The sequence below is a fragment of the Battus philenor genome, unplaced genomic scaffold (genome assembly GCF_028537555.1).
Source record: "Battus philenor isolate CCGP_79_NKW_IND1 unplaced genomic scaffold, ilBatPhil1.0.hap1 SCAF_23, whole genome shotgun sequence".
Classification (NCBI taxonomy): domain Eukaryota; kingdom Metazoa; phylum Arthropoda; class Insecta; order Lepidoptera; family Papilionidae; genus Battus; species Battus philenor.
The window spans coordinates 7,621,834-7,693,922 of NW_027181686.1; the positions used below are offsets into that span (position 1 = coordinate 7,621,834).

The 72,089-nt window shown below is 31.2% G+C and overlaps 7 protein-coding genes and 1 pseudogene across 7 annotated transcripts; 5 read left to right on the forward strand and 3 right to left on the reverse strand.

Annotated features, from left to right (window-relative positions):
• Positions 1 to 20,447: 20,447 nt before the first annotated feature.
• LOC137924280 (transcription initiation protein SPT3 homolog) lies at positions 20,448 to 21,545 on the reverse strand. Its single transcript, XM_068767665.1, has one exon. It carries the CDS (start codon positions 21,458 to 21,460, stop codon positions 20,522 to 20,524), a length of 939 nt encoding a protein of 312 aa, XP_068623766.1. The 5' UTR covers positions 21,461 to 21,545; the 3' UTR covers positions 20,448 to 20,521.
• Positions 21,546 to 21,825: 280 nt separating this feature from the next.
• Hsc20 (iron-sulfur cluster co-chaperone protein HscB-like protein, mitochondrial) lies at positions 21,826 to 26,352 on the forward strand. Its single transcript, XM_068767677.1, has 3 exons — positions 21,826 to 22,303; positions 24,651 to 24,736; positions 26,051 to 26,352. The coding sequence occupies exons 1-3, from the start codon at positions 22,026 to 22,028 to the stop codon at positions 26,350 to 26,352; spliced, it is 666 nt and encodes a 221-aa protein (XP_068623778.1). The 5' UTR covers positions 21,826 to 22,025.
• Positions 26,353 to 26,816: 464 nt separating this feature from the next.
• LOC137924386 (trypsin CFT-1-like) lies at positions 26,817 to 35,130 on the forward strand. The gene is made up of 4 exons (XM_068767780.1): positions 26,817 to 26,871; positions 30,422 to 30,620; positions 33,810 to 34,065; positions 34,822 to 35,130. The coding sequence occupies exons 1-4, from the start codon at positions 26,817 to 26,819 to the stop codon at positions 35,128 to 35,130; spliced, it is 819 nt and encodes a 272-aa protein (XP_068623881.1).
• A 622-nt stretch (positions 35,131 to 35,752) lies between these two features.
• On the forward strand, positions 35,753 to 37,768 carry LOC137924252 (uncharacterized). The gene is made up of 3 exons (XM_068767631.1): positions 35,753 to 35,839; positions 35,930 to 35,995; positions 36,508 to 37,768. Exons 2-3 carry the CDS (start codon positions 35,931 to 35,933, stop codon positions 37,013 to 37,015), a joined length of 573 nt encoding a protein of 190 aa, XP_068623732.1. The 5' UTR covers positions 35,753 to 35,839; position 35,930; the 3' UTR covers positions 37,016 to 37,768.
• Positions 37,769 to 38,073: 305 nt separating this feature from the next.
• On the forward strand, positions 38,074 to 42,373 carry Bet3 (blocked early in transport 3). Its single transcript, XM_068767606.1, has 4 exons — positions 38,074 to 38,232; positions 38,308 to 38,513; positions 39,796 to 39,994; positions 41,529 to 42,373. The coding sequence occupies exons 1-4, from the start codon at positions 38,194 to 38,196 to the stop codon at positions 41,613 to 41,615; spliced, it is 531 nt and encodes a 176-aa protein (XP_068623707.1). The 5' UTR covers positions 38,074 to 38,193; the 3' UTR covers positions 41,616 to 42,373.
• Positions 42,374 to 49,991: 7,618 nt separating this feature from the next.
• Positions 49,992 to 51,591, reverse strand: LOC137924109 (adenosine deaminase 2-A-like). The gene has a single exon (XM_068767435.1). The coding sequence runs from the start codon at positions 51,489 to 51,491 to the stop codon at positions 49,998 to 50,000; it is 1,494 nt and encodes a 497-aa protein (XP_068623536.1). The 5' UTR covers positions 51,492 to 51,591; the 3' UTR covers positions 49,992 to 49,997.
• Positions 51,592 to 56,449: 4,858 nt separating this feature from the next.
• LOC137924153 (adenosine deaminase 2 pseudogene) lies at positions 56,450 to 58,451 on the forward strand (annotated as a pseudogene).
• A 4,498-nt stretch (positions 58,452 to 62,949) lies between these two features.
• On the reverse strand, positions 62,950 to 64,678 carry LOC137924254 (adenosine deaminase 2-like). The gene has a single exon (XM_068767634.1). It carries the CDS (start codon positions 64,625 to 64,627, stop codon positions 63,110 to 63,112), a length of 1,518 nt encoding a protein of 505 aa, XP_068623735.1. The 5' UTR covers positions 64,628 to 64,678; the 3' UTR covers positions 62,950 to 63,109.
• Positions 64,679 to 72,089: the final 7,411 nt, after the last annotated feature.

Genomic DNA, 72,089 nt, shown 5'->3' on the forward strand with positions numbered 1-72,089 from the left:
TATTTTTAATTATTTCGTCTGTATTTTAACATTTATAACATTCTTCTTACTAACTAACTATGCTAACTTTGCATATAATAATAAATACAATACTGCAATATCTGTAGATTATATAGTTGATAGAGGACATATGGATTCTAGACGTCGTCGTTTACGATGGGCCTTGTAAAAAGGCTCAAGATCACTAAGATCCAGACTCAATTTAACGTCTGAAAAGGCATTAAAAATAAACAGTGATGTTAAAGGTTCACATTCATTAGTTGTTTGAGCTAGTATTCGTTTAATATTTCTCCCATATTAAACGATACTATAAATGCAAATAAAATTGGATAGCATGAATGTAAAAAAAATATGTTTTACTACCGAGAATTACCCATAGAATATCAAATCGTAAAAAGTTTTGTTAAATATATAAAAATTATATGTTAAATATAAACGCAGTAGTAATTATATAAAAGTTCATATTGTTTTACAAGTTTGAGCACTATAATCACTTAATAACAATACAGAATAAATTTAAAAACAATAATTAATAATAGATGTGAATAACATTGTTTTTTAAATTAGTTACAGAAATAAATAGATTTTCTTATTTACCTCTATAAGCTAATTACAAAAATAAATAAAAACGATAATAAAAGCGAAAGCTACTGTAAATAAACAAAGGCAACAATATACATGCTGATTGATTATCGGCGTAAAACTTCAGGATATGAATGTGTAGCCTATTTGTCAACAAAAAAAACTATATACTTCCAATTGCGTTATAAATTCTATCGTTTTGATTTAGGTGTATCATATACAGAATAATTTATTACACGTGTAAAAGTAATTCCTATTCCTACTGTTCAGGCTATTATTCAAAAAATAATGTTTTTTCTATTGAAATGCGACTGAAAATAATAAACAGTTGAAATAGTACAGGCAATTATAGAGCATACTCGAGAAATAATTACAAATATTTTTAATACTGATAGCCTGACAATATTAACTAGAGATTAGTATCAGGTTGATTTTAAAGTGAGAAGTAATAATTCGCGTCTAAGTCTAGTGAGTTTTTTGCCAGATTGTTATCGATTGAGTCAACATTTCAACCTGGCAAAATAATTCATGAAGAAAATTAGGATCAGTAATGTTTTAACGTTTCTGAGTTGCTTAGTAAAATCTATTCCAAAGAACAATATTTGCTCCATAGCTTTGTGGGATTCTTGCTATAGTCGGAAGGTCTTGAGGTAATAACAACACGAAGTAGAAGTGTGTATATTCATTAAAGCTTCGCCCTTTTTTATATCGATTTAAATAAAGAATTATATTTCTGTGAAATTCCGCTTTTCGATACGCCGCTCACGTTGACGTAATGTTGCCTCTACAGCTTCATTGGAAACTAAATAACTTTACCTCTGTGATATAATGGAATAGAAAAAGACGTAAGGAATATTAGTTACGTCTCTTTCTTTGAAATTTGTATTCATTTGTTTTTACTTAAACAATCAAAAGTGATTGATTTTGGAAGCTTTTTATTGATACAAATATAATACGATGAAGCGATAGGAATTATAGTAAATTTTGACAGAAAATTACTTTCTCTATGAAGTGTTAAATATTAAATGAAAATTTAAATTTAACGTACCTCATATTCATTAATAAGAAATTATAAAGGATACGCCATTTTCCTTCTCAATTAATATCGTTTGTCGGTAATCTTAACATAGAATGCAATTATGATAATATTAACATTACAAAATACGCTATTACCGTGACATAATTGATTTTGCTCATAGCGAGATGGGAGCAAATGAAAAGATGTCAATTTAAAAGATATTTTTAACGTTCATTTATTTTAAAATCTAAAAACTTTAGAAGCATGCAAAAACATTAATTTCTACTTGATCACGCTTGATTTCAATAATCTTAATTTTAATTTTCGAAAAAGTTAAACGTAAACCTATAAAAACAAACATACATTTTAACGAACAGTTTTAAGTGCTGTTTAGAACTAACTAATTTCGAAGAAACAAGTAATTGAAACTTTTTAATTATCCATAAAACGTTTTAAAACTACATTTTCTATTAAAAAGAAACTATAGTGGAATTTAAAAGTAGTTCTTTTCATTCCAAATAACTAATACAAAGAAACAACGTTGTGAAAAAAAAAACCTATGCGCAGACTTCGAGAGCTTTAACTAATATTATTTGTATTATTTAATACAACAATACAAATAAACTATATATAAAAGAACCATGCGATGGCCACAGAAGCAACCTATGTCGTATGCAACGAAGATTTTCATATAGACCTTGACTTTGCTACGATAGCCCAGTTCATAAAACGGCTACACATTTCTTTGACTCCGCCGTCACGCACCCAAATTCTTTATTTGTAGGGGCCGTCACCTACAATACAATCTCTCTGGAGATCTCCAAATATAGCGCCGAGAACGAGATTCTTGGCTTTGAACTTTCTTTTTTGAACTTTTTGAAATGCTAAACACGTGCTGGTTGACAAGGTTCTCTCTCGAAGTCACCCGCACCAGGACACTCCATGGAGCAACCGTCCGAAGAATCTGAGCTTAGCCTTCTCTCAACTCGACAATAAAGTAGTAAGTAGCAGCCTAAGCTGAAGTTCCTGAGAGAGCCCTAGATTTTAACACCAAAAACGAAATTAAGACGAATCGCCATATGCGCCTAGCCATCTCAAATTTCTAATAATGCAATTATCCGAAGAAATTAAACTCACAGCACAGTAAATCCTCTTATTCCACTTCTAATACTCTTAAAGGCCAACTAGCATAGTTTCCACTAGACAACTTATCACTTCGATGGTTATCGAACGAGTGACCGAGCTCCCGATTCAATAATCAAAATGATGTTTTAACCCCACCACTCTTAATCCTTTTACTGGAAGTTATCACAAAAGAGTGATGGGGTCGAATAGTGTTGCCATTTAAGAAAAATAAAACGACCTTTTATAAAATTATTACGCAATAGATGATCAACCATCACAAAAGAACTATGGCATTTTGTAACTGTTATTTTTAGGCTTTTTTTACTAATTATACCAACACACTAGATACTTATTGCTACGATAGCAGGTCAAATCACCCGGCTTCATATTCCTCCTTGAATGTATGAAATATGATTGTTAGGGAGGAAATTTAAAAAAGTGAAAATAGTATAATAACTGTACATTAATAAGTGAGAAAACCTAATTAAATCTATTGTTCTAAAGCAATAAGATGGTACGTAAATTTTTAATGCAAAAGTTCAAAATGGTTCATTTGACCCATTTGTGGTACGTTTAGTGTTAAAGACAATGTTTTAGATGTAATACATTTAAAACAGAATGGTAAATACACTTTAATGCACTATTCGTAAGAATGTCTTGCGCTTTTATACCTTGTTACATTGTTTTTAATACCACATGGCTATTCATTCAAGTAATAAGTTTTTTAATAGTATTACATTAAGTAAATTGTAAAAAAATTGTTATTTACACAATTTTTGAATTATAGAATTCTAGTCCTTTTGAGATCATCATCAACATCATGTTAACATAAGATGACCTCACAATGCATTAACCTTATTTGTTTAACGTCTCTTCTTATTTCTCAACATATCTTCTTCCGATAAAATGATACAGAAGAGAAATGAGGCTCTTAGAGAAAAATATTGTCAAAAAAAACTTTGTCAGTGCATGGTCGATATAAATATGCTTTTTTTTACATGCATAGGAATAATGTTAGATATAAGAAAAATAGCGATGTTTATATGCTAACACTAGAAATATAGCTAAGCTTGTCTACTCTTTGTTCTGTACTCTTTTGTACACGAAAACCGTACTCAATTATATATTTATTTATATTACTATACACTCTCAAAGTCCCTAAATTATTATGTCATAAATTGAAGAAGTTTATTAAACAAACACTTGTAAACAAATGCTATGATAATATGATAGATTTTTAAAGTTATTCTGTAGGATTAGTTTGGATTGAATTTCTCTACTACTGTATTAAATATGTATGTATAAGAAGAAATTCTCAGTTTGGTTTAGGCTTTTCTTAGATCAGAGATGATAGGATTCATTCTTTAATAGAAGAGTTCAATCTGATATTTGCTTATGTAAAATTTTGCTCTTTTGGAATTCTCATAAAATATTGAAATTCTTCAATATTTTATATTCTAAAAAGTAAATAGTCAATTTTGTATACGACATTCTACAAAGCGTTAAGTTTGCGCTGCGGCAAAGGCCGTAACTAAATTTATAACAAGCGTAAAGTGAGCGAAGTTTAAAATAAAAACTATTTATTCAACGGTAGTGACACTTCGCGTTTACTGCAGTATAATTAAATTCACTAACATCGTAAAAGCAGTTGCTAGCACATTTAACTTTGTGCGACTATGTCATGACCTGCAACAATGCACCGCCGGGAGCAATAATGGAATATAAGAATGCCTGTTCTAAGATTCATTTTTTAATTAAACAATTTACATTTATTTTTATATCTTCACTGCTAAATAAATTATTGCAAGAAGATGTCTCTGAAGTATGTACAATAAACACCTTTTTAATATGGCAATCTTTTTATAATCATTCGTTTTTGCCGTGTTTGGCTAAGTCTCTAATTCCTGAAAGATGCAAGTTAACGCTAAGAATGCATGTACTGCTAACTGAATAATAACGCTTGAAAATATTTGTCGGTTTAAATTCCGTCATAATCCCTAATATGTCATAATTTCAGAGTATATGAGTAGATGCTCATCATACATGCCTTCCCCAAAGACCGCCACGAATGTCTTGCTCTGCTTGCATGCCTTCAAAGTCTTGCATCCAGCGATTACTCACAACCTTGACTATGATGTCGGTCCACCTAGTCGAGGGTATTATATAGGTATATCCACGCCACGTCTACCGGCTTGTGGTTGAAATTAAGATATCTCTGCTTATTTTCTTTGTACATCAATTTCCTGTAACAAAATATATATGACATGGCACCAAAATGTTATTTAAAATTCTATAAAATTCATATTTAAATTAGTATTGTTATATATCACCAGCAAATACTTCTGATCGTCTCGTCGTTTTTTTGTAAGAACTCTTTTAGTTTGTATCAAACACAATAATAGACAGAAAAATATAAAAGGATTGCAGAGTGCGCGTAACAATAGCGGATCATCTGTGATAACTTATTAAAATTCTTAATTAAAAATCAGATCGCCATAGTTTTAATTCATAATTTGATTTAAAGAAATCAAACTATGATTAATAATCAGAAAAGTAGTTTTAAAAGTTATTTAATGTTTTATTTTGCTGTCATTTCAGACTTGGTTGTGCCAAAAAAAACTAGGCTGTTTTTGGGGATTTTGCCCCTGTATAATATCAGCCGATAGACGTCCACTGCAAGCCTTAGGCTTTCCCGAAAGCTCGCGATGGTGACCAATCTTACGCTGCCTGCATCCAGCGATTTCCCGTAACATTGATAATGTCGTCAGTGTACTCTGTGAGAAATCGATCCACGTCGCGTCTACTGGCTGTGGTCGGTCCTCGAGAACCTAGCAGCCCTCTGAAATCATCATATCTCTCTGAAATAAATTACCGTGATATTTTTCTGCCACACAAAGTTTTGTCCCTTTTAACCTATTTCTAATTTGTATTTATTCTATTAGCTTTAAAAGATTGTGCATTTTTTATAAATTTCTATGTAAGCTTAATATTATAAATAAATATAAACAGACTTAATGATAGTAAAGAAAAAAGTAATTAAGATTTCTGTATTTAGTTTTTGTGTAAAACCTGTTCCATATTTATTCCATATTGAGAAGCTAATAACTGTCGGCAATGTGGAGTAAAAGTGCCAGAAGACGGTCACCTACTCGCTTGAATGACGCAATATATATAGACAGCATGCAACATCAGTATACACAGCTCTAAAACTTTCACAAAATAAGGTAGCCTGGTAAGATAGCTACAGAAACTAATGTGCTTGACCACGAACTCCAGTCATGAGGAAGACTAGAAGAAGGAGGTAATTGCCAGGAAGTAGACGTCGTACAGCTAAAATGACAGTGACAATTTAATGAACACAAAACATTCAATGTTTTGGTATCCAATTTTAAATACAAGTGATGAGTAGTTACGTAAAATTTTTGAACATGTATTAAACTAATTAAGTTCAATAATAACTAAATTACGGGGAATATAATAAACCGAAAAAGCAATTTGAAACCAAAACTTCTAAAACAATTTACAATAAACTTTATTCTAACAACCATCGCTGTATAGATACATGAATACATGTAACAGGATACACGTACAATTTGCATATTTGTACATTGCTACCGGTACAAATGGAAGTTTACTCTAGCTACGCAGTAGGAGCGTTTATGAGCTGGAACTTGCAATACAATTTATTGTACTAAGTGGAATTTAAACTTTATATTATCCAAAATGGCGGAGTTCCATATTTGATCTAAGTAAATTTTACTCAATGAACAAAAACCTAAAATAGTTATACTTTTATTCATAAAGAAGTAGATCTTCATTACTTCATTTACAGGATGTTCAATGCTGGAGATAGGCCTTCTTCGTACATCTACAATCAAAACGGTTAAAAAGGCATCTAAAGCTTTCCGACGACCTTAACAAGATCATCCAATCACCTTGTGGTCCTTGGTCTGGTCTGGCTGTTGGGGCCTAAGGTTCTGGGTCACCCCAGACGGCCATCTGTTCTACACTTTACTTCATAACCTGCCAATCTGCCAACTTGTCAAACCACCGAGCGTTATCTCTCAGTTTCGTTCCCCTATGAATCTCCTCATTCAGTAAATGATGTAGAAATAATGACAAATTAGTCTGGCCAAATATACGAAATTACTCTATATTTGAATATGAAACAAAGTACGAAAAATTTATGTTTGACGATAAAGTAGACTTTATATTTTCTGAATGTTACCTCTTACACAAAACCTAAAAATAGCTCCAGATTTTTTGGGCGTACCCGACGAAAAACTGAACCTTATAAGAGTATTCTAATAGAATATCTTAAAAAAAAAAGTTTACAGAAGAAAATATCACAGTGTCACATACTCGCTAGTCTAGTATATATGTATAAGAATATCAATACACATATTAATAATAGCGATGTACATAAGGCTAGAATTAGAACTAAAGATAAACATGTTGAGCCGTTTTAACGTTTTATAAAATTAGTAAGTTACCCTTTTGTGGTCAAACGTGTAATAATAAAAATTATAAGTTATACGTAATTGAACAAAAACTTATTGAAAAAAATCCTACTGCATTGTGAAGTATATTTTAATTGCTAATAAACTTTGAAAATGATTCGCTCTACAACTGTAAAAGAATAATTAAAAGTAATCAATATAAAAAAACTGTCTGAGTTTGTTGAGAGCTCTTCTCTGATCAGGACGCGTTTGGAACCCCGTAGCTTTATGATGAAGGATGCCATTATGGGAGCATAAATATGACTCCAGTTTCTATCGAATAGAACTTTTCTGACATTCTTCTCATGATCTACAAGTGGTTACTTTAAATAATGCTATGTTGATAATAAAATAATGACGTTCAAATAACGATTGCAGGATCGATCGTATCGAATGGAACTGCCGTTTCTCGTCGCAATCGCAGATCGCAGATCGACAGCCCTGCCGAGCCCGCATACCGCATAAGTCATGAGTTCAAACTGTTACGCGAATAAGTCTCCCAGTCTAGTTTGTTTTCACTAATGAACTGTTATTACATTTTTATTTTTATTTGTATCATACAACTATTAACAGTACTACATATAAATATACAGTTATTATTTTATATTACTAAACCACATACTGCCAGTTATATTTCTTACGGTATCAAATTTACGAAGCTTTAACTCCCTTTCCGATCAATTAGGTGCAAACGTTCGTGCGAGTGGCTTCAGCCAGTCTCCAAGGAATTTGAGGAGATTGAAGTACACTCGTAATCTGTAGAGACTTAAGATCGACTCGAAATAGGACAAACTTCGCTACGTATTGCACTACAAGAACTTTATTGCATTCCTTTTATTTACCGCATGTCATAGCACAGTTTTTTTTAAACAAACAAAGGTAGGTTGTCATGAAAATGTGGCGTAATTATTTCGAACAAATTTTCACGCCACAATGATAAATTTTTAGTACAAGGTTTCACTATTTTCTCTCAAAATCAACCATGTGAGTATAAACTTATGTTAATCGCTTACAGGATTACTCGCGGTAACTTAAAATAAGAAAAATAAATTGGAAAACCAAAAGTGTGTTAAAGTTATAATAGCAAAAAGAACATCACAGGCTGTTTAGTGTTCATTTACGATCTTAAATGGCAATATTTTTTAAATACGTGACTTACTTTAATTAATTTTCTAGGATTAGTCACCGTCTGTCGATGTCCGCTTAACGTTGAGTAATGAGGAATCCGTTATACATACCATTACTCAATAAATCTCCGATATAACTAAGAAAAACAAATTATTTTTGGAAATTTCTCTTTATTCCTAAACATTCTAAAGCGATTCATTAATTCCTATACATCTAATATTTTTACATTTCTTTTAAATACCGCAACTGTCGAACTTCTGGTAGGCTCTTCTCAGCTTACCCACGAACTTTTTACACTAACTTTTTTATAATGTTAACAATATTTGACCATTCAAAAGTGCATGTGAATTTCTACTTCAACAAGGATATTTTGATTTTAAAGGCTCATGTAAAGTATCTTTTCCTTGTCCATCTAAACCATGTATCATCGACTTGTGACATAGCGTATGTATTAAAGTTGTTTTTTTGCGAAATCTTTCTTTATTTCTCTAGTCGGTCGGTTTAATTATGTGATGTTGATATTCACAATTTCGATATACACACAGTAATTTATATGTGTTCATATTTTATGCACATACACTCACATATTATTATATATTTGATAACTTTTACTCTTATGATCAACCTGTAAATATCGACAAATGTAACATCGTAATATTTTCTTGGTGGAATTTTTCTCTCAGAGTATTTCTAGCTCTCGTATTCAATGCAATTGGTTTCAATTCGTATAATATACGAATTTTGCCACATGTAATGTGAATATCTTATTATTACTTATTTGATTTATTTTTATTTACTAAATCAAGCATTCTTCTAACAAATGTTTTAGGTGTTTCATAAGTTAAAAATTGAATAGAATAACATTTCCGCTTTCTCGAGATACTTGAACGTAACTTTTTACACGCCTCAGATGGACGCCATCTTCTCAGCTGCTTTTGGACGACTTTCACTGACAACTATCCACTCAGTTGACTATATTTTTAGTTCAGGTGTAGAAGTAGATTCATATTTCAACCATTGTTACAAATAAACGCAGGAAATTATTTACTTCACTTCACAAAAGCTGTAAACAGCGATCTAAATCGTCTAACTACAAAGTACACAAATAATTAATAAAAACATTAATTGCAACTTAGTGGAAAAATGTACAAAAAATGCTTAGAGACAACAATTTATGAACTTTAGATTAGACAAAATATGAAATAAATTCAATTGGCTAAATACAACGTTCATCTGATAAATATAGAACTATAAATTAAGACTTAGAACTTATGTGCTAATATATACCAAAATAATATTTCAAACTCTTGATTTCATGGATAACTGCGGAGCCAACTTTAATAACCGATGCTGGTTCTAACGAGATTCTCAAGAGCGATTTAAAGTACTAATAAATTAAGTTCCAAGCTCATGCGCCAAAGGAAAGTATACTTTTTCTTAAAGAAAATAAAAGGCAATATTTCATACATCTGAGTAAATTCAACCGCGGCATCTTCATCGAAACCTATTTGGAAATACCCTATTTAAACCAAAATAATCAAAGTATTTTCCAAAAGTTATTTAATATTAAATAATACTATAAAATATTTATGAGCGTCATAATGCGGATACTTGTTGGATTTCTTATAAAGCTTCTAACCTTGGTGAAGGGACTTTCTCTCTGGAATTTAATAAAATATAATTTATCCCAAAAATGTAATAAGTTACACTGGAAAGGGTTAAAGGATTTCTTTTCAACAAATAACGCTTTTTTTATGAACATCCTAATTAACCATCGAGATCTAATATTTGCCTCGTCGATTATTGTTGAATGAATGAAAAATTGTTAACGATAAGCATCTTTTAATTTAAATTAGGCTTCAACGAAAATAATAATTTCCCAACTATTAGGAGAACCAGAAAGTAATATCGTTTCTGTCGACATGATTCACAGAAAAACCGATAGGTTTTTACCGCTCGGGCATTAAAAAATAGTAGTCGTGGAAATTTAACTTAAGAAAGCTACCTTACTTTCCGTTCCACTTAATATACATAGCGCAACTATCTTTTTCCTTTTTTTTATCTTTTTTTTTTCCCAGCCATTAGACACCCTCTGCAAGGCATAGACTTCTTCCATAAACACCACGATAACTGTGCATGTAGAGTAGTCATCTATTGGGAGAAATAGCGACGGACGTTATATATTTTCATACTTCTAAGTCCTACTTCATCATTCAGTTTTTTATTGTATTTTATTCAAACCCACAATAAGTTAATTTCAACGGCGTCTTAATTGTTAACACATGTATGTACTCGTATGTGTATATATAAATATATGTATATACACGTGTACAGAATATCAAAAGAGAGGAAATTTTTAACCTAGTATTTTAACTACACTATGGCTAGCGGTGTTAAGAAAAACGTTCTCTTCTCTCCATAGTTTTTGTCCACTGATTTTCATAGATTTTTCCTTAAAAAAATTTTATTACTTAGTAAATAACTCACTTAATTGTAACCGGATTTTAAAAAACCAATTAAAAAAAAAGACTAGACTAATGTTATACCTAATATACTTAGTAGTATTAACAAATATGGCCTGCGATGAGTTTCCCGACAGTCTCCCTGTTACGTCCTTCTTTCTTCTCCTTCAAGGCTGCGGAATCTGTAAATGCCAATTAGACAATACACAACCTTTTAGAAATAAGGACTCTGATGTTGTGTGACCGCCGGGTCGTTTGGATCTCCTAAGTCATTGTTACGCTATTTGTAGAATAAATTCTCCAAAATGGTAGGTTATTGGAGCACTCATTAAATACTTTTTGGTGCTAAATTTTCGATCATACATTATATACCTTCGTTAATACGTTTTAATAAATCATTTTAAAATATATACAACAAGTCGACATTGTACTCTTTAAAATTATTCTTGGAAGCTTTGAAAGGAAAGATGACTTTTTAGTATTTTCTTTTGTCGTAAAAGTTAAGCATCACTAAGCTCTTTGAAGCAAAAGACAACCGCGTACATGTCGCTAAAGTTTTTTTCACATCTTTAACTTTTAATTTCCGGCCGTTTGTAAGTGAAACTTTTATTAATTTTGTTTTGATTATATTTCATAATCTGTGTTTTAATTTACCACTTTATTAGAGATTACATTACTTTACTCGAATAATCTATTTAAATGATAAATAAAGGAATACTAATTTAAAAAGTTTTACAACAAATCTATATAATGAGAAATTAAATTCTACTTTTAATAGATATTTGCGTTTTATGTTGTAATATCAACATATTTGTGATCGAGCTTCGTATCATGCGGTCTATACGTAAAGGCAAAGTGGTTCTCAAGACAAGCGTTCGCAAGTGTGCTTCAGTGCCATTGAAATTCCTTCGGGGCGGACTGAAGGCACTCGCGCAAATATTTGAATTTAATTGATGGTTTTAAGATAGATGCAGAATCTATTCATCTATTTAAACTGTTGGTAACAAAATGACATTTAAACAATTACGATCTTTTTTCTTTTTCTCAGAAAGTACGGAGACAAGAATATACCTGATAGCGAGTGATATGCTCGCATAGAACAATATTGTTCTGCACAAGATTCATAAATATAAAATCATAGGATAACAATGTTGTATCAGATACTTACATGACAATCATATATACCCAGATCTACTTAAACAGAAGCGTTTCACTCCGCTACGTAGGGTGAGTTGAGTGAAACGCGTTGAAAATTATTCTCCTTGTGTTAACGATTTTTGAAATGGTATTAGTGTTGACCAAACAATATCAACCGGCCAAGTCATGTACTCGGCGGCTTAGCATTCCGGTATAAGCAATATAATAAGTTTTGTAACGGCACACGCCTTTAAGACATGAAAACCTGTAAATTCCTCTTAAGCAGATCAGGACTGAATAAATGACTTCCGTGTGTTATTTTTTCTAATGAATACGTATTCATATGACAGCTTAGAATAGAAATCAATTAATTATATGATATATTAGTATAAATAGGCATTTTATTGATATAACCTAAACTTATGAAGATATTTACGAAAAAGAACTTTCGCCAAAATTCAACATCATTTGAATTAACCCAATGCATACATCAGCCTATTATATTGTGTAAGAAAATTACACTGTAACGTTTATTTTTAATATCGCAATCATGTCGCAGGATTAAACGAAACGAAATAAACCGGAAAACAGATTGCGGCATGGACTTCGATCCTTCATAAATACATTAAAGAAAGATTCATGGCTCAAGAGGGTCGTTAGAAACCGATGCCCTCTGCCTGAACGGAGGGGTACGCACTCAAAACGACGATTAAGGGAGTACAAAATCTTTATAAATTTCAAAGGTTTTTGAAATAACCGAAATCCCATATGCTATACGATTAAATGATATTATTCTGAATAATCATTTTAATGGTTTCCTTTCAAATCTCTTTTGTTACTCATTTATGGTAAACCTTAATATATGTTTATAAATAAGTATTCTTTAACGACTTTCAACTTTAATATTATATTTAATCAAAATTGTATTTACCGAGCAACATACAGAATATAATAGAAAATATAACAAATTAGTTTTATAGAATAACATTTGTCCATGCCATATTTCATTATTGTAATGTGATAAGATGAAAGATATATGTAGGATATTAAAACTTTCATTTAATTATATTTAAAAAAAATAAAGAAGAAAGTTCACTTTGCAATACCACTAAACGAGATACGCGGTCACCCGTGGCAATCCTGACTATATAGATATTTTTTATATATTTAGCGACAAGATTTTGATGCAAATCAGACATTTACAAGACTAAATCTTAGGTTCATCATCATCGTCATATCAGCCCATAGTCGCCAACTGCAAAGCATAGCTCAAGCTCAAGGAGGACCCCTCGTGCTTCTGTGAACCGGGCGTGGGCTAGACCGTGATCCACCTTGTGGCCCAGTGTCCCGCATTCCGGGGGACTCCGGTTCGACTTCGAGTGCCGGTCTGGTCAAAAAATCAGGGAGGGCTCAATAGCCTCCCTGATGAGAGAAGAAAAACAAAAGAAGACTTCCTCTTACACTGTAGAAAAATAATAAGCAGAGTAATAGATAAAAACAAACGTTTATAAAAATATATATTAATAAAATCGATAAAAATTATGTTAAACAATGTGATAATGTAATAATTTTATAGAGAAATAAAATAAAAATATAAAATAAATAAAATATAAAAGAGTAATGAGGGATGATGAAAAGGAAAGGCAGAAGAATTGTGGTAAGAATGAAACGAACGAAAGATCATATGATGTATGAAAGAAGAGAAAGAAAATAAAAATGTTCGTGAAAAAATTAAATTGTAAAACAAAAGTTCCTGATCCCAACAAATTAGGGGTACGAGGCCCCCAATAGCGGGGCCCATTAAAAAAACTACAAAACAAGCCTGTTCCAAAGATCGCCTCGATGACCGGTCATGAGTTGCCCGCATTCAGCGACACCCAACGACTTTGAACAAGTCATCAATTCACATGGTGGCTTACCCACGTCTACTAGCTCGTGGTCGCCACTCCTGAACCTTTCGACTCCAACAACCATCGGTTGTACGATTGATGTGCCATGCCTTCTTCCACTTCAAACAAGCAATTCTTCAACCCGGTGATGTTACTTTTTCTGCGGATCTCCTCAATGATTTGCAAATCTCATTCAGTATCGCAGCGAAGCTCCAACCATAGCTCTCACCAAGGCTTTCTGAATGAACTTAAGCCTTCTTATAAAGCCTATAATAAGCGACCACGTCTCGAATCCATAGGTGATCACCGGCGAGTCAGGCTTATGTAAATAAATAAATCAGTAAATAAATTTATAAATGTTAATATTAATGTTAATAATAATAAATGATGTTAATAATGTTAATAATAATAAAGGTTATGAGATATTACTGGACTGTTTCTGTAGAAGTAATTGCTGTTAACCTTGCGGCTTTTACAGCTTCATCGGTATGAGTTCACGGAACGGAGGGGTCCGTGAACTTTAAAATGAGATATTATATATAGGTTCTTTCAATGACACTTATAAACAAATGAAAGAGACAGGTGATTATATTGCTGCTATAAGTGCACACTTCAAAGCTGTGCAAATAATAAATTATGTAGTTTTCAATTATTTCTATATATCGCTTTCTCGGTTGATGAAAAATGCTGTCGCAAACCTTTTTTGCTAAATTAGCTGATTGAAACGATTTTCCGCTGTGCTTGCAATACTCGCATAAAAAGAATTATTACAAAACACGTGAATTCGTAAGGTAAACAAGAAGAATCGTGATAAAAGCAAGACAACGAACCGCCATTGTGCAAACGACAGTTGCATGTAAACAGATCCTTAGCTTAGATTTCAGAGATGCTTATGCACTTTGGCGTGGCTATAAACAAAAATACTACGGTGGTAGCATATTATCAAAACCAAAGACTGACATTAGAATTTATTTTGTAACACGATTAAATCTAGTGATGCGGGTGCTATACGATCTAATGATAAACTCTTTTATTAAATTTTAACAACTTCGTTACCACAAATCTTTATTTTACGGCCAATAGTTTTTTTTTTTTTTGGTTTAGTGCCTCTGCCGTCTGGAAGAGTCCGTTTGATTTACAACTTTTTTATATTTTATTTATTTACTTTAATTAATTTAAGGCTTTGTCTACATTTCCTAATTCTTTTTCTGCGGCCGTTTGCTTGGGCTTTTAGTTTTTGTCCTAATTCTATTCTTAAGATCTATTTTATACCGCCAACCTCTCTATGTTTTTTACTATATCTGGATGCCAGCTTCCATTCAGATGCCATGCCATTCAGATGCCCCGGTCGCTGCCTCTAAGTCGTACCTGCGCCGGCTGACTTCAGACAGTCTAACATGAAGTGCAAAGTTTCTTCCTGTACATCCGGGCTGCACCCACATGCAGGACTGACCTACAGTCTGAATCGGCGCAGGTACTAAGCGTGCCGAAAGCATATGGGGTTTGGTTGGAGTGTAAGTTTCCTTAACACTTCATTATTATTTTACAAAATTTTAAAATGCTGTGATCTCCAACAGTTCCCACTAGTAGCACGTCTCAAAAATTGTGAGTTTAATAGTACTTTAATCAACCCGTTATTAGTACTTTAATCACAAGATATTATCATTAGTGACACTTATATTTTTAAAAAAATCTGGATTAATTAAAAGAATATTGCGATATTTTTCTTTATTTCTCGTAACCTTTACTTGAGTTAAGTACAACATAAAATATACTGTAAGATTAATGTTGATTTTTAAACTGTTTAGCTTTTGAAATCTTATTACTCGTGAAGCACGCCCGGGAATTTGCTATTGTAACGGCATCACCTTTACCCTATACGTTACCTAACTTTGAAGTAAATTTAATCTTTACAGCTTTGTAAGAAACCCGAGCTGGTAAAGCAATTATTTAATGGATTACCGTTGTGCCGCAACAGCGCTTTGCTATTTTGTAAATTTTCAAGCTAACAAAACACATAGGAATATCTGTTACTTTAAAAAATCCTGTGAAGTATGTCCATTGGTAAAAATTATTTTAGACAGGTATATTTCACAGCATTCGGCACTTTGTAAAATCAAACAAACGGTACAGCGGCAGACATTAAAAATTCAACATTAGTAGTGACAGAACTACAATACCCACGTTATAGAAAAAAAAGTAACTGAACTGTTTTCTGTTTTTCAGTAACCATAGATTATTAAACACTTATCTATGATTTATTTAAATAAAAAAAATAGATATATTATAAACAGATTTGAATAACGCGTTTTTAATTTTAAATATAAGTAGTAAACAGACTGCATTCGTAAGTAATTATAAAGAAAATAATAATAATGATGCGACATTTATTTACTATCGTATCGTTTCTTTTTTTTTTAATTTGAGGCACACCAACAATGTTAGCGCTAACTATAGATGTAAAAAAGCCGATTTAAAACGTTTAAAACCAAAAGTGGCGGTTTAAAACCCCAAATAAATCTTTTTAAACGGTTTAAAACTCGCCTACTAAAATATAAGAACAGTGTTTTTACACATCATTATCGACAATACTTGGTCTTGTGTTAGTTACCTATACAGTTTATACCTATGTAGGTAAGTATATTACATATAAAGTACTATAATTATAAAGAAACAATATTACATACAATAGATTAAAATATGTACCTAAATCATAAAGAAATTGTGGATAGGAGTTTTGACCTTTATTTCCAAGTATTTAAGGTCTACTCAAAGGTCTCTTGACGTCTCTCCGCGTGAGAAGTGCAAGTATGTGAGTTTGGTTTTAAACCGAAAGAAACTGATTGATAAATCTTTTCAAAATAACCAATATAGTTAACTAGGTAATAGTTTTTCAACTTAGCTAGGTAATGTCTACGCTTGGAATAGATAATGTGTTTATATTTAAGAAAAACATAGTCGACAACACTAAACGTTTAAAATCGAAAAAAATGGGTTTTTTCGGTTTTAAACGGTTTTTTTCGTTTTAAACCGATTGGTTTAATTCGTTTTAAACCGGCCTAACATCTATAGCGCTAACATATATTAATATCCTTACAATAGATCTTAAAACTAGTTATTACATTAATGATGAATGTGCACAATATTTTTTATTTAAATCAGGTATAACAAACGCAGCCATTGCCTTGTAAGTTTGCAGAATTATGTTAACAGAAAAAAATATAGTTTTTTAATATGTGTAAATAGATAGTTTAAAAAATATAGAGATCTCACATGAAATGACTTTCTTTGATGAATTAGATACAAAATTAATTACAAGGGACAAAGATTTAAACTAATAGATACTGTACCACCTTCTTTGGGATTTCTTCTGGTATTTCGCAGTTTACGAAAGCTTTAAATGAAAAGGACATCGAAACAGCTACAAAAAAACATGATTGCATCCCTTATTATTGATTACGCAATATAAATAGTTTCATTGTAAAATTCCTGGAAGGAAAATAAGAAGAAAAAAGGTAGTTTTTTTTTAATATACACACATTATTATACGAACCTACTATAGAGAGCGATAGATATGAAGTTTTGCGTCGACTATTTTGGGCGTCGTAAATTCTATTACCAACTCGTTGTCTAATTATATTTACTTATAACGCCATGTATATCTTGGACGTTAGATTTTATAGAGATTTTTCTGAAATTTTTTTTAAGTCATAAACTTTGAAAATAAATTGCTGTAGCAATATTGATGTATGGAAAACTGGCCACAAAAACCAGACTCAGGTTACAAAAATTTCAAATTAAATAAATTATAGAGCTTAGATTAATGAAAATTAGATTCATGTTTCTATCAAATTTCTCTCTACCCATAGCAAACGCAGGTAAACGGCCTTTAGTAGGTAATAACATGAATGAATAAATAAGAAAGTTGTTATAATATTGAATAACGCTGTACTGAAATTTTATATTTCAAAATACTGGCCTTCACTATTGTACTAGATCGCGCCTTTCCGAACCATCTGTCTATCACTAACCGTCATTCACTTTTGAATTATAAATTTCTCTGTGATGTACAAAAAGGTACAAAAAATTAGTAGTACTAAAAATATAATAGTTTGACAGAATATAACTTTAAAAGAACTCTTTGTGTAAAAGCTCTGATCAAAAGCTTTTGTTTCGTTAAATTGTCCGTTTTTCTAGAACAAAAACGTCGCGAACATTTTATAAAAGCATTTTTCAAAACGGCGCCTAACAAAACTTTTTAAATGAGGTAGCGTGTTTGTCACATTTCACACAACTGAAAACTTCTCTAGCCTTTGCCACGCATTCTAGTCTTTTTGCATCGGTTTTTTTGTTCCGAATTAATTGTATTATTTTATACAAAAAATAAGGTAATACATATCGGAACAACTTTTTTATCTGTATTTCAAAATTAATATATAACGTTTCATCAATGCAATATTAAACGCGTTAGTTAATTGTTACTTGTGTTTTCAGGGCTTTATACAAATATAAATATAAACAGTTTTTTTCCTCCCATGCACGAGTTCTTTACGTGGGTCCCATAATAATCAGAATATTTTCGTGATGTCGGTAACTGGTCCAAAAGCAAAGGAACTACTACTTTATTAACTACCTATTTAATTGAAAAAAATATTTTACAGCTATCTCAATTCGATAAATAAGTATACACCAATACCACACTTTGCGCCGTGGCTACGTCCAAAAGAAACGACGCAAATTGTAACAACGCAAAAAGAAGTTAAGATTTTCTATTGCAAACTATGTACATAACTATAACCGAAGATAACTGAACTCGGCATACCATCTAATAAATTAATAATTAATTCATTTTAATCGTTTTTAATTGAACGATTGTAGCGCAGAAGTAACCACTGAAATTTGCGATCGTAGATCGCGGGTTACCTGGGATATAAACTTACATAATTCACACTTAGAGCATTAATTATATTGGATTGATCACAAACAAGTTTCCAAAGGGTGAACAGCAACGTCCTCTGCGTTATGTTATTCCACTCTGCGATCGCCAACTTGTCTGCCAGGTGTGGCGATTATGGTATATCCCCCCCTAGATATCTATGAGGTAGGCCTATGCCTTGTAGTGGGCATCTATGAGCTGAAACGACGTTACCTTAATATGTCAAACACAGAAATCAGATCTGCACAGCATTTTGCGACTTAAAACTTTTAGCTTTTATATGGTCGCTCTTCTTTTCGCAGATTAGGGCATGTTTGAAACCCTCATAGTTCTAAGTTGACGTTGGCTATTATAGGAGAGCTGAATCTGGTCCCAGTTTTTATATGGCTCTCCTGTCATACATAAATAGTACATATGTCATCCTTTGTGACTTATTATTAACATTAACATCCATATGAATATTTGATAATTAGCTAACTAACCCCGTTGCCAAAATCATAAATTAAAAATCACACACACATATGTTAAACATCTAAAATAAAAATCATTTTTTTTTTAAAAACTTATCTATTTTTTTGCTATCACATTTAGAAGTCATACCAAAAATCTATGAAACTTATCTGAACTTATCTGAACACAAATAATAACTTTATTTTAATCAAATCAATTCTTATCAAAAATTTTATGAAAGTCCTATGAAACTAGTGGAGAGTAACAAATAAAGCTATATAAATTATTATTAAATTAAACACTATTCTAATTAGGTTTAATTAATTTCATGTAATCAGAATAAATTTTGTATAATATTATAACATTACAATTAATAGTTACATGATATTTAGTTTTGATAGTTAATTACAATTCATATTTTCAGTGAAGATCAGTAATTCAAATGCATATTTGCCTAAAGTAGAACTGTTGCTTTACAGTACACAATTTTGAAAATAATTTTTAAGATGAGCAAATAAGGCATATGTCTTTATACCTGGTTGTGCAAATGTAACTAACTACACTAGTTTGTGTGCTTAATACAAAAATAAAAATTATTACCGCTCTTAGTTTATTTATAAATACCTAATTGAAGACAATTACTTCAGGCAAATATGCATACTGCTATCCAATTTCAGTTAATAACAAAACAAATTTTTTGGAATGAAAACATTTTTCTAAGTTGGCATTGAAGTTAAATTTTCATACATATATCCGAAAATAACTTTCAAACATGTTTATTTCTAATACTTAATTAGGAATTAATAATTAACATATCTATCAAGTAACATTATGCAACTGACATTATCAGACAATCTGCCAGTTCTAGTATTGCTCTTTACTAGCAATACCTAGTCTTAACTAACCTTCACTTAAGCTAACTTAACAATGATGAAAATGAAAACTATCATTAGATTTCTCTCCTTGATCTCTCCAGTGGCCCTGTTTTAATTTGATTATATTTTTAATTGACATTAAAGCTCAAGCCACCAAGAACTTTTTAATCAAGTTTTTAAAATCTTTATAACTTTATTTGTAATATGATATTAGTACAAGACTTTACCGACTAAATATTTTGAAAAAAAAGCAATGTTTAAACCATATTTTTTAAACAAAACATCTCTTAAGTAAAACTTTTTATATCTTAAAGCCACTAATTTTAGCAATACTAAATTTTTTTTTAAAAATGCTAGTCAACAATATCTGTAAATAATTCTCATTGTTTTCAACTGTTTCCAGAATAAATTTATATATTTTCAAATAGCAATGTAACGTACTGGCAAGTCTATGCTCATATTCCTATAAAACAATCCATTCATGCCCACTCTTGGATTAAAATACCGTCGCAACACTTCCCTTATTTCAGCAACAGTTATAGCTGGAACACCTTCATAACCTGACTTTATATACACTGCATTATTTAAACTAACAGGGTTACAAAAATGTCCACCTTCAAATTTACTAAATGGATCACCATTCTTCTTTTTTGCATCTTGTCTTACAAAAAACACAGCATCCACAATTTCAGCAACTGTTTCATAAGCTAGAAAACATAGTACTTCTAATGCAGACAGCGTTATCTTAAATTCCTTAGTCGGATTAAGCCATTTTTCTAATTTTACAAACCCTTTGCCCATTCCATAACTAGATCTAAAGGAGCTACACCGAGCTTTATGATATGCTTCATACTTTTCAAAAGACATTGATTCAGTTATTTTGGCTGCTCTAACTTTCCTCAAATAATCAATCGAGTCAAATTTTATTTGACTGACTTCGTCGGCTTCGTCAAATTCTTTTATGAAATCGATATGAGTTCTTCTTTTTTTGATAGATGGGTCTTTTTCATCATCCAGAATAATGCCTGGCATGGCAGATTCTGTTGTTGTCACTTGGCGACTTTTCTCTATTTGATCTAACTTAATCTGATAGTCGTGTAATCGTTTTAATTTTAGTTTATTTTTACGGATCAGAAATATGATATCGCAGTTGGATATAGCTTTCGCTCCTCGCATGATGGAGCGATCTGAAGCTTCTTGAAGCATTGTACGAAGCTGTTGTAAAACTACGTTTTCCACTAACACTACAGTTGCAGCGTTAGGGTTTGGATTATCACCAAAGCCATGCATCATATTAGATATTTCTTTTTGAAAATTTGTGACCTCGCCGGTACCGTCTATTGTGAAGTATGACACCATAGTTCAGTCAGTAGCAATAGAAAACTAAAAAATCCCTAAAAAATATGTTTTCTTTAGTTAATACTTTTAGTTCAGTCAATTTCGTTACAAAATACATTACAGTCATAGTCAAACTATTATGATTTGAAATACATCTTAAAAAATTAGGCAAAGGCGTTTTAGAATCGTGTAATTTTAGACGGTTTTAATATTTTTGCAATTAACCAAAATGTGGAGCTTTTAATTTTGACCTGGTTATTTAAAAGTGCTTGTTTTAAATATACGAAGTATATTATTACATTAATGAAAAGCAAGAAAATATCTTTTTTATCTTGACTTTGTGCTAAAATCAGCTGATTCTGACTTTGACAACATTTTCGTCTGACGTTTAGCTACTGATTACTTAAAGTCTATTAATTTAAATATTTCTGAAATAAATGACAGACTTTGACCAATAGACTTTGCTTAATTACTAATACTGATATTATGTCATAGGTAAAATCTATTGTATGTATTTATTACATTTGGCAATCAAGGTCTTGGCTGTTGGAAAATAGTGGACTAAACAAAAGTAGAATACTCCAAAATGATGAGATTTTTTCGTCTTATAAACATTATGGGTACAAAGCCGCAATTACATAGTTACTTTCGATATATTTCGTGTTGGTCATGTGGTAAAAATACGAATAATTTGGTTGTAAATTTATTTTGTTCAAATTGCAATGCATTGCAACATCCTGAATTTAAAGAGAATTATTTCAAGATCATGGGTACTAATGAGACGTATGACTTAGAAGAAAGTGAATTGGCTAAGAAATTTAAAGAACTTCAAAAGTATCTTCATCCAGATAAATTTGCTAACAAGTAAGTAAACCTACTTTTATTTTGATAACAAGATTTAAAATCTTACGGTGTATTAAAGTAAATGTTATACTTTAAGAATTTGTTTTGCTACTTTATTTAAATACTTATGCTATTACAATAAATATTTAAAATGTGTGTTGGATACATAAACCATAATTTATTTTGAAACTGGTAAATGTCTTTGTGTTGTTGGAAAATTGCATATTACTTAAAATAAAGTTGCATAAAAGAAATTAATTCAATAAAATAAATGTAATGTGCAATAAAGTAAATGGACTGGTGCCACTTTCAAAATAAATGTCTGCTATCAAAGTTATAATTAGTTTTCAATTTGATTAATATTACTTGTGCATAACTTTGAATAATTTATAAAATACTTACTACATTGATTGATATCCATCCATTTTGACAATTAACCCTTCTTTGCATGATTTTTACTATTTTTTTAAAATAAACCAGGGTGATGTAATTAATGCTCTAGATTAAAGGAAAAATATTTAAAAAAATCCTAGTGTGAATAAAAATATGTATTATGTAAAAAACATTATGATGGAAATTTACATCATCATGCAGTTTCACATATTTAGCCCGGTACTAAATAAATAAAAAAAGTTGTTTACTTAGTCTTCTTTTTTTAGTGATAATTCAAAAAACAATAATTATTTTATTTAAGCACCAATTGACGCCACATTTATTACACGAAATTGTAGAATAGCCTTTACATTTGGGAAATTTGCACCGGGGTGACCCACCTACTATTGGTCAATGTTCAGCACCATCTTTTCTTATGTTTTTTGGAGGGGGTGGAGTTGGAGAACCTTTTCTTTTTTTGATTGTAATTCTTCTTCTAGTACACTGGTGCCAAGACGCCCTCTTTTAGCTGCTTTGGTGGTTCCTTTGTTGCATAGCACAAAGGACAATTCATTTCTGAATTGGCCCATTGTAAGCAGTCTCTTTTTAGGTTCATCACTTTCTTGAGCATTTTTTTTATAAACAATCCAAGAGTTTATAATAGCAAGATCAAATAGATGAAAAAAATACGCAAATACCACTTTTTAGACCCCATTTTTATATGATTTCTGCCCAAAAAGCTATCCATGAGATCTACTCCTCCCATATGTTTATTGTATTCTTGGACAATAAACGGACAAGTAATATCAGTATGTATACCAGTATGATCTTGTGCTAGGAAATTTGATTACTGGCATGTATAATAATATACCAAAGAACTTATACAAATCATATTCTGTAAATGATATAGATGAACTGGGATTACTCTGTTTTTTTTTTATAAATTTGTCTCCTTTAGTAATGTTTTGATAAAAGCTTAAGTGATAAAATGGTTAAAACATTGATATGGAGTTTCTAGGTGTGATAGACCACCTGAAGCAACAGAACTCCCCAAGAAAGTAATTTTATCTGTGTCACACACCAGATACCTTTTTTTCCAAATCAAGTTTCTTTTGTCAAATGGAAAACTGGATGAAGACTGCAAATTAGATGAATTTGATGTGTGAGAGGGTGCTTGTTCGTCTGGTTTTACAAGAGGAGGTTCAACGTCAGCAGTTTCATCCACATCGTCATCATCATTCTCGTCCTGCAACACTTATAATTTCATCAGCATCGTGGTTTTCATCATCGGAATCTTAGTCATTAAGGCCATCTTCTGAGAGCCAACCGCCTTATAACTTACAAAGATAATCTGCAATATCTCTTTCATTCAAGTTTCCCCAAAAAACAACATAAAATAAACATTTACAAAAAAAATTTCCATACATTACAAGTGAAGTTACTGCATAGTGATGTAAATTTCTATCACAACGTTTTGAGAAATTCATTTATAGTGTTTTGATATAAATTGTACATAAAATAACAAAAACATGAAAACAAACCTTTTTTCCACTCATTTTCATTTTTTATTGTATTTTATATCTCGGTTTATTTCCATAAAACAATTTAAAATTTCGCTCCTTTCTTCCAGTCTCAACAAACAGCAGAATAACAAGTTCTAGGTCTGGTAATTCACAGTGACCTTTGCTATTTTTCGACAACCGCGTTTTGTTGTACGCAATAGTTGCTTAAAAAGTTGCGAGCAACAACAAATTTACGTTACAAGGGTTTTGAGTATCTTTTTTTGTTGACTAAATGTTATGATGGAAATTTCCATCACCATGCAAAGAAGGGTTAACGACAATTTAATAAATGCTCAAGTTAAAAAAACCTTGACTATTTGAATTTTCTGAAGTGCATCTTTATTTGTTAAAGTGCTGGCAGCAATATGATCTTGGTGCTTCTATTTAAAACAAAAACTTTCATAATTATTTGATTTTTTTTATTCTTATTTCAGACCAGAGCAAGAACAAGAAATCTCAGAGAAATACTCATCATTAGTAAATGAAGCATATAAAACACTTCTGGATCCATTATCCAGAGGTAAAGAAATTTATTAGTTATTTAATATTAAAATAGTTAGTTGATTTCAGAAACCTTAAGCACTATTGTAGTCTAATCAAAGGGTTAATAAATTTAGTCCCAAGTAGTATATCGTTAAAATATTAAAATGTAACCTGTATATAGGCTTAAAACTTAAGGTACACCATCAGTACATCAGTAAAAGCACATTTTGCTATACCCAAGTAACCAACCAGTTTGAGTATGATGTTTATGTAAAAAAAGGACCAATATTTAGCAACTTCCAAACACAGAGTCCACGGTGGCACTAATCAGTGTAACATAACTCCTGAAGATACCCTGGGAGGGGTGAAACATGTGTTGAGTGGTTCATGGTGGCAATTGTGTAATTCGCATTGTTTGCCGCATAAGCATTTATCAACAGGCTAGAGGGCGGTGCACTTTGTTGCACGACTACCACTGCATGTGCGGAAGTGGCTAAGTATTGGTCCTTTTCTTACTTAGGATGGACTTCCGCAAGGTAACGCCTGATTCCATTAAATATTTATGATATTTATTTCATCTGCGGAGGAGAATTATCACAATATTTAATTTTAATGCAAATATTTTTGTGGATATATTGTCTTCAAGTCATTGTGTAAGGGTTATAATAGAAAAAAAAATTCTATAAATTCTAAATATTATTTTGCAAAATTAAAGTCAAGAAAATTTATTTCTATCAAAATAAATTCATATTATATAAATATCCATAGTACAAATGTAACCTATTATTGTCACACATCTGAAATGTATTTGCTTGTTATGTGTTGAAATGTTTTTAAGAAAATTGTTTCAAGATAGTCGTAATAAAATATAATGAATGCCTTAATTATGTCAAAGTTTTGATATTTATAGACATCATTCTGTTTCAAAATATTTATCTAACATATTCGTTCTGAATATTTAAGTGAAGCTACATTGAAAAGATTAGCATTTTTCTCAAAGAGATTACTACAGTATCTTTTTCAATAACATGTTTGACTGTGTATGCAGAGGGTGTAGTTACGGCTAAACAAAATAGATTATAATTTATGGACTTGTAGACAACATATTCACTACATGTTAATTTACAACATAATGTTCTATTTTACAATTATTTATGTCGTGGATAATTAAGACATCCAACAGCGGAAAATAAATATATACATACACTATTGTATATAAATTTGCTTGTTAATCCTTCTTACCAATTTAGAACTACAAGGCTTTTTCAAAATTTTCTTGGATATTTATTTCTTGATTGATATTTAAATATGTATTATTTCAGGTAATTTTTAATTCGCAATTTTATTTTAGGCATATACATGTTAAAACTAAGGGGTATAGAAATTTCTGAAAATACTGAAATAGATCAAGAATTTCTTATGACAATCATGGAAAAAAATGAAGAAGTAGAAAATGCAGATACAGAAGAAGAAATAATGAAATTAAATAAAGAGAACAAAGAACATATCAAAAATTTGCAGAAAAAAGTATCACAGGCGTTTTTTGATGGCGACTTAAAAAGTGTTACAAAATTATTACATCATATGAAGTATTATACAAGTATAGATAACCAAATACAAGCTGTTATTCGTAATAAAGGTATTATTAGATAGGATACGTCTCTTATTCTATTTTATTCACTTTATTTTTTTTAAGCAATATGATTACAGTTTGAATAATAATGTTATTGATAGTTACTTAATAAAATGTTTATTTTTTTGACATGTTTTAGTAAATATTTTGGACCTAAATAAATGATATATATTTCAAGATCTTTCTGAAACACCTTATTTTCTGTAAAATATATACATAGTTCTGTGCATTATGTTAGACATTAAAATAATTTTCAATAAATAAATCATTCAAAAAAATTTTTACTATACTGCAACATAAACATTGAACCTAGTTATTGTTTGAAACATAGTTTTACGGCTTTCGTTTATCTGGCAAGTAATCTCCAAAAAGTCCTTTTAAGAAGCGGTAATTTATTTTGTCAAACAGTAGTACGAGTATATCGTAGGTTGGTCTTTGAAAAGTGACATTAAAACTGCATAAACCTACCCCAAAGATCGCCACGATGACCGCTCTAGCGCTGCCCGCATGCAGTGACACCAGCTCCCGCGAACTATGTCGTTAGTCCACCTACTTATTCTCTGTTGATGTTGTTGTTGACCTCCTGAGGGCTTTTACAGCTTAATCGGAGCGGAAGGGTCCGTATTAAAAATCCATTTATAGGAGGGCCTTCCCACGCCGCGTCTACCAGCACGTGGTCGCCACTGGAGAACCTTTCGGCCCCGAGTGAATATATATAATGAAGCTAACATGATCTACTATCTGAGTCTAAAAAGCAGCCAGTAAACATGACACTTGCATAAAGGCATTAAAATTCCTACCAAAGAAAATGCAATGTATGTTTTTCTTAAGACTCGAGATTAAATTGCTTTAAGATTAATTGAGATAATTTAGTTCTTTTGAAGATAGGGATATTATTTTGAATCAACGCTTTTGTGTAAACTAATAATAATATTGGACAACTATTAGGACCGTCTTTGAAGTATAATACAATGTAAAGGGCTCAAAATGTCTGATCGTCTGTGATAAATGCTAAACGGATGTTATTGACCAGCCCATGCCGAGGTCTTTTCTAGGGGTCCCATTAGCGTAATCATTGCATGGTGCGTTCACCGAAGCTAGCTGAAAACTCGACGACGAACCAATCCGGTGAAATAATGGCATGTAGCGGCTCGAGCCAAAGCTCCCGCGGGAGCCTTCAAGCCATCTCGAACCTGCGAATTCTGCAAATCCCACTTGGAGGTAGCGTAAGTACTGTCATAAAAAAATTAAATTACAATTTTAAGCACTTCGTACAATATCTTGATCTTGAACATTAATACCTTTTCACACTTAAATACAGCTAATTTTTTTTGAACTGATGCCCTATCGGACCAAAAGAAAATGGATTAGTTCCTATATTAATGAAAGAAACATTTAATAACGCCTGCCATTTTTCTTTGGAAAAGCTTTAGCGTCCCTAAAGGAGCAGTATCGCCGTCGTAGGAAACCAATGGCATATAGTAAAAAATAATTTTAAATTGTATGTTGCAACTTGCCTTATGTGGATAAAACAATTTCAAGTTATAGGTTAGTAAAAAATTATTTGTCAAGACTTGCCCACCACACTTAATCTATTGACAAAATTAATGGAATTAGGCGTTACCTCGCGGAAGTCCATCCTAAGTAAGAAAAGGACCAATATTTAGCCACTTTAGCACATGCAGTGGTAGTCGTGCAACAAAGTGCACCGCCCGCCAGCCCGGTGATAAATGCGTATGCGGTGAACAATGCAAATTACACAACTACCACCGTTAAATCAGTCAACACGTGTTTCACCCCTCCACGGGGCATCTTCAGGAGTTATGTTACACCGATTAGCGCCACTCTGTGTTTATTTATATATATACAAGGGGCACTCTGTGCACGTACAATAAATCCAGCAATAAAATCAATAATTAAACCTCAATATGTTGGAAATATAATTCCAATATTACAGACAAAAACATTGATAAATAACAAAACTATATGTCGTTATCCTCAGACTTACTTTAGGCTCACTTTATTATCTTAGAGGACGTGTTTCACTTTGTTTTAATAATCTTGCAGTGTCATAGTTTTTCTATATATCTCTTTGTAAATTTTATATTAAGTATAAATAGAAAGTAGCAATCAAAATAAAACACGGTGGTTATATGCGTAAATAATTTAAAGCCTTTTTAGCTGACAAATGCATATCTCATTTTCCAGTAAAAAGCTTTTGCGCCCATTTCCAATCAACAAATATAATGTGATAACTCTGTAATATAGTACAATAATTTATTGGCACACGATAGGCCAATAACTTTTAACATAAAATAGTAAACAAGAGTTTATTTTAATATGCGGTAATCAATATATTAACAAAGCTTTTATTACTATATCATTATCGCGTTATTATTTATGTAACCATTGATCCTTAGATAGTGTGTACCGTTCATTAATCGACAGCAAATGAGCTATACATTAAACCTTTTACACCTGTAAGCACATTCTGTATGTAGTTAAATACTCAAAAAAATAATATTTTCAAATAGCAACAAGTACTGGCATGAACACCGATTTTAACGGCACATTAATTAGTTTTAAAATAAATGCGAATATAATATTAGGATCGCGAAACAATTATAGATCAAACACAACACAAATGATTGATGTTTTAATATTCTTCAACATACCAGTTATTTCAATGTAAATGTACGACGAGTGTCAACACTTGATACTTGATATATACTTAATGTCTAAATGTAATGTTATTTAAACCAGCAAAACTAGCTGAAGTATATTATTAAATAATCAAAGTATATGGAACTTGGTCTGTTGACTGATTTACGTGATTGATGTGATAATGTAAATATGGAAAATTGTCAAAATTTATTTAAAAGAGCAACTGTAGGCTTTCGGTGGTAGGTTACTACTTATTATGTTAAAATAATTGACGATTCAAAAGCACGTGTATACGCCAACTTGAATAACAATATTTTGAACTTAGGGAAAAACTTACTTTTTTTCTTTTATTTAAAAATTTTGCTTATTGCTTAAAGCAGAGATTGACCTTTGCATAATAAATATGTTTTATAACAAATTTTTATGTTGTATAAATATATTTATTGTATTTAGAAGTATAAAATAAATATAAGACGGACATACAAGTTTATTTATTAAAATGTCCATAAATATTAATTAAAATTTCTTCTGCAATCGCTATTATAGGAGAAATCAATGCGTTTAAGACATCGTCGATTATTTTAAAATTAAAAGGAATATTTATTTTATCAAGTCTTTGAAGTCTAACTATATAATAAGGCACCATAACAGTTTATAACGCACGCTAAGTCCAAGAAAGCGCGTACGGGATAGACATTGCTCAGTTTGAACAAATATCTTAAGGTGATAGAAACACTTTATTGGAAAAAGAAATAAATTCTATGTAAAGTGATGAATAATCATAATTTATTATGTATTTCTTTATATATTATTTCATCGGCCACAGGTAAGATTTTAAAACCTTTCTAGAGCTTTTTTCAATAGTAATAATCTAATGATAAGCGTTTATCATTATTTGTTTTATTTTAGTAGTTCTTTACGATAACTCTTTATTTATTACATATCTCACAAAAAAAAATCACCTTACTCTCTCATCTCACAAATTAAACAATACATCATAGATAGAATTATTAAAGAAAAAGAACGTTTAATTATATATATTCAGTATACATTTTTTTTTTCTTAATTTGTCTTAGTTTAATTCTAAAGTATTAATAAATATTTTTTTAATCGGCTATGTTTGTAACATATATATTTTAAGTGACGTAGAAGACTTTCTACTCCACCGTTAACTTGAAATATGTAACCTCTGCAAGATCGATAATTTTATTATCTGTACCGCCTTTCAAAATGAAACATAATTATATTTGCGTACTGTTCTCTTTGGCAAGAGAAAATATGTTTATGGCGGGGAAATAAAGACTTAACCTACAAGAATTACAACCTATGCTTTTAAATTAAGCAAAGGTATTCTTTGATCACTCGATATATAACTTTTAAAGAATTTTAAGATAGCTGAATAAAGTATTTTTGTTATTTTTTTAGTTGCATGTCATTTACCAATCACACGAGTATTAGGAGGCGCGCCTACAACAATTAGTCAGTACCCAATTTTGGCACAGTTGCTTCTAGACCCTTGGGCTACCTTCCAGTACAGTCAGCATTGTGCTGGAGTTATTCTAACATCACGACATGTGATCTCTACTGCGCATTGCTTTCAATATAACGAAAACACCAGGAGAAAGTAAGTTCGTTTCTATTATATTATAAAAAACATTTTAGTTTCTTTTCTTTTTTTCTTAATAAACCGCGGTCATAAAACCATAGAATTCGTTGTGATTTCTCCGTTTTTCTCTTGAGCGCTTAGTAAATGTAAGAGCTTATGAAGTTAACCTAGCGAGTGAACGGATTAGGTTTAAGACATGATGGTTCGCAATTTGCTTTGTTTGATGTAATATAAACATATTTTTATTTTTTTACACTACGTATACAATATAATTATTAACAGTCCAAGAGCCAGTATACACTAGACTTTAGTTATTTTATATAAGTTAAAAGTTTCTCAGCACATTTTTTCACTGGTAACAGGTACGAAAGATCTGCGTAATAAAAAAAAATAATATCTCCTCGCAAGAATTACGTTACAATACAAAAGCGTACGTTGACCATTTATTAATTTATTTTAGAGAAACATACAGTGATAAAAGTTAAGGATAACAATAAAAATAAATAAGTGTAAACTAATTACATTTTTCCGCCAATAGAAAAAATTAGAATGTAACATGTTTATTACTTTGCCTAACTTTGAAAACAATAACTTAAAAATAGTAACCTAAAAAAATTATAGTGTATAGAGCACACGCACAATATATTCGGTTGGAGAATATTTTTTTATTAATTCTAATTTGTATCGCTAGTGTTTTATTTTAAAAAAATTTTTTTCGTTTTTGCTAAGCGGCTGGCAGAGGATTGCTGCTATTTGATACGAATCTTTCTTCTCCCAGCTGCGAGTCACGACAGCATATTACCATTATTTGCAATTTTTCTTACGGGTAAATACAGATAAAATTTATACGTATAAACAATACAATTTGGAAGTTTTATTCAATGATTAATGTACATTATATCACTGTCTCTCAGCTAAAGAATTGATGCCTTTGAAACATCTTTAAAAAAGCGGTTTGGAATTAAACAGGCCTAGGTCGAAAAATTTCACAGTGGGTTTGTTTTATTATTTATTGAATCTATATATAAGATTTGGCACCATTGGCTCTTGGACTATGGATAATAATTGTGTATATGCAGTGCCAAACAGAAAGTAATCTAGTTCTCCCGTTGAAAAGTCGTAAATTGTTATAGTTACTATCTTTCATTGGTTTTGCAAAGTACATATTACTTATTGTTTATTTTTTAATGATAAAGCAACGTTAAATTACTACTAAGTGTGTAACTCTATACTGCATAAATAAATGTAATTACTTACGGCAGTGAAACGTGGTCTCTTACCCAGGCCTCATTGGTAAACTTAAAGTTGCTCAACGAGCTACGGAGAGAGACTCATGAGAAGATGAAAATTTTACAACCTTTTATATGCCATGTCCACCTTAGCCTTTCTAAAATTCTTACTCCCCTATGTAACATATATATTTTTATATTAAAGCAAAAGGGTTAAACTCGCGTCGAGTCCTCTTTCGAATTACCCCGTTAAAAATCAAATTGCCCCCTGTTGTGCTTGGGCCTCTTGTTGGGAAATTCTGGAGAAGGTGCTTAGACGAACGAAAGTTACCAACATAGCCCAGCGTGTGTAAAAGTTGCAGTGGCAATGGGTAAGCCACATAGCGCGCACAACCGATGACTGGTCGCGCTTTTAGGTTCTGGAGTGGAATCAGTTTCCAACTAGTCTTACTGGAAATAAATGGTGGGAGCACATCTAGCAGTGGACGTTCTGCGGCTGAAATGATGACGATGCAATTTTATTTAATATTTTGGTGACTAATTTTACATACAGTGATAAAGTGATAAAATAAGTGATAAAATGCTATATCTAAACCATTCGGTGCTGCAAAAATCTTGTGGTAGTATATTTTACTCGACACGTATACACTCACCACCTTGACATATGACATGGCATGTCATATTATTTCAGTAATCATCTAGGCAACCTTGTAACAGCAATCTGGTATATTAAATTTACTCATTTTGACCTTAAAAATAGTGTTTTGTGAGTTATGAACATTGTTATTGTATAGTACTTGCTCCCATAAATTTCGTACTATTTTTTTAAATAATTCTAATTTTTATCGCTAGTGTTTGTTTTTTAATTTTTTTTTCGCCTTTACTAAACGCAGAATGTCGGGATAGGGTTGCCGCTATTTGCTACTGATCTTTCCTCTCCCAGCTGCGTGTCAAGACATCGCTTTATACATGTAAACAATAAAATTTGGAAGTTTTACTCGATTATACAGTAGTTGGTACATTATTTTATTTTGAGGTTTGTCAAATCGCTGCTCAAGCGAAGGCAAGGCAAGGCATTTAACGGTCTGTAGCCGTTAAATGCCTTGAGGTTTAGAACAATATGCCGGGCCAACTCATCAAAAGATTCTGCCGTAGATTTTTTCCTGAGGAGGTCCGGTAAGTTGAATGGACGTATATTAAGGTTATCACGTAAGGTATATCGTACTGTTAAAAGTTAATAATCTGTTGTTTAGAAAAAATAGATAAAAATTGTATTTCGGACTGTTATGTACACTTTATTAATTTAAATATTGTCTTAATTATTAATAGAAAACAATGAATTATTTATAAAAATAAACGTCCAGATTCCTACATTGCTGAACTTTAATTAAAATGCGAATAACCGAGGATCCCGACCCTGTCTTTTGTTTTGGTTGACGTGAATTTGTCTTTTTTTGGTTTAAGCCTTTATTTATGCTGCAGTAGTATTAGGTAGACTAGTAATAATGTCTTAATCTCCTTAATCGACTATAGCCGGTTTGCATACTCTGTACTATTAACCACAAGTTTTTCCGCTATTTTGATTAAATATAAACTTCGTCAAAATTGATTTATTTAGCTTATCCCCAGCTACGTGTTTGTCTGCTTTTAACCATGGTAATATTTTCAAGATTTCGATATCAAAACCAATTTTGAGTTAATGGTTTTAATAAAGTTTTTGTTTTCTATAGCAACTATTTTGTTAGTTTACGGCATTTAAGACCAACGATTTAGATGTAAAAAGTTATTAAAAATCACCAGGTTTGTAAAGGAAATAAGAATATCGTTAATATTACTTTTCTCGGAATTTTTCGACAAAATATTTTTATATTTTTCGATAAAAGAGATAATATGTGCTGGTACTACGTTGTAATAGATTGATATCCAGTACCTAGAGAATGTTATTTAGATTAATTAATTTAAATAAATATATTTTCAGCTATACCCAACCTCGTTATTGGAAGGTACGAGTAGGTTCGACATATCGTACCCGGGGCGGGGTTTTACACAGGCTAAAGAATATAATACCTCATCCAGAATTCGACAAGTATTATTTTAAGAATGATGTAGCTGTGTTGATTGTGGCAACACCATTCACGATGTATAGGTTTGTAGGACAAGCAACAATAACCAAACCTTGGACTGAGATTACTCCGAATTCTCTGTGCGCACTTGTGGGATGGGGTGCAACACAGGTAAGTGCTAATCGGTTTAAAATCTTCAAAATAACTCTTAAAAACTTTGATCGTGGACGTTTACTGCAACTGACTACCGTTGAGGTAGAAAAGTTGTAAGGTAGCGATCACGAGCCGGTAAACGCGGCGTGGGTAGGCCCAAATCTGAGTAGGCGAATGACATAGTCAGTCGCGGGCAGCGCTAGAAAGGTCATCGTGACGATCTTACGAGGAGGCCTATGGTTTACAGTGGGCGTCTATCTGCTAACGCAATGATGATGATTTATTGGGTTGGCAACTAAGTCATTGCGGATTTCAAATAAGAATAAAAATTCAGAATGTTTTTAAAAAAAATATAACTTAATTCAATTAAAAAATTGCCTGTTCTTGTCGATGACTTTTTTCATCGTTCTGGTAATATAAAAATTTCTCCGTTCGTCAAATGTCTGGTCTTTGCTATTAAAAAACCGAATTAGGTGCGATCTGATATCACTTTCTTAAAAATTTAACCATTTTGAGAGTTTTGCATGGAACAAGACAAATAATAACACAAAGGCGCAAGATCAGGGCTATATGATGGGTGCGATATATACATTTGTCAGAAAAGAGTTCTATCTTTTGTAAAATAAAAGCAAGCTTTTTATGTACACTTACGAAGTAGTAAAGAAAATGACGATTATCATTATATGCACATATATTTTCACAATTAAATTTTCCATAAGGTCTAGGGCCTCATATTGTTACATCAGTCGATAAACCAAAAGTGATGTTTTTCAGCGTGGAGGAACCCAACCCGATCAACTTCAACACACGACTATGGTAACTGTAGATCAACAGGAATGCATAATGCGATATAATACAATTGGAGCGATTATAGAAGATTCCATGTTTTGCGCCGGAAATATAGAAATGGATGGAATCGACGGATGCTATGGGGATTCAGGAGGACCATTGATATACAAAGGAGTGGTGGTTGGCTTAGTGTCATTCGGATACGGCTGCGGACTGCGCTACTACCCTGGAGTTTATACAAAATTATCTCATTTCACTGATTGGATCGTTAAAACAGTGTCTTTTAATAAATAAATCATCTGTAGATAACTGTACATTCATTCCTTTAAATCTTTTACTTCTATTTTAAATGACTCTGTTTAAAATAATCACTTTAAAATATCTTACATTATTTTTTTTATTGCAATGCGATTGGCCAATAACTTCTGTCAGTAGTCTGTAGCGTAATAAAGGAACATCAATTTTGATAACGCATTATGTTGTTTATTATTTCTAAAACAATTAAATGTTGGATGGGTTGTATCACATTAATTGACAGCTTTAAATCTTTTACCCTTATAATCAATCACTCTGAATATAACAATTGTTTTAACTACTATTATTAATACGATTTGAGATAAAGAAACGAAGAAAAATATAAAATCAATCTAAATATCTCTATTTATTTTATGCGAATTTTTATGAAAATAACAAGTTTTCGGAATTTGAAAACAACTTTTTTTACCTCCACGTAATTAACAATTACTTTTAAAAATATTTTATTAGCGAGTTCGAAAAAAAAAATTAAAGACATAACAAAAATTTAGTAATTGTTAAATTGTGGTCATTGCTTCACCTATCTGACCACAGATAAACAAAAATACTTTTTGATAAGAAATTGCAGTCTTATATAAAACACACTCATCGCTTTTAACCTATTTACAACCACAAAAATTTTAAAGAGGAAATATTTTTATTTATTTAAATATTAAAATAATATACGTGTGTATCAGCATTAACCCAGGTAACGCAGTTTAGATATATTTTATTTAAAAACAATTAATTGATATTCATTGTAATAATTAATAAGAAATACTGTCGGAAACTTTTATAGGATGAAAACGCAAACAAATGACATTAGCGAAACTTTAATAGAAGATGACGATGAAGATCAACTAAGGTAAATTTACTTTGTTCATTAATAATCACATAAAATAAGTCATTTAATGTTCAAAATAAAAATTAGATCTGGTAAATATAAAAACTGAGTTAAAACACAGTATACTAAATCAGTAAATTTAGATCTCAATACAACTTTTGCATAATTTAGAATTTTATATTTAACAGTTCCGAATTACATTAGTTTGTTAAGTATAAAAAATATTGCCAATAATATGAACAATCATCACTTCATTTATTCATATTATTATAATTTAAAATGATCACTTGTCTTTGTCATTAGTGTGGCACAAGAGCTCAATTTGTAAGAAACTACAATACAATTAATCTCTGCTACAATGGCATCCTCAACCTAAAATATGTGGCTATAAAGGTTTTAAGTGTACCATGATCTAAAAAATAGCCCACAACGAATTAAGTTATTTATTTTTATTTGTGACGTCTTTCACAAATATTCCTAATTCGAAAATTTCAGTTTTTTTATAAATTATTTTAATCATTTGTTTTTTACAGCTTAGATTCATGGCTTTTAGCACCATCACCAAATTATATCACAAACAAAAACAAATTTTATCCTTATTCTGAAACACCAACTTTTAGCCCTTTTGATCTAGTCAAAATACCCGCTTCTCTTAATAAATTGTTGGACCATGTTGATTATTGGGGCGAAGGAAGAATAATATCCAACTCATCAAAACAAGTATGCGGTTTTACTAATTGCTATAACGTCAATCACCAATACAAAGTTGTAAGTGAGGGAATTGATGTCAACAGAAAAATTCCTAATAGGATTCCTATCCCAAGTTATAGAGATTGTGACACAAGTCGATTTATTAAAAACGACTCTGTGAAGCTAGTGACAGTTACAAAACCCAAAATTAATGAAAGTTGCGCCAAAGATATTGCTAGAATGGTAAATAACGATTTCGGCAAAGTAATTATAGTTTGTAATGAAGACGATGCTGCAGACCTAAAATTTATTGAAAAGGAACTAAAGAACAAGGGTCTTGTCTATTATTAAGGTTATGAATTACCCAATATTCTTAAAGAATTAAAACCAGGAAACAATGCTAAATCATTTATAAGTGTTAACAGCTTAAAGGAAAAATTGTATACAGAAATAAAAGAAGCCTCCTACAGAAATTCTGTAAAAACGAGTAAAGTGTTATATGATAATGGATTTACATTACCTATAATATATATTTTGAAAAAACTATTGCGAGAACGAAATAAAAATTTTATGGCTTTTACTTATCAACTTTGGTACAATGGTGGAAAAGATATTGTCAATAATTGCCTTTACCAGTCTTTTAGTCATATCTTTAAACAAAATTCTGTTATGTTATTACATCCAACGCATAAACTTTATATTAACTTAGGTCACAAACTTAAACATCTGAATAAAATGATTGCACGAGGTGATATCAAAGAAGAAAATAACGGTTCGTTTTGTTGGCAATTAGCTCCTCAATGGGACAATAATTCAGTTTATTTTCAAATCTTTAATGTCAGTAGTAATTTATATTTAACACTAGACAAAAACATGAATGTTTTCGAATACAGACAAGCTCAAGCTGAAGAAATTTCTACCGAAGAAAGATTTTTGTGGACCTTAGAACCAATTTTTGATAAAAACGAATTGTATTTTCGTATCATGAATGTTCAGTTTAAACAAGGATTAAATTTAGATCCCAATAAAAAAGATAAAGATGGAAGAATTCTTTGGGGCCAAAACAAATTCTTTGATTCTGATAGATTTAAATGGATTATTGTACCTTGCAACGAAAATTAATGTTCTTTAATAAAGTTATACTCTTGAATTGTTTTTCATTTCATCAAATATTTACTACGATAACCTACCACTATACATGTTATGATCAACTTTTAGCTAACATACTAAAACGTTAAACTACATGAATAATTATTTTATTAAGTAAAGGTAAAACTAGTAAATATATTAGAGGGGAACTTTTAGTTTATACCCGGCATTTATTTCATTTGAAAAATTATATCACATGGCAGCACACCTTACAAATTAACATTGACAACATCCTTGTAACTGTCAGAGCTAGACTGAAATTGAAGATAATTGAATTTTACTCTTTCTTATGCTCAGTTGTTTGACAAACATATTCAGGCATTACCAATATAAAATTAGTACATCTTATTTTGCTCGTTTAAGTAATAAAATAAACAAGCATGTCGAGACAAACCTCGAGACTCGACGCTAAGAAAGTTGTAAGTTCTTTAAGCATTGCTTTTGATTTATTACGTATTAAACGAAATTAAAATTTAAACTATTAATATTTTCAGAATTCCGAACTATTAACACTCACGTATGGCGCACTGGTTTCGCAAATGTTAAAAGAAACTGAGAACACAGACGATGTAAATAAACATTTGGAGCGAATCGGTTACAATATGGGCGTACGATTGATCGAAGATTTTCTTGCACGAACTTCTTCAAATCGTTGTTTAGAGATGAGAGAAACTGCTGATAAAATTCAACAAGCTTTCAGGTTAAAAATTTTAAAATATAAACCATCATATTAATTGAATTTTTCTTCTTTCTTAGTTAATTTTTTGATCATAGAGCCATGTAAGTTATAGGTTCACAGGAAGATAAATCTTATCTTTATACAAATTTAAAACAACCTTTTTTATAAGTAAAATATATAATTTCAATACCCACTTTTACAAAAGAGTTTTCTAAATAAAATATTTTAAATGATGATAAAAAGTTTTTCATGGAAATAGATGTTCTGCATAACGTCCCACTCTTAGTGCATTTGGAACATGTCTCCATTTAAAGTTCCAATACAAAAGAAAAATATTTCAAAATACAAGTTTACTTTATATACTTTGATGAAACTTTTAAAGATATCAAAACTAAGGTTAAAGTTTATTTCAAAAGCCATGTTTTATAATTAATATATTGTCAAAGTAGAAACTTTATTAAAAATACTAGCTGCTCTGATAGACTTGGTACTGTCAAATGTTACTGGCTTGTGGCACTCCATTAAAAAAAAAGCAAGTCCCAACATTCTGTTTTATACACTGATTGTCAAGATTCATTTCATTCATTGTGATACTTTTGAAATATGAAGGGGCTGGCACTTAATCTGATTGTTACATATAAACTAAAGTGTAGTATTTAAAATTTTCTTTGCAATTGTTTTAAGAATCCTCTCCATAAACCTTGGCATAATAATAGTGTGCAAAAATAATAACCCAGGTTGTTCAAGCCATTCTCAAGTTTGTGTTCAGCAACACACATTTTCTTGTATGTAAAATCTAAACTAATCTTTATATACATGAAAACGAATTTCTAAATGTGTTATCAACCCAAGGTAAATATGATTAAAATAATTAAACAAATGATTGTAAGGATCTTTCTATACTGTCACATATTTATTACATCTTTTGACAGTTTGACTTTCTTCTGTGTGTATGTTTTAAAATAATGTTGTCTAGGATTTATGGGAATATTGCTGATAAACGACAAGCTGATTTTTAATGAATTGTGTTTACATTGTATCTGCTTTCAAGATAGGTGAAACAGATGATTTTTCCCATTCCTAAAGTGTTATTTAAGTTATCCAAAAAAAGTTTTTTAAGGCTGTTAATAAATGTTAATATTGAACACCCTTGTCAATTTTTAAAGTTGATGGCCCACTACAGTTCCGACTTTACTATATTTATGTTCATTAGCAAATGGTCCTTTAAGGTAATAATCTACTCTGCAGAAAAATTTATCATTTTTAATACCATATATTATATACTGTGTATTGAATATTCCAGATTATACCTCAATATGCAACCAACTGTAACCAGCTGGAGTAGTTCAGGAGATGAGTTTTCACTAGTATGGGATCAGTGTCCTCTTAGCGAATGGGTCGAGATACCTAATAATGGCCTGAAGTATTGTGCTTTGATACCTGGTGCTATACGTGGAGCTCTGCAGATGGTACAATTGGATGTACAATGTTGGTTTGTACAGGTAAAAATGATGATTTTGTTTGTAAAAATTATGTAAATCAAACTTTTAAATTGCAGTATTGTTATAATTGAGAAGTCCGAGGAAACAAACTTTTGAATTAGAAACCATTTTAAATCTTACATGGTTTATTATTAAGAGTTAAGATTTAGACAAATTTGGAGACAAGATTTTTTCTTTAATTTATTTATACTTCTCCTATGTTATATCTCCCATTTTCACTGTTACTTACTTCATTTTATTCCTTAGGATATCTGAATTTCACTCTATACTATGTCTTTACTCTGGGTGTAGTTGTGTTATTTTAGGATGGAGCCCATTCATTATCAAATTTTTTGGATGGTTACAATATGGCCTCCATCGGACATCTCACCCCATTTTCGTTTTAGCGATTAACAGCAAACCTTTACTTTTTACTTATTTAAATTATATCAAACTATTGTCTAAATTTATAATTCAATCAATATATTATTTTCATATATTCATTAACTTTAGTATGTATTATTTACTTCAGCTTTAATGCTATCTACAGCGCCATCTAACAGTATTTTATATCAATATAACGACTAACAATATTTGTAGAGCGACATCTAGGATTCAAGTAAAGAACTACGTTTTAATATTTAGTCTTGCAGAGTATAAAAAATATCTGAAATAATTTAACTTTTTTCAACCTCCATCGGAGTGTCAAATGTAGGTTCTGAAATACAAATGGTTTAGTTTTTGATATAGTTCACAAAAACCACTGCAAACTTTCGTGAGCTCATATCAGACTAAGCTTTAAAAGCCTTAGGGCTAACAGCACCAACATCTTCGAAACAGTACACTACAATATTTAGCTTTAGTGGCAAAAAACATATTTCCTTGATATTGCAGAAAATAAAAATATCTTAAATCCAGAATTTGAAGCCTATTAAGTTATCTTATTATCCGATAAGATATATGATTACCTATTTAAATTAAGTTTATTTATGCTGAGAAATTATTAAAGCAGTTTCAATTATGTAATTAACCTATGGACAATTTAAGAAATGAAATTATTCTATTTACGATCTCAGGACAAACAAGTTTAGTTTATTGTTCCCCTCCCTCATGTACAAATAGCTCTGCATTACAGACATACACATCTCTAAATTTTTACGATACAAAAGAGCTTATAAAAGGCCAAAATTACGACTGAGTAAAAATGCATTCAAATATCGTTTCTCTGGTCATTAGTCTGCTTAAATATTAAGGGGACAGGAAAGTAATATAGTTTCTGCCGACAGATTTAACCGATTGATTTTAGATTTTTACCTCTCCGACATTGAAAATTTGTATACTAAATGGCAAAAGGTTGTTAAAAATGAAGGTGAATATATTGTTGATTAGAAATAAAACTTGTTAAAAATGTAGTTGTGTGAATATAACTTAAGAAAGCGACATTACTTTCCGGTTCCCCTAATATTTCTTCATGGCCAATTAACACAAATTCAAATTGCTTTAATATATATTTACAGTTAGTACATATTGCTTTAATTTTTTTATATAATTTCAGGACCAGTTAAAAGGCGACGCTGTGACTGAATTGCGAGTAAAATATATCAAGAGATTAGAAGACGCAGTGCCTGCGGGTGAAGATTAAACATTTTAACGTTAATTGTTAACTTTGTTTTTATGCTTAAGGCAGACTTGATTTATAAATGATTTTAGTTATTGAATACGTATTGATCAGTGGCTAAAAGTATAGTGTAAGTTTTATTATTTTAATTGTTTATACAAAGATATCAGAAGCAGGCCACTACTAACCAGTACTGTAAGAAATTTATTAGAGAGGCCTATGTCCCATGGCTGAAATAATGGTACAAAGATGGACTTTAAAATACAATAGTTGGTCCCTTGGTCATATTCTAACCGCATGAAGTTAATCGAAAAGTCGTTAAAGGCGTATTGTGTTACTGCTCTAACGGAGGATCCATTCACATTAGTGACTAATAAACAGCAGTCCCAGAGTAAAAAATATAATGACTTAAGCTTCTTTACAGTACTTATTGGCTTTGGCATAGAACCTTCGTGGCGTTACTGTCGTAAACGTGGGGAAGCTGTAAATACTAGAGGTAGAAAAACTTGTAAAACCGTAATAATATGCATAGAAAGAATAAAATTGTTTGAACTCGTAAGCGCATATTGAGTAATAAAAATTGAAATTTAATTATCAATAAACAAATGCATTCGATATTATAATATTTCTAAACTATGTTTATTTACAACAATGTTATTAATTTTTTTAGTATCTACTGCTTTTACAAAGCTACGTCTCTGGTGTTAAAACATTTTTGTTTTTTAATAATTAAATATGAAATATTACATAAATACCCTTGTTTTCACATCTACATATAATTGACTCTTGTTAGACTTGCAGAAATGTAATGTGTAAATGTGTGTAATTAATAAACATGATATGTGATCACAAGTAGTGTTTCAGGTTTTTTTTTTGATCCAGAAATCAACTTTTGAATTGATTCTTTTAAAATTCTATATTAACTGTTGATGATATTATCCAACTTTTGTCTCTGTTTTTGATGAAAGGCTTTTCTTTTGCATAACATAATAAGTTACAACTACACAATATTATACAATAGTGCCGCAAAGTGGAGAAATATTGTTAGCAGTATAAAGAATTACTACATAATTCGTGCAGCAGAAAATGGAAGGAGGGGCAACTAGGGGCAAAATATAACAACACTCAGAAAAAGCTTGAAACTTTATTTAATTACTTATTAAAGTTTACTGTTACCACAATAAACAGTTAAAGTAATTATAGATTATAAACAAGGTATATAAGTATATTTATGAAGTGCCCAATTAATATTAAAAAATATATGCAGATCTCAATTAATTCGGCCAATGCTTTATGTCGTTGTCGCACTGGCGTTTTTATGTCATTGCTTGGTGGTCATAAATCCAGATGACATATTTGGGGCTGTCCACATGACTCCTTTTCAAAGACCTTTTTATAAGCAGTAAAAATTTGTGAATTTCACTGTGCGTTCTGTTCTGCCTATGTTGCTTTTTTTCTCTTTCTTCCTAATATCTCCTTTTTTCTTAGGCTCATGTCTTTTCCAGGACTTCTGTACTGATTGGAAGGATTAGTAAGCATTTGTCGAATTAATTAATGTGTGTTCTGCGAATATTAATTAAACACTCCACATATTCATGTAATAAAATAAAATATTTAATAGACAAAATGTTTTTTATTTAAATATTCCAGATTTTTCTAGAACGTATGTCACTTTTAAACTTATAATTATTGTTAATGTTCCGTTCTACACAAAAAATGCGAACGCTGTAAAAGCCAAAACGGCTAACAGCGCCCATCAACTTTCGAATATAGCCAGCTGTAGACGTCCAACGTAAATTTTGTTTTAAAAATATCAACATCATACTTTGTTTCATTTTTATTTTTTTAATTTTTTTTTTATTTTCATTCCATGTAATTCTTAGAAGTAATTAGGGTCTATATTTAAATGAATGTTTGTAAAACTCACTCCTGTTGTGTGTGTAATGTTCACCTTAATTCATAAAAGGAACAATTACAGTTCTAAAGGCTTTTGAGATACAATACTTTTTAATGAATTTTTTTTTTCCTTACAGTTATGTAGATAGATGTACACGAATATGTATAACCTGTATTTAATAAAGTATTAAAATATGTGTTTATTTATTTATTTCATCGTTTTAAAATGCGGTAAAAAATCTATGTTATATTTATCTACTGTTCACCTTAATAGTAAAAGAATCAGTTGCAATCGAGTGGTTGATAACAATTCTCGTCGTACGTACCTTAAAGGTAACTAGAGGGATATACCACAATCGCCATGCTTGGCAGGCGAGTTGGCGATTATGGAATTATGTATGGTACGCAAAGGAAGCTCCTGCCTATCCTATTGAAATTTGTTTGTTAGCAATAGTAATCCCATATAATGCACAAAATGTGGATTATACGATATTGTATCCCAAAATTCGAATCCGCGACCTAAAAAGTCTTAGCCCTCTACCCTTAGTCTACCACTGCTCACATAGAGATACAATTCAATTTATTTATAAATAGGATTTGTTATTTCTTACACTTATATAGATAAATGTACACGATTAATTAAAACTTGTATTTAATAGAGTAATAAAAATAAGCTTATTTGTTTTATCGTTTAATTTATAATGATGTAATAAATGATAGGAGTGTTTTAAAAAACACAGTTATAAATAAAAAAAATGAGTCACTTTGGACTGTCAGTGTACATATTAACTTATAAAATATTCAGTTGCAGTTATTTGAAAATATGTTTTGTTGTCTCTTTATCGTTATGTAGATAAATGCACGTGAATATGTATTATCCCTATCTACAAACGAAAGTAATAAAAATTCTTTATAAAATATTTAACATTATTTAATTTGTAAAGTAATTTAATTTGTAATATTTATATCACATGATTCATTGTCTACTTCCCAATTTGTTAGAAATGCAGTTATATGCAAAAAATTAAATTAAAAACGGAAATACATAATAACATAGATTGCTGAGATTTGCTTTTGGATTCTTCATACGTTTGCAATGTTATTTCTTTATTGACACACTTATTCATACTATTACGACGAGTTGAATGTTAGAGGCGTTTTTTACCAGTTTCAGGGATGCAGAGGTAAATTAATAAAGTTACATAAAATAAGTTAATATCATAAAAGAGAAAATAAAATTAAAGTGTAGAAAAAAAACTTTTTTAAAGTTTTTCGAAATATATTCATGATATATTGAAATTATGTTCGTTAAAATCTCAGGACACAAATCAGCTTATTGTCATATAAAACATTATTGATCTTAGCATAAAGTATCCTCAACGTAATGTTACCCGGATGTTACACATTGTTATGTGATTGTATTATTTAATGGTAAATAAACAACACCATGTTAATAATCCAAAACACTTCTTATCGTTCCTGCATTCTTGTCAGAGAGGTTGTAGTCATGCCTTGGTCGGTTCTAGTGCCCCCACTGTTTTTGCTATGGCTCGCAATAAAGCTCTGTGTTTGGCGAAGTAAGAGCATTCATTTATTGAGTTTTCAGTGGCAGTTTTGATGAGGTTTGTCCATCTTGTTGGAAAGCGTCCACGAGATCGCTTGCCTTCTACTTTGCCTTGCACTATCGAACGTTTCATTGAGCCAAGTTTCATTCATGTACAAATTAAGACATAATGCATTCTTGAAAAGTTTTAGTTTCATACACAAGATGATTGGTTATAGATATAAAACTGAAAATCGTTTTAAAAATTACCATTACTACTTATTAGAAGTAATTATTGTCGTCTGTCTGTCTGGCACACTTTGTACTGGCAGTAATTGGCCTATCGCATTCCAATAGTAAATAATTAATTTCACTTCATATAGCATGATTGGAAATAGGCGAAAAAGCTTTAGAGCTTGTACAAATGAGCTATACATTGACCCCAATCATTATATTAACCAATCATCCTGTACATCCACATCCTGTAAATAATTACAAATTTAAAATTGGAACGAACTGTCGAATAAGTTTCGGGAATACTTTTTACGCTTTTCATCGAATCGAGAAGCATTCGCAGATGCCAGTACGAAACCTCTCGTTGAACAAAACATTGCTTAATTAACGGCCCGGTATGATCGAGTGACGAACAATGGCAGGGAACGATATCGTACAATTCGAATACAATTGATATTCATTGGGAGCCATTATGAATACGGCTCATAATGTATTTTATCATAAGCAACCAACGCGTGCGACATAAGGATCATTTATTTATTTACAATTAATTTAAATTGTACTCTCTTATCGGCAAAACATTTAATCGTGGTTCCCTTTACGATTGATTTTATACGTGTGACGTGGTACAACACGTGGTAGTTTTTTTTTTTTTTAAATAAACATTGAAAGCAAATATTGCAAACTAGTGGTATTTTGCTATAGAAGGTCATCTAGGTGTTGTACAAATATTTCTTTACTATTTTATCGATTGAAAGTCGTTGAAAGTGAAAATATTATTCATACGACATTTAGCGAAAGGTTAAGAATGCAATACTTTTTTTACTTGACATATATTGCTGCATAAATGGCATTTCAAGATCCATGAGTTCGAGGGGGTAGGCATGGATAATGCCCAATCTACACTTCGTCGTCGGATATTTGCAAGCGATTTCCTACCGGTAATATCAGAAATCAATGCGGAGACTTATGTTCAGCAGTGGATGTTCTGTGGTTGTGTTGATAATAAAGATCGAGGAAAGCCTCGGCTCAGGCTGTTACATTCGCGAAGTCACCGAGCTTCAAAGTCACTTTGGCGACTTCCATGGAGTGATTTGGTGTAAGGGACCCAAAAGGGTACCTCCTCTTGTAATGTCGTGTAATAACAACGTTGTATAAGAATTTTTGTTCCGAAATCCTTGAAAGCATTGCAGTGGGCACTTACTACAATTAGTTAGATATATCACTTATGGTAAACTTGCGTCTCTTGTCGGTTTATGTTACAAACAAATATTGTTAACTACCTAGCAAAATCGTGCTCCCATTCAATAAACCGGTAATTTCTAAACTATATATACACGATATGTAAAATGTAAATACCCGAGAATACAATTTTGTAAAATAAATTTTATGATATTCCAAAGAAATTTTACAGTTACATAATTTCCAAGTCAAAGAATATTTAGTGGAACAGTCTTCCCTAGGTATTACATGGAATATACAGATTCCAACAAGCGGTAGCAAGCAGACAATGAGTTCGTTAGTCTAGAGAACTCTTCTGTGAAGGGTGTCACTTCACGATTTTGCCGCTCTCTATGGATATATCTAGCCCATTTTTTTTCAGACTACACGCGACGCGGGATCTTTGTCTACCTTGGTATAAAGAGCAAAATTGAATGTTGACAATTTTCTACACAAGTTAATGTTACGTACTTCAACGCTTTGATACTTACGTTGAGATAGCGAGAGACAGAAAAACCGTGCTTTTTGTCAGTTTCGAAAATGGAAATTCCTTTCTTTTTATTTTAACCACAAAGTGTTGTTTATAATGCAGGCTTGTATATCTACATATAATTCACGCGCTTTAAATTTTTATCTGCATTTGTTTTGAGTTTACCTCGTGGCTGAATGTTTATAAATTGCATCGTTTACCGTTCGTTACACATCTTTATTAGTCTTTCCAATTATTCAAATTAAAATTAATACTTGAACATACTAAAGCTATCGATATACTTTATTTGGCTATGAAATTAGATAAACAATGTTTTAGTTAAGAAAAGTCAAGAAATGTATGATTTGAATTTAAACTACTCAACTCGCGTAAAATACCGATAATCATGTACTTATTCATCAAAAGGATCAGCGTTCAGCGTCTTGACAGCAAAACGTTATGTCAACATCAGCAACGACAGAAGCTGTGATTGCGATAACTCTAAGAAATCCTCTTTGCGAATCAAAAAATATGTAAAGGAAGAAAGTTTCACATTGGACCATGTTCCACCTAAAAAATACTAAAACTTGCCGCTTATCTGTACTAAACATCGCGACGTTTAAATATATATCGGGAGATTGTTATGTAGGTGCTAGCACCTACAAGAATTTGGAGAGTTAGTCACAGAATCAAATAAACGCATTGATGTATGTATAAAAAAACTGGGCTATAATTGGTAGAGTCTGAAGAATCGGTTTTACTATACCTGGAGTCTCCGAATTACAAACAACCAAAGCATAATAGTTGTGATACTAACACGTTAGGAATAATCTCTTTAGAATTGAAAAAAAAAATACTTTTAGGATAAAAATACACTCGTCCCAATACAACAGTTATACCAAGGCCTCGATTATGATTTTTAAGAAATCTTTCTTACGAAAGAAGATCTAAACTTTATTTTCGCCTAAAAATGCAGCTACCTAACTAATATTATGAGCCCTGCTGTCTTAACATTCAAAATATGTTTTCATAAAGAACAATTTATCTAAAGATAAGAATAACGATATTTTGTCACAGTTGTAATATAAGGAAACGCGAAATATGTACTAACAAATAATAATAAAAAAAGAAAATGGCTGTCATGGGTTTGAGTGGAAGGTGATTCATATTGTTGTGACCACAACATATGATTGATTTTCAATAATCACCGTGTAACGTTTCAACATTGTCATATTGGTTTCCAATTAAAACCATTAGATAACAACTGTTAAAGATTTTAGAGGAGCAAGTCTGATTGAATTCTCATTGCAAAGTTGAGATGTTAAAGCTAGATTTGATGATGGCAGTCGCTTCGATTAGGCTGGAAACGGCGATAGAGAAATGGTGAAGGTGAATGTAACTTTGTGAAACGATTATTTTAAAAGAGACAAAATTCCTATCATTTTAAACATATTTTGAATATTATAATAATTAAATTGATAAATTTGTTATCACAGCGAAATTTTTTAACCCGAATCAAATGAAATTCGTACTTGTAAATAATCAACACGTGGTCACTATTATTAGCATTGTATCCACAAATCGTACAAACATAAATGCAAAAATAAACAACATTTTTGTTACAACTCCGTGTCTACGCAAACAATTGCTCGCCGTATGACCGGACGTACTCGTTTAGTAATTTTATCTGTGGTCTCTTTATTTAGAGTGACGAATAAGGTTTTTTTTATCAATCTTGCAAGTTTATAACTGTTGAAAATTGCATTTAAATTTGTTGCTTACGGAATATACTTTGAAACTGAATTTTGAAATTACTGAATAATACATGTAATATAATTAAATAAAGAACCAAGAGCACCGATGTACCTCAGAGAATTGCTCGTCTGAATTGGCAGAGGGATAGCAGTTGGATCCAAAAGGTTCACGAGTGTCGACCATCAGTAGTTCCCCTTTTTTTCTATTTCTTTTTTGTCTATATAAATTCTCTCAAGAGTAAAATTAGAACTCACAAACACTTAATGCTTACGAAAGCAGTTTACTACCATTACATTTCTTCTCGGGTTTCAAGGTGACGAATGCGAACGCCATACTGCATATGCTATTCTATTTTAAATCGTGGGTAGTGTTGCTTTATTACGTGTAAATCAATGATTCTGTGAATCACGTTAAATTGTGTATGATATTACGACCTCTCTTCTGCTTTTGGCACATAAGTCCGGCGCATAATAACGTTTTTTCCCAGTAAAATTATCTTAAATGATATAGTTCGAATAGATTTTTTCGACTTATACATACATTACATATCATAATAAATCAATCAGTGTAAGGCATATATTTAGCTCACAGATAGAAAAAAATATATAATCTCTTATGAACTTATCTTCGGTACTAACGTTTAATATATGTTTTAAAAATACGTTTTGACAGGCATTTTCCTGCACCTAATGTATTTTCAATTTATTATCAATCTATATATCAATTAATCTAAAAATTAATTAAAAAAAAAGTTTTTTTTTATTTATATTTTTTACTTAGATTCATTGTACATATTGTATTTACGTTAAAGTGAAACAAATTTGCAATATGTACACAAAAAAGCCTTGATAGTCTTCGCTTCATTTTAAATTTCTCTGCACTATGACAGTGCCTGAAAAATAAATATAAGGTTAATGTGCATAAAGTTAAATAAAGCTCTCTCAGGATTTTTTTTCTACAAAATGTTTAAGGATTATGTTATCTGTAATCACCAGTATTTTTTTTTTACGGAGAAACGGAGATGGAAAGGTCATGGAGTTCTGCTGCGAATTCCCCAAATTAACAGTCTCGCTCTGTCTTTTGTTACTTATTATAAGAACTAACCAAAAAAACATGTAAAAAGAAGGTTTAAGATTTGTTTGCGTTAAATAACACAAACACGTCATAGCACAAAAATCAATATAATTTATTTTTCACGAAACATTAATTCCAAAATTAAAAAAATGCAATATTTAATATCAATGAGATTCATATTAATACTTATATTATAAATCTATATCTTATAAATCTAATACAAGGAACAATTAAAATTATTAATAAATTGATTCCAATGTAAATTGAATTCACGCAAAGCTTGGTCTTTTGATTTAGAGTCCAGCGCACTGTATTTAAGTGAGTTTATGGCTAGTTGCTTGAGCATCCGTAGGTCTGACAGTTTACTAGCTACAGCAACAAATGCTACGTAGAAGTCTTCTGAAAGAGGATCCGCTTCCCACACTCCTGGATCGTCACTTGAAAGTACAACAGGCATTCCTTTCGCGAGGAAAACACTCAGCGGGTGATTTCTTATATCTCTTACTAATGATAACACAGTGTTCGATATTACGTTGATTTCTAATCCAATGTTTCTTTTAATAACTTCTCTTAATACCATAGGATGTTTTGGAAGTGCATACGCATGTCCCAAACGCTTTGCACCCAGCAAAACTGCATCGACCAGGTTTTCGTCCGTTAGCGTACCGTACCAATCAGTTTCTCCAGCGTGGAAGAAATAGGTTAACTCCGATGCACTTTCCAACAACTGAGGGACGAACTCAATCAACGGACTTCCCAAATCCTCTTGTCCGACTAAATCGAACCCAGCAAACGTATCAGGCATATCCTCTTTAATTCGTTTTGCTAATTCTATGTAATCGGACAGTTTTGATCGATCCACCCGCCGCGAAGGCGCATATATTAATTTCGCTCCAATAAAATCTCGATTATCTTTAACAAAGTTCTTTATCACTTTCTTGTACGATTTCGCTGTCACTAAGGCATCGTAGACTGTACCATCTAATTCATATAGATTCGGTAAAACAGATCTAACTTCTACGTACATTACATTATCTTCTTTAAATTTCTTTAATGCATCGTAAAAATATTGCTCCCAAACGGGTCTATAGGAAAGCATTGGTGCTACGGTCATAAAGAATTGCAGGAACGCAGTCCAAGTCTCGCGTATGCTTGGGTATACTACATCAGGGTTTGTCACAACCAATGTGAAATGCTTTCTCAAATCTGCATCAAATGTAGTGATGTTATTCGATGAACTTCTTGCTTTACTCATTCGTTGCCACTTGCCACCACAAGGCGTGTCCGGAATTTTATCGGCGAAAATTAAATTTAGTTTGCTTCCAAAGCAAACGTATAAATTTTCACGATATGTTATATTCATTAAGTAGTCGGGACCAAGGAGTGCCATGTCGTGGACATGAAGCGCGGCCCCCTTCGGCATATCTCTTATTATCCGGTAAACTTTGGAGGACTGAATATATTCCTTATACGTAAAGTAATGACGCGAACAGTTAAAGTATCTCGGGTTATCGAACCAGTAATCGACTTCGTTGAACTTGTGTTTCATCAGGCAATTGTTGACCGCTGCCTCCTTATCGCTGAGTGAAATGTTACCGCCAACCGATACGAACGATTCTTTTTTAAGTATTTTAAATCTTTTATCGTAGTATTCTTTGAGATCGTGAGCGCATACGGCGCAAATGAACAGTAACAGTAGCTCACGCATATTGACGTTTGCGAACGGACGTATGGACGTCTCTAAAGTTCAACACGGACTGATACCCACTAAGTAGTGCGTTGACACTTTTGTTCCTGAACGGACACAGTTACAACAATAACATGTTATGATTGTAATGAAATAATAATATCTAAGCTAGTTCTCATTACCGGATGTTTCTTTTAATCTATACAGTTGTACTACTAAGTATAGTTAACAGAGTGGAGGTAATTTACATTTAATACAAATTAATGATACTTAATAAGTTATTTGAGTCATTTAGATTGATTTCAACGCCTGGGAAACCATTAAATAAACAAATATTTACAAGTACGTCAAAATGTTGGTGCAAATGATAATTTTGTTACGAGAAGAGATAAGTTAAGATTAAGATATAATTTAAAAGCCATATTAATGCTGTGATGGCTGTATGTTCAAAAGTTTTATATTCAAATTGACTTCGATGTATAGGTTATTAGGTTATAGGTGTAAAAGCTTTAAACATAGTGAATGTATAGTTCACTTGCTGTTATTGTATGGTTTATCATATCCAAAAATTTATGGATACGGAAATTACCTAAAGATAATAAAGTAAGAAAAATCGTCTTCAAAATTAGGACTACTATATTTTAAATTAAACTACTATTTACTATCTGTGCTTACAAACTTAGTACTGCCAGATGTTGTATTCTTAAAGTAAAATGTAAATAAATAAAAATAATGTAAGTATGATCCGTTTATATAAGTTGATTGGAAATAGGTATGAAAGCTTTAGTGGTTTGAATGTATACCTCATTTGTAGTGACAAAAGAGCAGATATGTATATTGACCTCTTTAAGTTAAAATTTACATTAACATTATTTTCAATTACCCTGTACAATAAATTCAACATGGAAGGTATTGCATAAATGTAATCATAATTTCATTTTTATTATAATTTTTAAGATGAGTAATGAGATAAAATATAGTGTAATAAGTGTGAAAAAAAAGATGAAAAAAGTTTTCGAAGTGAACATACAAAACAAGCAATAAAGAAGCAGGTAGTTATTTTTTGTATAAGATATTTTTGAAGTGCGTTTGAATTATTTTGATGGAACATGTCGAGACCCATTTCAATTCATACTGGAGATTATGGCGATTGGGGTGCGGCCTTTGTTTCCAAGACTGTTTCACTCAGTGTCATCCGTAAACTTTGAGAGATTTGTAATTAGAAGATTAAAGAGAGAGGTGAGTGTGACTTTATATGCGGGATGTCGATAGCACACGTGAATTACCGCGTCGCCGCCATATTTTTTTCTTCTTTTTTTAACGAATGCGTAGAGCGGGGCGGTACTGGCAAGTACCACTTAATCCTACCCCAACCCTTTCGTTGCATAAAATCAGCATGGCGGATGAGGCGCGGCCTTATATTTCTTTTCAGTTTTATTTTTTAGTTTCTTTAAAGCAATGCTTTGAAACCGAAACCCCTTTTGGTAGACGCCGCTGGCTGTAATTTACACCGTTTAAAGAATGAGTATTTTTTATCGCTCAATATCGCCGCCGCATAGGTTTTTAAACGTGCTTAGTGATGTACCCGCTTTGTGTGGTTTGACTTCGTTAGGAACCTTTTTAATATTTGACTACATCAAACTTTGAACACATGTGCATTAAAAAAATTAATTACTTATACGCAAAAAATTAAATCGCTCTCTAAAATTGATAACCAAAGTCATTGTTAAATATTTAGAATTGACAAATTTTCTTAAAAATTAATGTCTCTGTAATGTTTATCTTAATTAATTATTCCATTTCTTGAAATAGCACTTATTTCGTTGAAAAGCTTCTGCCTGTGAAATATTATTATTTATTTACTCTTTATTGTACACCAGCAACAACAAAAGGAAATCACATGATATAGGCAAAATATGTCAATGGGTTTAAATGGCGATTTCTTCCACACAACTATTGGTTGAATTCGCTTAATAAGGAAAAATAGAACTAGCGGTCACCACTTGATAGGTTTTGATAATGGTTTCCGTATATATTACAGATTATTTACAATACATCCACTCGTAAAGATAAATGCATACTTTTATAATACATAAATTTTACAGTTAAACTATGATATACACATATGTCCAATAATATGCAAAAGTAAACGATACAGGATATGTGTTTATACAAGTTCTAATAAACAAAATCTGGAAAGTATTTTATTTTGAAAAATCAATGGCTTTAGAAACAATTGGCGCAATGATAATAAATATGTAGTAAAAAGTGTTTTTAAAATTCGGATAACTACATATTAAAACAAATTATTGTTTACTATCTGTTCCAATAAATCTCTATACTCTCAGAAATTATTGAACAGTCGCAATCCAATAAAGTTTTAAAGTGATAATCTTATAAAGAGTAATTAGACAGAAAAGGAATTATGTAAGGGTAAACCATATCAAAACTTTTACTACCTGTTAATCCTGTATATTTTGATCCAATTGTGTCTTTATCTATTAACCAAGAAGCATAGCACTATTTTAATAATAATTCACCTAGACTGTTGAAGAAATTATAAATAATTTGTAACACTTGATTGCGGGCGGTTTATGTTTATTAGAAATATAGCATTGTCTTGATTTGATTAAAGCTATGACGGGTGAAATATATATATATATATATATATATAACTACCCTATGTCTCTTGGCGACGAACGCAAAATTAGCATGGTTTTATTACTCGTTTATTGGCATCACCGAATTGTTATGATGAAGTTTAATACCTTCATTGATTAGTCACTTTCTAATAAAAAAATCATAACAGACCGTGGATATCTTTAATTACAGGTTTAACAACCTGCTAAAAGCTAAAAGCTTAAATAACATAACGGTTTTAAAAATTTCATATTTTTTTTATTCTTTATATTGCAAGGCTTGGCACAATTGTTAAGGAGGTTTGCTGACACATTTTATGATCACATTGAAATGATTTTGTCGTTTGTTTTTATTATGGAATATATTACGTGCAAAGCATAAAAATATATTATATTTTCTGTGATTTTAGAGAAATTTTGCTATTATTACTATTGAAAATTATTATACCTAAAACCTAGCCCTAGATCAGAGCAATCTATACGCTTTTACAATAGTATGCCAGATAATGTTCAGACCTATAGCTAAATTAAAAAAAATCGAGTGAAAGATGGAGTATGTGCTGAGGGTTACAATACTGCAAATAGCTTCATTCAGGCGATTTGAATATTAATTCAACATCATAAACGGAGACCTCAAATATTCTCTGATGTACGCAGTTCGTCCAGGAAGTGGCTTTCATGCAGTCTTAACAAGATCGTCTATATACACCTTGAGGATGAAAGTCCTACGTTGCTCTTGCCGGAATTTTGTGTCCATTCGAAAAAAAATTGAATATGTAATTTTGTATACTTGTATAAAAATATATACTTCCGCTAGTTTTCTTTTACTTGTTTTATCAAGTCTGATGCATTTATTATCGGAACAAGTGGTAGACTCATTCTAAGGTTGATGGGATATGTAATCATAAGTTGGATAAAGAATTTTTGAATGTTAAATCTACTTGACTTAAAAATTCAAAATTTCTTTATACAATTAAATTCTTTATTCATCATCTTGAAGCCATACGACTATAAGTCAAGTGAATTCGTATCATATCTTGACGGATGGATTGCTACAAACTAATGTAATATTCCCCTATGAGCAGCGAATCCATTTCAAAACATAAACTGACTGTAACTGATAACGTTATCATGTCAAGTGCTATTTGTCCATTAGAATTTATATTTAATATTAAAATGTCTTTATTCAAGTAGCCTTTTACATGCGCCTTAGACTTGTCGATTACTTTTTCATTATAAGTGGTAAGATACCACTGGCTCAGAATGATGATTTGTTGAGAAGAGCCGGCAAAATACTTAACAGTTGCACTTTCAAATGAAATTTAATAATTTTTCATTTGCTTATTATAATATCATGTAAATGAGTCAACAAACCTAATTCCACATATTTCGATAAACTTAAAACTCTTGAATGCTATAATAAGATTTATTTAATAATGTGCTTATGATTTTATATTAACAAATAAGAAAAGGAAGGTCTAAGATATCTAAACCTTATTATTTATGCATACATCCAGACCTATGAAGGATTTACATCTAAATCTGTTTGAGCTGCTACATTTATTTAGTGGATCAGGAGGCCGTCAACTTAGGTAAACGAGGATATGATTAGAGCTATTACTAGCGAAACTGGAAACGTGTTTAGCTAGTTATTACGGGCCCAAACTTGGCTTGATTTGTTGGCTCGTGTGGATAAGATTTTATTGTGTTCTTCTGCAAAAAAGTACTTGGTGTATTCTATGGACGTTAGGGTTATTGAAAAATGCTTTTTTCTTAAGAAAAAAATCATTTACGAGTATTTAGCCAGTTCAGAAGTAAATAGAATCGCCAATATTTGAACACAACTGTTAATATTAAAGTGGACAAAGAATACTTCTTTGGAATACCTGTTTTATCTAGTTGTAGTATAGAGAGAAGTATAGATTTCATGAGATAATTAGAAGATTAGAAGCCAATCTATACATAGACTACATTACACTAAATAAATAGAAATTATAGGAAAGCCAAGCTATTTTACGAAAAAAACTAAACTCGAGCTGGTCGAACTATTCCAAATTATAAAGTGTAAAAATATTATGAATTTGTCTTGAGCCTATAATTGAACACTTCGTCTAATTTGCACTTATTGAACCAAAGCCACGGCATTTGTTAGTAGTTAGCAACGGTCATTGTCTTGTCTATCTGACAATACTATAATGGGCTTCCTAATCATAAACACGATCAAGGTACGTACACGCGTCGATCTATTCTGATAAAATGTCTACAGATATCAAATATGTTGGACAGAAAAAATGTTTATCAACTTATCATCACAAGTATCGATCATTCGTTATGTAAAGCACGTCCCAAATACTGAATAACCAATATATTAATTATTTTCATACAATTTACCGATTGTACGTACTGCAATTTGCAAATATACGTGAAGTAATTTTTAGTTTTACGGTCCTGCATTTGATAAGTTAACCTTGCTCTGAATAAAACATTTAAATAGTTTTCTCCACATAGTTCAGTGCAGTGTAAAAATGGAAGCAAAGTGGCCAGTGTTCATGTTTATATTTGTGGGAACTTTACTTATTTCTATGTCTGAAAATGCCGCTGAATCTATTTTTAAAGCAAGGCAAAACCTTCTACAAAAAGAACTGGATGCAATGCTCGGAAATGATATCGATTTAAGCGACAGTGAAGAAAAGGCGAATGATATTATTATGGGTTTGAAATTAAAAGAACTGGATTATTGTTTTCGAAATCCGCAACACTACAACTACTCTAAACATTTTTTCGAATATAAGAATGAAATTCTAGATTCGAAAGTATTCAAATTTATAAAAGAAATGCCTAAAGGCGCTATATTACATGCCCATGATACTGCAATTCTGGACGCAGAGTATGTCTTAAAATTAACATATTGGGACAACTTGTACGTTTGTTTTAAAGATCGTAACGTTAACTTTTTATTTTCAATGGAAAAACCCAAGTCTTTATGTGCAACGAAGTGGCAGTTGGTTAAAGAAGCCAGGTTTATTTCCGGAAATATTGAAAAGTTCGATAGTGAGTTAAAGAAACTATTTACCTTAGTTATTGATAATCCTGAAAAGGTCTATTCAGACATAAATGTAGTTTGGAGTAAATTTCAAAATTATTTCATTAATACTGCCGGCTTGTTCACATATAAACCTATATGGGAACAATACTTTTATGACGCTCTTAAAGCTATCCGAGATGATAACATTATGTACTTGGAAATACGCAGTGTTCTACCTCCACTGTATGACTTGGAAGGTAATGTATACGATTCGATAGCAACTGCAGAGACATATAAGAAGACTCTTGATAAATTTATGTCACATTATCCAGATTTCTTTGGTGCTAAATTGATTTATGCTCCTTTAAGAATGGTAGATAGCGATACAGTCGAAGAATATATAAAAACGGCAAAAGTAATTAAAGAAAAAATGCCCGATTTCTTTGCGGGTTTTGATTTAGTCGGACAAGAAGATTTGGGAGCACCAACTAAAGATTTCTTAACTGAACTCGTTGAAGCAGGCAATGAAATGAATTACTTTTTACACGCTGGAGAAACTAATTGGTATGGGACTAGTTCAGATGAAAATTTGGTAGATGCTATCGTTCTTGGAGCTAAACGTATTGGTCATGGATACGCTATAATCAAACATCCCATTCTGATGGATGAAATCAAAAAGAAGAATATTGCTCTAGAAGTAAATGTTATTTCAAACCAAGTGCTCAAGCTTGTAGACGATGTGAGAAACCATCCTTTGGCTTCATTTCTGGCACATGCTTTACCCGTTGTTATATCTAGTGATGATCCAGGTCTATGGGATGCAGAGCCTCTATCTCACGATTTTTATGTTACGTTCATGGGTGTTGCCAGTAGGCACGCGAATTTGAAACTTTTGAAAAAACTTGCGTTAAATTCGTTATACTACAGCACAATTGCTAATAAAGATAAAGTAGTTCACGAATTTAACGTACGTGGGAATAAATTCATAGACAGTTTTGTTAGACATAAGTGGTAATATTAATTAAGGAAAATAACGTAAAGGTAAAGGTAATCTCATTTTAATCAGATTTATTATCAATACACTTTTACTATCGGAGTTTACTTATTTGTGAATCACTGATAATATGATAATTGGGATTATATTAAATTCTATGTCCGATTGTGTGGAAAATCCGATACATGAAAGTTCACTGTTACTAGGGAGCAACAACGAATTTATAACCGGAATGTGTCTCACATTTACACAGATAAATGTTGGAATAGATAACATTGATATAGAAGTGCGAATAAGAACATAACCTCAAAATTTGACAATATGAGTTATGCACAAAAATAATCCAAAAAGTCTATATATTATCTCTGTAATCGTTAAAATCAACTGACCATCGATTGACCATAACTAAATAAGAAAGGACCAATATCTAGCCACCTCCGCACATGCAGTGGTTGTCGTGCATGAAAGTGCACCGCCCGCCAGCCCGCTCGTAAATGCGCATGCGACAGACAATGCCAACTACACAACCGCCACCGTAAATTCACTCAACACGTGTTTCACCCCTCCACGGGGCATCTTCAGGAGTTGTTACACAGATTAGTGCTGTGTAACAACTCCTGAAGAATTAGTGGACTGAATTAGTGGACTCGGTGTTTAGCAACACGTGTTGAGTGAATTTACGGTGGCGGTTGTGTAGTTGGCATTGTCTGTCGCATGCGCATTTATGAGCGGGCTGGCGGGCGGTGCACTTTCATGCACGACAACCACTGCATGTGCGGAGGTGGCTAGATATTGGTCCTTTCTTATTCAGGATGGACTTCCGCAATGTAACGCCTGAATCCATTAAAAATGACCATAACTAAATCCAACATTAAGTAAAATAAAACAAAGATCCATGTTTCTTGATTACACTGATTTCCTAAAAAACAGCTACCGAATTCCAAAATAATAATATTTAAGCATCTTTTTTAGGTATGCAATGCCTAGTAATTTTTCCATTAAAACTGTTTTTTTTGTAGTATTCGTAAAACTGTTATATTTATAGCATTTGAAATAACTGTGATATTCAACTGATATATTTATTTAAAATCATCAAGACAAACTATATGATAAAAATATAATTTTAACTAAAGAAACGAACCTACATTGTATTTCACTAGCAAGAGGCTTTCAATATTTTTCGCAAAGGGCTGTAAATTTTCCCAACAATTAATTACGAAATAAATTTAGGCATATATTATGACGCTTAAACTACAATGAAGCCAACTTAAAAATGTTATAAATAATCACCCGTCATCATATAACAAAATTATATTTATTATGTAAATGTTAAGGTATTACGTCATCACTGTATATTTACCCTTTTGTTTTATTTATGTCTTACTTGGTAAGAAAATAGCTACGTATGCGTTAAAATATTGTGAAAAAATAAACAACTTTCTGTGTGAATCTGCTTGTTTTAATTAATAACGATATATCAAATAAATGTTACGCACCATCCACACTTCCACTGCGCGACTCTGCTTGACTACGTGAAATTATATTCTAAATAAATATACAAAGAAATACGTTTGTTTTCGCAAATTAATGATTTTTAAACAAAATTAACTTTTGTTTTTTATTGTCAAAAATAAACAAACATTTTTCTGTTTTCTATAAATTATTTATAGTTAGACTGATGAAGCCACGTCAGTCACATCGAATTATAGTAAATTATGTTAAAATTTAGAAGTTTTTAACGTTGTATGTGTAATCAAAAAATACCTTATGACATATTTTCACTCAATACTAGCGTAATGACTTTTATAACAATAAAAACATTACGAACACTAATCAGTTAAGTATTATTAAATATAACAGTAAACTATTAAAGGAAGAGAAAGTAATGTTATGTTACGAGATAATTATAATAAAATTACAATTGTTTAAGTGATTCTTAGATTCTACACGAAGCCAAAAGAATATGTCCTCTGTGACAACAACAGCGCGTGTTTTAGTTTTTAATTTTGCTTTAAACTTAATTATATTTAGATGTGTCTCTACTGTCTAAAGTGTCAACGCATCACGCTCGATTGCCAGACTTTCATCCTTGGTGTGTTTTTACTAATTAGGAGTGTTCATGCTCCGTTTACCGTTGTGTCATCTAATAGTTTTGCCGCCTTTGCCGAATGTCAAAGCGTCTTGCGATTGTCGACTCCAAAATTAAATTAAAAACAGTTTTTGTGTCTCCAATAATTTAATTATTTTAAATAATACACAATATTATAACTTTTAACAAAGTAATATGATGTTATTACAAGTTCCAAAATGATTATTTATGCTTATGCTATGCTACCACTGCTCAGATTCTTTATTACATAAATAAAAATTTTTGTTGAAAATATTTCTTATTCTATTTTCTTTTTTACGTGTATGACACTTATGTCATAAAAATGTCTTGACACGCATATTAAATATTATAATTATTTATTTAATAATTAACATTCATGATTTATTTTTATTATTAATAACATGCCTTGCAGAGGGTATCTGTTGGCTAATATGACGATGGTGATTATGAAGATGATGATTATAATTACTTCATAAGCTAAAGGGTTGAGAGCAAAGATCACAGACAAAGAAGATATGAGTTATATAAGTTGTAAATGTTCCAAGCTCTTTAACAGAGGCATTTTATAAATGCGCAATTTTCTTAACCATAATTCTTTCCGGTAGACCTTTTCAAGGAACTTTTAATACACGAAGACCTACTATTATCATAACATTAGAATTTTTCGCCATCATGAAGTAATATATGTTAACAGACAAAAACAAATATCAACTGACAGTTTTGGATTAGTAATAATAAGTTATCACAAAAAATAAAAAGTTTTAGTGTAACAGTGTATAAAAAATCATAGCTATTTACTTTTTCGGCTATCATCAGTACAAAATATTTAATTTATACGTGCAGGTTACTAATTATATACCGTTTGCTGTAAAAAAGTACAATAAATCTGGCTGGATAAATAGCAGCTAACCTAAAATATTCAAATATGAAAATACATGAAATTCAATTCAATTCTTTTCAGCATATATTCAAGATTTTCATCTTCATGATTACAAAATTCAATTGAAGGAAGATCTAAACACTAATGACTATTCACAGAAAAGAAAATTATTGACCGTTAAGAGAAAAATAAGAGAATCCAGTAAAATAATTTAAAAGTCGAATATTTTGATATTTGAAATTTGAAAAAAAAATTCTGACATTATGTAAGGAGTTCATAGAACCCACATATGAATGTTGGAAAATAAAAAAAATCGGTATATTTCCAGTTTGTCTCAGATTTTGGTGTAGAGGAATCGATATTACATAATTGTTACAAGCGTCAATCAAACTATTTGTTGTTGATGCTCTTTATTAAGTCAGGATAATAGATTTTATTTTGTACAAATTTGTCGATTACATAGAAGAATTTTTCTACCATTAAGACTTAATAAGGTCTTTCTAGTTTTTGTAGTCGCAATTAAATTAATCGATACAATGCCATTAGGTTTCTTTTATGGATTTAGTTTAAATATCTATACCCATACTAGCACGAGCGGTCATGAGCGGTAGATATGCCGTTGCATTTTAAAATCCTATGTGCACATTACTATTACACGGATTTCGTTTTAAACACATTAAGATATTAAAATATGTATCCATGTATCGATGATCAAAATTCAAATGTATGATTAAGAATTTCAGTCGTTCTTATGGCAAATTGTCACGAAATTTTTTAACAAGCCAATTCTACGAGATCAAATTAAAAACTCAATCCTGTTTACATACTTAATATTAAAATAAAAATAAAAATATGAATAAATTAAAGTTTTGGTTAATGACTTCTATATTCTAATTATTATTCTATTAATAAAGACATAAATTTAAAGCAGGTTCATTATTTTTATTTTTACACGCAGATAATTAAGACGCGTTCACACGACGCGCGTCGTTTATCTGTGCAGTCGTTGGGTGTCGCTTCACACTAATTGGTGTCAAACATGGAGCTCCGAGATTTATAGCGTATCCAAATATGTTTTGAATGTAGTAGTATTTTAATTCTATTTAAATACATTGGAATAATTTTGTTTTGAAGATTCATTTTAGTGTAATGTAGCAAAAATCTACACAATAAAACTTGTCAAACGGTTTATGTAAAATTTTAATATTTTAGCAAATAATAGTATATAATTATCTAACGCGTGGATTTTAAGTAATGTTGCAACAGATAAAACTTGTTTCATTAATGAATATCTAGGTTATCTGTCTTAGCGATTCCTAAATGTTTGAATTTTTATCAACACAAGAAATTAAATATTTAGAATATTTGCTTACATAATTATGACGTAGCTCTCAATTTCACACAGATAAGAAAACGAGATAGAGGTTTCATAGCACGATTAGTTTTACAAATTGTTTTATATTGACATCTCTCATTTTCTACTGACAAGGTTACATTTAACCGCTAATAAAAGCATTTTTCTTCCTTAAAAAGAAATAACTCAGGCGTATGAAACATGAGTAAAGAGAGAATTCATGTAAAACTTATATTATTAATTTTCTTGAAACTATTTGGCAGAAACAGCAAACCAGACAATTATCGGAGAGTTTTCTACCAATTGGAATACACGAAATAAAGATTAAACATAACTAAAGTACTTCAAAACAAAGTACACACATACAATTAATGTAAATTAAAAAAATATCATGTAAAGTTTCTACAAGCTTTTTCGGTAATATATACAAAAACTTTCAAGAAGCCATAAAATAAAAAAAATAATAAAAATCCGTAGTGGTTTATTAGCTTTCCACGATCACACTTTTATCACTAATCAATAATTTTCCATCACTTGTAATGCCTTCGCTGAAAATTTTTCACACAAATTTTTCAATAACATCGAAGTGACTTTCACACAAAATTAAACCGAACCCGTGTTTAGAAATTTGTACTCCTCAAAATGAATGATTACTAATTATCTGTTGAATAAAAATATCCCATTTATTGTTGAATAACATTAACAGTGATGTTTTCTTGATGTCATCTAATGTGCTGTATCTAATAGAATTAATTACGAGCTGTTTAAGCAGGCGCAAGTCGGCGCGCTTACTTGCGATCCCAACGAAGGTAATGTAGAAGTCGTGCGACATAGGATCCGCACCCCATGCGCCGGGGTCGTCACTAGACAACACCACCGGCAAACCCAAGGCCAAGTAGGACGCCAACGGATGGTTTCTCACGTCATGAACTAGATTAAGCACTACATTCGACACTACATTCACTTCTAAAGCAATGTCTTTCTGTTTCACAGCAATCAACAAAGATGGATGCTTTATCAAACCGTACGAATGACCGATACGCTTGGTTCCTAAGAGGACAGCGTCAAAAAGATTCTCGTCACTTGAGGTACCATACCAATTTGTCTCACCACCATGAAAGTAGTATTTGAGATCATTTTTTGCTTCTTTTAAAACGGGATAAAAATTTGACAAGGACTTTCCCAGGTCCTCTTGTCCGACAAGATCGAAACCAGCAAAGAATTCCGGCATTTCCTCTTTGATTTGACGTGCTAAGTTTATAGTTTTCCATATTTCATCATTCGTCTTCATTCTGTTTTTCGTCACAATAATCTTAACGCCAACGAAATCCGGATGCTCCCTCTTAAAGCGCTCAGTCACTTGTCTGTACAATCTTGACATGAATAATTTGTCGTGGACTGTACCGTTCAATTCGTACAAACTATGAAGACCGCTTCTAATTTCTATATACTGTATGTTATCATTGTAGAATTCCTTTAACGCCTTATAGAAAAACTTTTCTCTTACCGGCCTGTATTTAATTAGTTGAGAAATAGTAGAGATGACTTTCTCAAAATTATTCCAAACCTGGTTTATATCGTTTACCATTTTGCAATCGTAATTTGTGAGGAGTGTGAAATGTTTTTTTAAAGATTCATCTAGCGCAGTGACATTGTCAGATGAGTTTCTTAGTTCACTTAAAAGTATCCAGTTAACAGGACAAGGTTTTTGGGGTGTTTCACTGGAGAATTGTATTTGTAATTCGTCAGCGAAACATATGTACAAATGGTCTTCGTAGGTGAGATCTAGCATTTGGTCCGCACTTAGCATTAGCGAACTATGTATGTGTAACACCGCGCCTTTGGGCATTTTTCTTATTATTTGATATACTTTAGATTTCGCTATATCACCCCTGTAAGCGAAGTAATGTTTCGAGAAATTGAAGTACTGTGGATTGTGGAAACCTTCATCGATTTCCTTTCTTTTCCAGTACATTAATATATCGTTTGCAAGTGCCTCGTCCTCACTTAAGACTACATCACCTCCGATCTGCATGCGCAGCTCGTTGTTTATCATTTCCATTCGATCTTCATAATAATTATCCACGACCGATGTTGCCGCTATCATAACGCGTATAAGGATCAAAACACGGAAACTAAAAAACAACTTCATCATATATTTAATTGGACCTTATCGTAACGGACGGGTCATTCGATGGCATTCCGAGTTAAGTCACCACTGTACTGACTGTAGTATATTTTGTCCGTGAATATATATAGAATTGTGTACACAGAAGAATCCATTCAGTGTTCTGTTGCGTTAACTTTCGTAATATACGCTTGATGTGTTTAATGTTTAATTCAGTACGATGAATGTAACGTTCGAGGGAGAACGTTTCTTATGCGTACACTGGACACTTGACATCAATACTTTTTTTACTCCTGTTACATTATTTGTACGATCCCAAACTAAAACGCCGGATTAAATTAGTTTTAATTAAGATATTATTATAGATAATCTCTCTTTCATACACGCAGTATATGTTGACTAATAGTTACAAAAAGCAAATGTACGCGTGGTTTCCCATGGCCGTAAACACATATATTTTAAGTGAATTTTAAGTAATTTTTGGTAAAAAAAGTTATTGTACCATCTATATTTAAGTCAATTTTTCTATTACTTAGTTACTTTTATTATTTATTGAATTCATTCATTATTTATTGAAAATATGTATAAATAGAAATCTATAATTTGATTTGGAATCGTCTTAGCAAAATAACAATAAATAATATAATTCTTATTATAAATAACGTTTTGAAATCAACGCCATAATATTGTTTTTCCTTACGGATTTTTTAGGAATAATTTTAGTGAAATATTTAATATGTAATAATTACTTATATTTCGTTACTCATCTAGTATCACTTATGTTTTGATAAACAATAGCTTCGTTACGTGTGTCGCTTTATTATATGAAATTGGATCCTGGGAATCGAACGCGTAGTCTACATTCGCAAGTCTCAGTTCTCTGCCGCAGAGCTACCGCTGCTCGACATTTGTTTATTATATATTTAATTTTATTAGATGTGTTCAATGTTTGATGATAACAAGAAACCTTTCCACATATGGATTTTAGCCTATAGATACCATATTAGTTTCCACTCGTGGCAATAGTGGATTGTCTATACAACTTTTAAGCATATTAATGTGGAAATGGCACTCATAGTTGAATCAAAATAAATCACAAAGTAATGCTATAATAATAAACATTATTGTTATTGTACTCTTGTATCTTATACGTTCACACCTTTAAATCTTTTATACCAATAACCAATTCTTCACTTCATACAGAATGATTGATTATAGAAACCAATTCCTATATGTAGTTAGAAGACATGTTTTGTTTATTATCAGTGGAATGTCAGAAAATTATCTAAATTCACCTTATAACTATCATACAGGTACATAGAGATAAATAGACCTCTTCCAATCGGTCCTTTCACAAATCTGTGGGGAAGAATTATGTCCAGCTGTGGATGTTTTGTATATAAAATTTTAATAATTAAGAATTGAAGTTCAACCATAGCAATGACTAAAAGATAACAATTCTGCTTAAAATAGTTATAGGAGTCATGAGTATTTCTAATTAAGTTCGTAATTACATTATTTAAGAACATCTTTAAGATTATGTTAAATATTATTTTTCGTTGAACTATCTCGCATTCTGTTATGGTTTTAGATAGACCTTTGTTATACATCTTTTTTGTGTTTGTGTATTGCGCAGATACTGGTCTGTACTGCTTCTCAATTAAAGACTTGAAATGGCAAGTTTACAGAAACAGAACATTAACATATCCACAGTTATTGTGGTTGATGTTTGCATTTCACTCTCTTAATTGCTTTCAATACTTAATTGTAATGTACGAATATTAGAAATGAGTAAATCTAAGATGGTGAATCCAAACACTTAAATGTGAAGACTCAATAGCACTCTTGTCTGTCTACTTACGATAAAGCAAATTGGAAACTATAAGGCAAGTACGAGACATAAGAATGACAAGGCAATTCGAAGCCAATCGACTTCTTGCTAACGACACCTTCCAACATTACTTAAACGAGTACCAAACTAGTTAACGTAATACTCTTTGTAGAAACTGGTAGGTACAAATAGAAGAATTGTTCGAGAAATTTCATAGAAACCTCAAGGTTTTGTGTTACGTAAATTTGTGTTACAGATTCCCGAGTTCGTGTTATGATTTGTTTTGCAACCGTGTCATTAAACTTTTATTTGTATTGGGACATTATTATAGAATTGCTTTTGGTTTATTGGTTTTATTTTTATTGTTACAACTTTAAATTTACGTCCATTGGAATTACTTTTTGTTAGATAGGCCCTTTTGTACCGACTATATTGTTTTAGCTACTTAATTATATGTAAACAGAATTAATTCTTCTCTTCTCTTATTGTCTACTTATTATTACTTCTTTTTAGGTTGTAAATGAAATTAGATAAAGAAAATTACCTTACACTTAATCTAAGCGGAACAGGATTAAAGTATCAAACTTAAAATTTTAATGTGTTCATAAGAGGTTGGACAGTAACTAGTTTTCAAATAACTTAATAACAATTATTAAAATAATGAAATAGATATAAAACTTAAAAAAAAAAAACATAACAAACAAAATATAATATAAATAAAAATATATGCGCATCACACAACAATTCCTAATACATTACAGCATCTGGTTAGCCGATGAAATATAAAAACAGTTTGCGTCTTGAATTCTCCGCTATACTGTTGTGCTACTTAATTTTGTCATATTATATTGTCAGTTGATTTTTTAATTCTTATCTGACACTAATAATTTTAATTTTTATGTTACTAAGTTTGAAATTGGAACATTTTTTCATTTAGTTAAGTACCTACGTTTAAAAGTATAACTATAACTTTGCTACATAGATTTTTTCCTGTCATTAACTTATTTAATTACTTATTAAATTTTCCACAGTGACACTCTTTTTTCTATGAGATCTAATCACGAATGAAGAGAATCCAAGGTGTTTTCCACCTTAAAAGAGGTTTTAGGTTAAGCACTCTCTGCGCTATGACTCTTCATTATGGGAATCTCTCAAAGCCACTAGAGCAGCAGTCTAAGCCCGGTAAACTATAATTCAAATATTATTACCTATTATTGCTGTTAGAGAGGACATGCCCATAATCCAACTAACTGGCTCTGTGCAGATTGTAGATTTGAATAAAAAGTCGCTATTTTTTATTAGAAAGTATTAGTAAAAAAAAACAAAGAATAAAAACCAAATGAAGTGAATATTATGAAAAAAGAATATTATATATATATATGAAGTTATACTTAATTCAATTTTTTATTCATGCGTTTATATTAAAAAGTTGGTAAACCTTCGTTAATTTGGTATCGAAAATTCAAAAGAAAATTCAAATTCAGGAAATCTTTTATCTTTGGTGTTAGTATTGTTCAATAATAAACGTTTGGGTTTTACCTTAAGTATTTCCTTGATTATCATTTTGAAGGAGGTAAATTAATATTAAAATGTTCACAGTGAGAAATATCTTCTATTGGGGGATAAAACGTAATCGCCACGTTTGGCAAGCATGTTGGCAATCGGAAATTAGTCATCGAAATACTATGATTTAATAGAAATATCTAAAATAGTTATTTCGTAACAGAAATTAGTTATAGATATAAAAGCTTTAAAGGGGTGAATATATTGCACCTTTACTATTTTTAATGTTAAGTACATCAAATCCAAAAACAATAGTAATGTAATGTTTAAAGAAATAATTAATTACTCAATTATTATTTATTACCTGTCTCTGTTATGTATGTACTGTCAAAAGTTACTGGTTTCTCGCACTCCCAAAAAAACATCAATAAATGTAAGTATTTTTCAGTGATTACTTTATATTGGGTGAAAAATAAGCGTACAAATTTGGAACCTATTTTCTGACAAATGAAATATAAATTCACTTTTTTAAACCGTTCATACTCATAATCAATACATATTTTGATTTTGCGATAGAATTAGAAGCTTAATTTATACACCGATTTCTAAAGAGGGCAGTGAACACTACATTTACTTCCCTATTAACAAATCACTATATTTTTTAAGACACTTTTATGATAAATTAAATTCTTCCTTGGGAAAGTTGAATTTTTTTTATTTGTAATTTACAATGTACAAAGATATTTTTGTCTTTGTTTAGGACTAAATACTTTTAGTAATTTAACTCATAATTAATATTAATGTATTTAATAATCACGATTGGTTTCTTGTCAATCATATTAAACTAATATTCAAATAACGCTATGTATAACGTACTATACAAAACAGCGCCATCTAGTGTATATGAAAGTAGATTAATGTTTAATTGAACTAAGTTGCTTATATGAACGTATGCGCAATGACTTTTACGTTTTATAGGTTTATGTAGATGTCGCTAGATTATTAAAAAATTTAATCAGGTAATTAAATTAAATGTAAGAGATGTCATGTTTTATCTCATATTTAATATCTTTTTATATATTGTAGTTTTAATACAGAAAATTCAATTAATGATATGTCTGTTTCTTGAGTGTTGAAAGATTAAAAAACTGATTTGCGTAGTAAAACTTGATTTAACATGTTTTTTGTAACTTCCAATCAATAGATGTCCTTTTTGTTATTCTAAGTAGGCAAGCGCCCTCTTTTTAGGACCATTGTCATAAATTTGCTTAAAATAACGTTACCTACATGTAATATATATGAATAAAAGATTTTCATTTATGTATTTACTCATCACCTTACTCTTTTTAACAATAAAATAGAATCTTGAAATTTAGTAGAAATATTTCGTTTGGCAAATAGAGATCAGCTAAAAATGGATTCAACTCATAAAAATGATTGAAGACGTGTTCATTAAATAAATTATTTATTAGTCCTTTAGCTCTCTTATGGGTGTAAAATTTGGCCAGAATATTTATAGTTAATTATGTTATATTATCAGATTTTATGAAATTACACCCACAAAAAGCAGTGTGAGCCTTGTGAAGCGGGCGGAGGACAACTAGTAATTAAATATAGGTACTCATCAACGAATAAGATGTTAATATCAAATGAGAACATCTATGAAGTCAAATTTGTCTCCCAACAGCCTGTCACGAATTTATCGAGGTATCTTTAACTTTAAAATCCAGTATACCTTAATGCATTGTAATATGAACTAAAACACAGATTATGCAGACCGTAACCTTAGGGCAAATCGTGATGATGACGTGCGATCGCGCAGCGGATTGTGTCACACGGCAAAGAGCTTTTAAAGTAGATCTGTTTGAGATTAGCCTTTATTGCTATGGCTTTAGGTTGATAAGGAAATGCATTTATGGTTGGTATAATTATAATGATCGTGCCGCTGATGGGGTGCCGTTATGGTGATACCATAACGCACGATGCAGCTGTAGATGTTATTGTAGGATCTGATATCTTCGGTGCTTAAAGCGACGTGGTATTGTTTTCGATCCGATAGCCAAAGAAAGGCCTTTCAACGCTATACTTTTGTTTGTCCATTTGATGCGAAATAAAACTTTTTATATGGCCTTTTACTTGAAATTTCTCGTATATTTTCCGATTCTTATTTATTGCAATGATTTTATTGCCAGATCAAATCAGGTAAAAGGAGATCCACAGGAGAAATAAGGTCACCGACGGAGGAATTGCTCGTCTGACTGCAGTTGGAGCCGTGGTGGTGAATACGAAGCGCTAGAAGCGGCGTGATTAAACCACCACTTGTTGAGCTAACGACATATTCTCTCAATGCGGTGAAATAGTAGTATGTAACGGTAACGATAATTTGAGGCATTATTAGGTAGGTTTCTGTAAAAGCGTACATGGGTGACTTAAAAAGAATTACAAATTTTATAGAGCCTCGAGAAAAAGGCTTTGTGATTTTATTTCTGCCGCTTGAATATCGGTGTTTGTTTTAAATATTTATCGTTTTATAGCTTTTATTATGCACATAAAAATAGGTTGAAGTACAAAGTTTGTTGCGTGCACATCTTAACACATGAAATGGAATGTATCATTAGCCCGGTAAGTCCTATAGTTTTGGCAAATTTTCAAACGAAACACAGAAATGCTAATGCATTGTTTGTTGGTGGAAATTGGCATCGTAATTGTATCTATCTAGACGATGCGATATCTTCGTTAATTTCAAAACAAAGTGACAATTACAAGATCTTTCTTTTGAAAATGGGTAATGGAATCTTTGATCTTGATCAAATTCAAATTTACAGTATCTTTATTCTAGTAACCACACACTTTTAGTCGTTAATTATTTAAAAAAATATAAAATTGGCTACCTGTACCTGTAAGTAAACCGCCACCGTGATCCGTTAAGAAGAGCCGACCAGGAACTCACGGTAATATTTTATTGTATGAAGTCTCTTTTGCTAATTTGACAAAACACTTAAACAGTAAAATTCTAAAGAGCTTACTGAAAAAATACTTATTTTCTACAAATGATTTTACAAAAGTAATTCATTGGTCTTCATGGTACAATGTGGAAGGCCTTCTTTTCTGGAGTCGTTAAAAAAGTGCAAATATTTGGGTATATAATGTAACTTCATAGTTGATTATTGTTATTAGTATCCAAATATTGAATAAGATATATTGATTACACAGGTAGATACATGCTCAGTAGTTTATAAGAGAGTCTATTCCGCCAACAAATTATATGTACAGTTTGTCTATTATGTTTGAAATATATATATAAATTTAAAAAAGGCAAAAAAGCTTTTATCTGTTTATCAAAATATGACGCAAAAAGAACAGACAGGACTAGAGACAAGACAAGACAAATTTAGTTTATCTTGTTCATCTGTTATAAATTATACCTTAAGTTAGTTTTGTAAAAGATAATTTATTATTATCTAACATCGTGTTAGTTAGATGTCTTCACATACACAAATTCCTCAGCCATTTTGTATTTTGACGCGTTTGGCTAAAAATGTAATTAAGAAATTTGTATAAAATTATACCGGAAAAATGTTGAAAAAACGAAATAAATAAGACATTACTTGTAGAAATGCGAATTTATTTTATCACGTTGTGAAATAAGTATCAAAATATACATAAATATTCAAATAATACATATTCAATTCAAGTACCTGCTTATTTAAAAAAAAATAGTGAATAAATAAATAAATTCAAACAACTTATATTAGGTATTTTTTCTGTTCGTTATATTATTTAAAAAAAGGTCAACACAGACTTTACTTTTTAATTAATATAGATTATAATAAAAGTTCATTTGGTACCGTTCCAATTACATTATGCACTAAACATTCCGGCTTTACTGCTCGAAGATCTCATTCAGGCATTCGTTCCCCTCGACAATCATTCGGTCAATTTGACAATCGCCGTCGAGTGGCCCCTATTTTGAAAATATTTGCTCGCGACGCAACAAACAATTCCGTCCGAGTGGACCCCGCGTCCCTCCGAAAATATTATCAATTGAATAATGCATCCTGTTACCGGGCCATTATTTTTAACGTTCATGTTTGGTCTGTTACAGTGGGGCTTAGATTAATTATGGCGCGTTCGAAAATTGAATACAACTTATTA

Excerpts from the sequence above, each read along its gene's own strand:
- LOC137924254 (XM_068767634.1), bottom strand. The coding sequence starts at position 64,627 with ATGATGAAGTTGTTTTTTAGTTTCCGTGTTTTGATCCTTATACGCGTT.
- LOC137924386 (XM_068767780.1), top strand. The coding sequence starts at position 26,817 with ATGACCGCTCTAGCGCTGCCCGCATGCAGTGACACCAGCTCCCGCGAA. Across the intron at positions 26,872-30,421 it reads CAGCTCCCGCGAACTATGTC|TTGCATGTCATTTACCAATC; the intron begins GTTAGTCCACCT and ends TTATTTTTTTAG. Across the intron at positions 34,066-34,821 it reads TGGGATGGGGTGCAACACAG|CGTGGAGGAACCCAACCCGA; the intron begins GTAAGTGCTAAT and ends GATGTTTTTCAG.
- LOC137924280 (XM_068767665.1), bottom strand. The coding sequence starts at position 21,460 with ATGGTGTCATACTTCACAATAGACGGTACCGGCGAGGTCACAAATTTT.
- LOC137924252 (XM_068767631.1), top strand. The coding sequence starts at position 35,931 with ATGAAAACGCAAACAAATGACATTAGCGAAACTTTAATAGAAGATGAC. Across the intron at positions 35,996-36,507 it reads GACGATGAAGATCAACTAAG|CTTAGATTCATGGCTTTTAG; the intron begins GTAAATTTACTT and ends TGTTTTTTACAG.
- Bet3 (XM_068767606.1), top strand. The coding sequence starts at position 38,194 with ATGTCGAGACAAACCTCGAGACTCGACGCTAAGAAAGTT. Across the intron at positions 38,233-38,307 it reads GACTCGACGCTAAGAAAGTT|AATTCCGAACTATTAACACT; the intron begins GTAAGTTCTTTA and ends TAATATTTTCAG. Across the intron at positions 38,514-39,795 it reads AAAATTCAACAAGCTTTCAG|ATTATACCTCAATATGCAAC; the intron begins GTTAAAAATTTT and ends TGAATATTCCAG.
- Hsc20 (XM_068767677.1), top strand. The coding sequence starts at position 22,026 with ATGATGAGATTTTTTCGTCTTATAAACATTATGGGTACAAAGCCGCAA. Across the intron at positions 22,304-24,650 it reads CCAGATAAATTTGCTAACAA|ACCAGAGCAAGAACAAGAAA; the intron begins GTAAGTAAACCT and ends TTCTTATTTCAG. Across the intron at positions 24,737-26,050 it reads TCTGGATCCATTATCCAGAG|GCATATACATGTTAAAACTA; the intron begins GTAAAGAAATTT and ends ATTTTATTTTAG.
- LOC137924109 (XM_068767435.1), bottom strand. The coding sequence starts at position 51,491 with ATGCGTGAGCTACTGTTACTGTTCATTTGCGCCGTATGCGCTCACGAT.